Source organism: Lotus japonicus, chromosome 6 (genome assembly GCF_012489685.1).
Source record: "Lotus japonicus ecotype B-129 chromosome 6, LjGifu_v1.2".
NCBI classification, from domain to species: Eukaryota; Viridiplantae; Streptophyta; class Magnoliopsida; order Fabales; family Fabaceae; genus Lotus; species Lotus japonicus.
Window position 1 is genome coordinate 24,362,224 of NC_080046.1, and position 72,089 is coordinate 24,434,312.

The following is a 72,089-nucleotide window of genomic DNA, read 5'->3' on the forward strand; positions in this document are numbered from 1 at the left end:
TGGGGTGAAAATTCACTCCACCGCGGGGAATGGGCCGGGATAGGGCGGTGACAAAAGAGAGATGTGGGGATAGAGAGTAGGAAGAACACTCCCCGCCCCCGCCCCGCGCGGGTGCCATCCCCAGTTTTTGTTTCGTAACATATACTTATACTTAATCAAATAATAATGTGATGTTTTGCGGGCTTAATAATTTTTTTTTAAACAGATTTAATTTTAATATTAAAAGAAATATTTCTTAAAATATGATTAAAATATATACAACAATTTCAGTGTAAATTAACAGTGGAATCAATTGCTCATTTGTACTCGTATGGCTCCTAACACTATTGCTGAAAGGGAGGGGTGCTATCCCTGACTCTCCTGCAGGGATATCTTCCCTACTGATATAATTGTGTCTTGTTTTTTCTGATTTGTTTCTCGCCGTTTGCTTTTAGTCTATTATGCACCTGGGACTCCAATTTATATTGCTGGAAAATTCAATGTTCTTTGCCATTTAAATCGTGGCTGGCCTGTTTGGCTGTTTTAGCTTCCCTTTCCAATACCATGCATTACTGGGCTTTGGAGAAGACCTGTTATCTTTTCTTTGTTTGCACTTTACCTGCAAGCTATGAAGCTCGGACTCGGACTCGGACACGGACACGCGCGGGGACGACGACACGGCTAAACTCCAAAAAGTAGGATACGGGGACACAGCTTATATTATATATATATATTAAAAAAAATCAAAATGCAACAAGATAATATTATGAACAACTTATAGAAGCAGAAGAAGCTTGTAAATTGTAATGCAAAGCTCACTTATCCAATCCTCTACCGCAGGGTACACCATTTTTTTTAAACCCAGAAAAGTTATTTTTCAAATTTCATTGCTAAGCCAATACAAAGAGAACAATACAAAACAAAGGTATTTAGAACATGATTATTACAGTACATCTATTACTTTCATGACAAACCACATAATTTGTAAAAAGATATGAGGAGAGACGAGAAACGTGTGCTTTGTGAGCCAAAAAAAACTTATTTGATAAGGTTTATTTGATTTTAATTAGATAAGGTTTGTTTGTTTTTTAATTTTTCTTTTTCTTTTTTAAGTCTGAAAATAATAAAAAAATAGTAGAAGTGTCTCATATATGTGTCCAGCCACAAAGGTGTGTCGGCTCAATATTTTAGTCGTGTCCAAGCCAAGAAATATTTTTTATTAATTCAGACACGTTTCAGATGTGTCCGACACGTGTCGGCAGCGTGTCGGTAACATGTCCGTGTCGGACACGCGGATATGCCTCTGATTTGAAGTGTTCGTGCTTCAGAGCCTGCAAGTTATAAGTTATTTACCTCTTTTAAGTTATGTAGAAATTTTGACCAGTTTGCCATGTTAGTTCATGTAAACTAGAAAGTCATTATGAGAATATCATGCTTCCTTTAAAAATTTCTAGGAACTCCTTTATAGAATACATATTATCTTGTATAGATGAGTTCATCATCATTATGCTTCAACACTGGTTTAAATGATTTATGTTTGACAAGATACATTTTTCGGTTTCCTTTCTAATTTTAAGGTTAAATTTGATTAATTCTCAAATTGATCCCTGTGTTTGTCTCGTCGTCTAAACAAGGTTATTCCTGAAATTATTTTTTTGCAAAAAGTCATCTATTATGTAAAACGTCTGGAGTAAGTCCTCATCGAGCCCGGAACTCTGGCGAGTGATGAAATGACATGTTGAACGTGTCACTGGTGCTTACGCGGATTTAAAAAAAATAACACATCAGAAAATTTATTTTAATTAACAAATATATCCCTAAATTTTTTTCTTGTAACAAAAACAAATATAACCCTAAATCAATTAATCTCATCACCATCTCCAAATAATTAAATTCCCCAAACCCAATCAAGATCAACAAACCCATAATCAACAACAAAAATATGAAAAATCAATCTTTCATCTTCACCTTCAACAAACCCAGCCATCATGAACCCCATTCACCGAGCCACCACCACCCAAACCCAGCCACCGAGCCACCACAACCCAGAAACCCACCCCACCTCCAGCAAGCTCAACAACCCAACAACCCCACCCATACCCAACAAGCAAAAGCAAACCCATTTCTTAATTCAAGTCCCACCATTTTCTTCCCTTTCATACCACCCAGCACACCAGTAACGAAGCTGTTCAAAATCATTAGTGATGAAGCAGATATGGGTCGTAGATCTAGGTTACCCTTCTTTCACCTCCAAACTGAAACTGTGTTTATTCGGCTTCAACACTTGCAGGAGAGGAAGAAACACATGAATCGGAGCAGTAAAGAGAAAGGGATACAACTTTAGGGTTCTTCAATTTCTCTTCAGAGCATAAATCAGGGCGTCGATTTGAGCTTGAGAAAGAGGGAGGGAGTCTTCGTCTATTGATTTCGAACTCGTGAGTGTGGTTTCGCCGCAAGGAGAAGAAGAAGTTGAGATGAGAACAGAGGAAGCGAAGTTGGTGCGCGATGATGAAGAGGATCAGGAAAGGTTCATGCTTTCTTTCCATTGTTATGCCATGAAGTCAGTGTGAGAGGAAAGGTTCATGCTTTGGTTTCCTTTGCTGATGATGAAGAAGAAGATGAAGGAGGAGGAGATGATGAGATGAATTTTTGGGTCCTTTAATGTGATGAATTTCTAGGTCCTAGACGTTTTACATAATAGAGGACTTTTTGCTAAAAAAATTTCAGGGAATGACCTATTTCAAATGGTGAGACAAAGAAAGGGACAATTTGAGGATTGACCAATTTAAATTTAAATTGCATTTCAGATAAATTTGAAAATTTGGGACGGAATATTCGATCACAAAATTTATGATGAGACTTCCATGGCTAATTCGTGACGGACTATCCTCGTAACTAAATGGTGACGGACTCATAGGATTAACTTATAATTCCCAACTTTGCCAAATAATCTTCTCCTAGCTCTAAACACTTATATGCAGCACGGTGAAGTGCACAAAGAAGTTTAACTTATATTCAGCAAGGTGAAGTGCCAAGGTCAATAGGTAGCAGACAAATTGAATATATCTTTCAAAGAATCAATGGCTTATGGTAGAATATGATTTAGTCTTCAATTATATTAATTGTATTGCTATAATTAAGTTAGGCAAAATAGGAAATAGTTTGACTTTTGTATATTCAGTTTTGTATTTATACCCTATCACGACCTAACTGATCCCTACTGCACCCGCTTTTGTTCTTCCTTGCCGGCCTCCTTCTTCCTCTCTTGGGCATACCACTGCCGGCCAAGCACATATGTGCTTCCTTTTCTTTTCAAGCCGCACCGCTCCTCGCCGTGCCGCCCCGTTCTTGTGCGCTGCCTCTACGCTGCTGCCCATCTCCCACACTCGTGCTCCTCAACCAGCGTGTGTCACTCCCACCACAGTAGCCTTGCACCACCATCTGTGCTCGCCATTGTTGGACCAACCCCTGCTCCTCCGTGCCCAATGGCTCATCAGGCTCCTCTGCTGCAGCTCCCACCCCACCATGGCAGCCACCTAAGTTTCTATCTTGGAATCCATGGAGTTGGGCTCCTCCTCCTTGGGCTATGCCGCCATGTCCTTATCTCACCTCTCAGTGGACTCGCCCCACCGAGCTCCGCGCCAGCTAGGCATCCTCGGTGCTCGTCCTCAAGCATACACTGCTAGTGCTTCCCCAACACCCACTGACATTGCGGCTGCCATGCACACCGTGACTCTCACTCCTCCCGACAGCACTTGGTACATGGATACTGGCGCATCGTCTCACTCAGCGACATCACAAGGTAATCTCTCGTCTTATTATAATTTGAGTCATTTGAATCAGAAACTGATTGTTGGTAGTGGTCAGGGTATTCCAATTCAGGGCTCCAGTCACACAACCATACCCACCTCAAACCACCACAAATCTCTTCACCTTAACCATGTCTTGCACACACCTAATATTATTAAAAAATTAATTTCTGTGTGACAACTCTCTACTAACAATAACGTTTCTATTTCCTATGATCCTCTTGGCTTCTCGGTCGCTGATTTCAAGACGGGGATCCCTCTTTTGAGATGTGATAGTGTCAGTGATCTCTATCCAGTCACCAATCCCACTCATTTTGCTGGTCTTGCTTCTGGTGTCTGGCACGATCGTCTTGGTCATCCTAGTGCTTATGCTTTACAGTCTCTTCATAGGAATAAGTTCATTGCATGTGAACATTTGACTTCTAAAACTATTTGTGATTCGTGTGTTTTTGGCAAACATGTTTAGTTGCCTTTTGTTTCATCCACAAATGCTACTTTGATGCCTTTTGATATTTTACATAGTGATCTTTGGACATCACCTGTTTTAAGTTCTTCTAGCTATCGTTATTATGTTTTATTTCTGGATGATTACTTTGATTTTCTGCGGACATTTCCCTTAGGTAACAAATCTCAAGTTTTCGAAATGTTCACGTCTCTCACTAATCAAATTCAAACACAATTTTCGCAAAAAGTTAAATGTTTTCAATGTGATAATGGGCGTGAATATGATAATGCGTTGTTCCATCGCTATTGTGCTGCTAATGGTCTTATTTTCCGTTTCTCTTGCCCTCACACGTCTTCTCAAAATGACCAAGCGGAACGCAAAATACGCATTATTAACAACATGATTCGCACTCTTCTCGCGCATTCATCTGTTCCTCCCTCCTTTTGGCATCATGCACTTCAAATGGCCACTTATCTCCTTAATATCCTTCCCCGAAAAGCGTTGTCAAATTAATCTCCCACTCAACTTTTGTATTGTAACACCCCGATTTCCGGGTGTCACTTAGTAACTTGAAAACAAAATAAAGCGGAAAATGCAGGTATTTTTTTTCGTTTTCTTTTAGATTAAAGAACAATTTAAACTAAAGACTCAACCCCAAAACGCGATAAACATAAACTAATATACAATACTATTACAGTCCCGCTGTAACTAAAAGCATCGTCACGAGTATCCTCAAGTGACTGCAAGGTTTACAAGTTTTCAAAAAGCATAATGAGTTCGAAATAATATACAAGTGACCGAAGGGAATAGTCAGCCCCAGATGGCCTCCTCTAGACCTCTACAACCGACTACTCCATGTGATTCCCAACTACGGAGAACCACACGAAAGTAACGTGTCGGAGACCTACTCTGCCCCAAAATATGAATGACGAATCAGAGCTATTACAGTAACAACCAACTCAAAAGACTCTAACCACCCATATCCCACACTACTATCATCGACCCTCCCTCGATCAGGCATGAAGTCCGGGTCCTCGTCGAAAGCTTTAGTAATAGTCGTTTCGCTCCGGGTCTTTCCCGCACAACGAATCATCATGAACCGGCTGACGGACGCCTGGCAGCAGGCCGACCGCCCAAACACAAACATACAAACAAAGCCAAGGCGCTAGGGTGAACTTACAGAATACATTAGATATACAATCAACATGCGATAAAGGGGGTATATATATATGTTGTATATATACATATAAGTCATGTATTGTCTACCCTAAGGTATATACATAGCATGTTATCGAATCTCTTACACAATTCAATCATCAAAACACATAACGATGTTTATCAACATCAAATCATCAGATCTCAACAACTATAGTTAGAGTGCATGATATGTCATGCAACGTCAATCATAATAAGATGCATTGCGTGCCAGTGCAGTATATGCTGACACAACCCGAATAACGTCACTCTGCTTGGCGACGGGACAAACCAACGACGTCACTCTGCTTGGCGACGGGACAAACCAACGGTATTGCCACTTAAAGGCTGGGCACCTCGAGACGGTCGTAACACTGGCCTCGTGTTTAACCATTTATGCTCGGGCGTCGCTTATCACCTTTGGCTATAGTCAAGACGATCCAACTCTACATGGTTCGACCATTTCTGCTTGCTATGCCGGACATCAACAGGAGCGATACAACTCTACACAGATGATCGTTACTTCCTGCTGTGCCAGTATAGTCAGGACCGATTCAACTCTACACGGCTGATCGTTGCTTCCTGCTATACCGAAGTACTTCACTTGGCACTTCATCGCGTATATGCATGTGTGCAATATGATTATCAAAACCACGACTCGTTCTCACAGGTAAAAATTGGTTCATTGACCAGAGGCTTCTACAACGAGAACCCTAGGCTATAGTCAAGTCGGTTATGACCCCACGGGTTTAACCATCCTGCTTGCTACGCCAGACATCAACAGGAATGATACAACTCTACGCGGCTGACCGTCACTTCCTGTTGTGCCAAGTGTACTCTACTAGGTACCTTACTAACGCCCAGACCCTTGGCTAAAGCCCGTCTTCAAATTCTTTCCCATAAAATGAGTTCCCTTAAAACAATAGTTCTCTTATTAGATAAAATGTTCCATCGTAAGTTAGTCCATTATGTCGTGAATTCCAAAGTTCAGTTTTCATTTCCAACACCTTTCAAAATAAAGTTCCCAAAGCTAGGATCACCGACCCATTCCCGTTTTCCAAACTCACTTTCATCCCTAAGTCTTTTCCGTTGAATCATCGTCATTAATTAAAAGCATTACATTCTTAATAAATATATTATGGATTTATTTACATAAAACAGATTATGATTACTTCCGGTCCAAAACTCTATAAGTTCAAAGTTCCCATCAAACCCAAACAACTCCCCGAGAAAACACTAGATCCCCTAAAACAATAAAGGTTCGAATCTTGGTTCGACCTAACAAACATTACCAAAACAAACCCGTCATTGTCATGACGAAGGTAAGTGTATTCTACACTCCAAAAGTGGCATCAAAATGCACGAATATAGTCAGCACAATTTAATCATAAACGCAAATACATCAAGCTCTATCGAGCGATGAATCAATAAGGCAGTGCTGTAAACATAACCTTGTCATATCCACTAGAAAGCGATAAGACAAAAACCAGTAAACGGCCGAAGCCTCTCAGAAAACGGAGACACACGTCTCATATAAGTTCACTCGGCCGAAGCCTCCAGAAAACATTTTCCAATTCAAAGCGATAAACAATATCCAAGCAATATTCAATATCAAGCAATATTCAAGTCGAAGTTATCGACGCCTACAATACAAATAGCTAGTAAGTAAGTTGCCCTAACCTCGAGTTGTTCTAGTCTCGCGGTGCAGGTTTCACTCACAAGCTTGCTCAGTCAAGCCCAAGGTTTCCACAAACGAACCTTAGAGCAAAATTACAGAATTCAATCACAATGAGTCAGAAACTCAGCAAACAATACGTACTAGGGTTACACGAAACATTACAAACTCTGAAGTACGACAATCTAACGCGTGAAGACAAGTTTTCGAAAAACGAAATTTCCCCCCCTTTGATGAGGAGCTCTCGGCCACTATGCACAATTAGGTAGGCCGATTTTTCTTCGATCAAACTTGGTTCCTAGGTTATCATTAGCCGTAACTAAGACGAATCTAAGCTCAGAAAAATTTTCGGATCAAAAACTGTCGCAGGGGTATTTTGGTCATTATTTTCAGCTCAGAATTTCAAAATTGGAATTTCGAAAAACAAATTGATGGGGACGTTACCAACGACGTTTATGACGACTAATCCTACTAGCGCTAAGCTAAGTCATGACTTTTCAGCTTAAAGGTTGCAACTTTGCTTAAAAATGGGTATTTCTCATAGAAATTGATTCCGGCGGCATTTCGGCGACATTCGGCAAAATGTAATCCGCTAAACACGCTCAGGAGCATGCAGGGAATAAGTTTAGACACTAAAATAAGCTTATTTGGACAGTTTTACAAAAAGCTCAAAACTTTGAGCACAGAAATACATAGAAGAAGTCGACAGAAACGACGATCAGAAGTGAGATATAGTAACTATACCTCGTAATCTTCAAGTAGCAACGAACTGTGAAGCAATCGGGCAAGAAACGGCGAAAAATCAATTCCTCCTCCTCCTCTTGAGAGCTCGCGGGTTTGGGAGAAAATGGGGTGGGTTTTTTTGAAAAATTTTCATTTCTTGGCTATTTATAGGTTTTGGAAAATGCGGAAAAATGAAAATTTCGCGATTCCGATTTTTCCTGCGTATTCCTCGGAGAATTCTAAGATAGGTTCTAGCGACAGAATTCCAGAACTCAAAACAGGTTTCTTGGAATTTAATCAAACGATCAAAAGTCGGTGTAAATCGATTTTACCCGAAACACTACTTTTTGCAGTTGATGTCGGATGAGAAAACTTCGTTCTGAAGAAAGATTAGAAACATCGAGAGAAATAGGCGTACGCGTGTCGAATCTTCATTTGATGCTCCGAATGGAAAAAGTCTTCATCGTCCGTTGATTTTAGGGTTTCTGAACTACCAGGGTTTCGGTTTCGGCAAACTTCCAAGTATTAGAATTTGTCGTTCGTACATTCCAGGGTTTCGTATCGAAACGCTCGTTTATAGACGAATAAGAGAAATTCTAACATTTCTCTGAAGATTTTTGGAATTATTTTCCATCGTGCCTTAAAGAGTAAATTAGCTATTTACTAGCGTTCTTGACCTAGGTTTAAGCGAATACTAATCGTGCTATAACTTTTATCAACTTTGATACAATTCTTAGCCTTTTCTTGAACTTTCTCCTTCACAAATTTATTCCATTCAATAAACACTTGTTCAGGTTTTCCTTCACGTTACCTCAAATTAACCGTGAAAAGGAATTTTATTCGGTTTATTCCAAACTTAAAAACTTGGGTCTCACATGTATCATCGTGATCCTACCTACACACTCCTTCGTATCTTCGGTTGTCTTTGTTATCCCTTGTATCCATCCACTAGTATTAACAAACTACAACCGCGCTTGACTCCGTGTGTCTTCTTAGAGTATCCCCTTAATCACAGAGGTGATAAGTGTTTTGATTTGTCGCACAAAAAGGTTATTATCTCTCGGCATGTCCTTTTTGATGAAACTTAGTTTCCCTTCAAACACATGCCTCCCTCATCCACCTTGACCTAAGACTGCTTCACTGATGATCCACATCCCTCTCTTATTCATCAGTGGACCACTCCACCTCCTACTCCTGACCCCTAAGCCATACCACCAACCCATCTGCATCCTCTTTTGACTGGTTCTTCGACCTCTACAACCCCCCTCTCTATCTCCCCCTTCGGATCATCCTGATACCTCTCAGCCACCTACACCACCGGTCCAACCCGCTCCTCCTACTCGGACCATGGCCACACGTAGCATGACAAGTATTTACAAACCCCGAAAGCTCTTCAATCTTTCAGTTTCCATTGATGATCCGACCATCTCCCCCTACCAAAAAACCATAAGCTTGCCTTGTCCGACCCTAATTCGAAATCCGCAATGCACTCTGAAATTAATGCTTAATTAGAAATAATACGTGGGATTTGGTTCCCCTACCTTGTGATGTTAATGTTATTCGCTGCATGTGGATTTTTAAGCATAAAAAGAAATCTAATGGTTGTTTTGAGCGTTACAAAGCTCGTCTTGTAGGTGATGGCATGTCTCAAATTGCCGGTGTGGATTGTGATGAGACGTTCAGTCCTGTGGTGAAACCAGCGACTATTCGCACAGTTCTCACCATTTCTCTCTCCAAATCTTGGCCCATTCATCAGTTGGATGTTTAGAATACATTCCTCCATGGTGATTTGCAGGAGACTGTCTACATGCACCAGCCGTTGGGTTTCCGTGATCCTATTCATCCTGGTCATGTTTGTCGACTGAGGAAATCTCTTTATGGTCTAAAGCAGGCGTCTCGTGCTTGGTACCAACGCTTTGCGGACTATGTCTCTACCATTGGGTTCCATCATAGTGCTTCAGATCACTCACTTTTCATCTACCGGTGTGGCTTTGACATGGCATACATCCTCCTTTATGTTGATGACATCATTCTCACCACCTCATCCGATGACCTTCGCAAATCCATCATGGCACTCCTTGCCTCTGAATTTGCAATGAAGGATCTTGACCCTTTGAGCTATTTTCTCGGGATTGCTGTGACCAGACATGCAGGTGGCTTATTCCTCAGTCAAAGCACCTATGCTCGAGATATTATTGCACGTGCCGGCAGGCTTCGTGCAACCCTTCTGCTACTCCGGTTGAAAGCAAGCATAAGCTCAGTACATCCTCCGACACTCCATATGAGAATCATATTATGTACCGTAGTCTTGCAGGTGCTCTCCAGTATCTCACTTTTACTCGCCCTGACATTTCTTATGCTGTTCAGCAGGTTTGTCTTCACATGCATGCTCCTTCCACTGAGCACATGCTGGCGCTAAAGTGCATTTTTCACTATGTTCAGGGTACCTTGCATTTTGGCTTGCACCTATATCCGACCCCTATTGAGAAACTTATTTCTTATACTGATGCTGATTGGGGTGGATGTCCTGATACCAGACGCTCCACTTCTGGTTATTGTGTCTTTCTTGGTGACAACATCATCTCCTGGTCTTCCAAATGCCAGCCTACTCTCTCTCGTTCCAGTGCAGAGGCTGAGTACAGAGGTGTTGCTAATGTTGTCTCTGAATCTTGTTGGCTCCGCAATCTACTACTGGAGCTTCACTTTCCTCTTCCTCGGGCTACTTTGGTGTACTGCGATAATGTTAGTGCTATATATCTATCTGAAAATCCTGTGCAGCATCAGCATACCAAACATATTAAGATGGATATCCACTTTGTTCGAGAAAAGGTTGCATGCGGCCAGGCTCGAGTTCTTCATGTTCCTTCCCGCCATTAAATAGTTGATATCTTCACCAAAGGCCTTCCTTGGGTTCTTTTTGACGATTTCCAGACCAGTCTCAGCGTCCGTGAACCTCCCGCTTCGACTACGGGGGTGTGATAGAATATGATTTAGTCTTCAATTATATTAATTGTATTTCTGTAATTAAGTTAGGCAAAATAGGAAATAGCTTCACTTGTGTATATTTAGTTTTGTATTTATCAATGAGAATGGCACCCATTCAAATCATACTACTGTCTTACAGCTTCAGCTCTCAACTCTTGTCTCTTGCACTACGGTGGATAGAATTTGCTTTTAGTTGGAGTGAAGTGCATAAATAGTTTAACTTTCAATTATCCTTCACCCTCATATTAATGAATCAACGTTCAGATTATGAGCAAGATAATTTTGTTTACAAGTTTTAGTTTCTAGTTTTTATCTTCTTAATTATACAGAGTAAATGTACATATCACATCTTTTATCCTCTTATTTTAGGCTTAAAGGGTCCAAAGGCCCCTGAAATTACAAAGGAAATCAAATCCAGGACCTAGAAATTTTTTGCATCAAATTGGGTCCCTAAAATTTTTTTTTTTAATTCAATTAAGGCCAAATGTTGCCACAACTCAATTTTGTCCTAGTCACCATTTCCACGTGGCTTTTTTATTTTTTTAAATTCGAAAAATTAATTAAAATTAAAATTTTAATTCCAAATCAGTTGTATAAGCAGAAAAAAAACTTAATAAAATCCTAATCTAAATAAAATCCATAATCTAAACATTAACCTAAACTAAACAAAATCAAATCCCTAATCTAATAATATCAAATACATAATCTTATTCCCCTCCAGCCCCAAATTCAACCTTCTTCATCCCCATCCCTCTTCTACCCCAAATTGAAAACTCAGAAATTTATCCTCCTCTTCATCCTCATTTATCTTCAAATCAGCTTCAGAAGAAAAATGATGAATGATCCTAGAAAGTAAGAGAACAATCCCAGAAGAAAGATCAACCAAAAACCCCAGATACCCACTCCAAAGTTGAACAATAGCAAACCCAAGATCAGAAACATGGGTTGCTGCTTCCGAAGAGCTCGCAGGTTGAACACGAAATTAGGGATTTGAATCTGGATCTAGAAGAAGAGGAAGGAGAAGAGGTGGTAGCCTTCAACAAAGCCACCACCGAACACATAAACCCACCCCACCCTCAACAAACCAAACATCAGAAGAAAGAGATGAAGTGGGTATGGGGAAAATTCATTTAGCTTCAGCTTCTTCTTCGAAAACCTCCTTATCCACACCACCCCCTTACCCAAAAACCCCTGTCGCCATGGCCATGGCGTTGAGATGCTTTGCATGCTCTTTTTCATCATTTTTGCTGTTGAATGGATGGTGTGATAGTTCAATGTAAGTATGGTGAGATTTAGGGGGAAAATTTTGACTAAAATTTGGTTGGACTTGGACCACTAATTAGATGAATTGGGGAAATTAAAAACAATTTTTCAATTTGTGTAGATGAATTGAGGGAGATGATGAATTGGGGGGGGGGGAGACAGAAGTCACAGAACGAATTGAGGAGATGATGAATTAGGGATTATGATTGATTAGATTAGGTTTTTATTTAAATTAGTGATTTTTAAAAAATCCTCCACTGCATCCAGGATCACAAGTGGAACGCTAAGCAGGGGGGAGGGGAAAGGCGTCGGGATCGAATTCATCCCGGGAACACACGAAACAAAGATATGAACTAGGTAAATAAAAATGGAAAAGAGATGTTTCCAAATCAGAAGCTTTTTCTACATCCATATGATCTACTAAAGTAGATCGATATTGCCCATATAATGAAAGCAGATCTTGGTCCATGGAGTCCCATGAAGGGCCGGAGGTACGGTAAAACTCGGCCAAAATATGACACCCGAAGGGAGGGCCCGGCGCGCGCAATCCTATCCTCGTCCGAGTTTACCCCTTGCACTTCGGACAGTCGTCCGTAGCATCATAAGGAGGACCTCCCTTTCGGGGTAAAAAAATGGTACGGTACATAGGAGGGGGGGGGGAGACAGAAGTCACAGAACGAATTGAGGAGATGATGAATTAGGGATTATGATTGATTAGATTAGGTTTTTATTTAAATTAGTGATTTTATTTTATTTTTTATTTTACTTTTTCTGTTAAATAAATGAGTTGGAATTAAAATTTTAATTTTAATTAATTTTTCTAATAAATAAAAAATAAAAAAGCCACGTGGTAAAGGTGATTAGGACAAAATTGAGCTCTGGCACACTTTGGCCTTAATTGAATTAAAAAAAAAATTCTAGGGACCCAATTTGATGCAAAATTTTTCTAAGTCCTGGATTTGATTTCCTTTGTAATCTCAGGGGCCTTTGGACCCTTTAAGCCCTTATTTTATACTTCTTACAAAGGAACCAAAGCTCTCAATATCTATGAACACATAGAACATCTTTTATAAATGCATCAAGGTTAATATATGAAGATCCACCTTCAGCAACTGCTCTAGCACATATGCCCTTAAGTTCTAGTGCCTTGTCTCTGATTTCTTTACCATTCCCACTTCCATGATCCATAAACTTCATAATCACATCCAATATTTCTTCTTGTGTTACCAATGCTTCACTTCCCAACACTGATCTTTTTAACTCCCACCCTTCCAAAATTTGCCTGCTGTTTGGGCCTTGGTCAAAGAAAAGAGGGAATGTCAGCATTGGAACACCAGCAAAAACAGATTCCAGTGTGTAATTCCACCCACAGTGACTCCAAAACTCACCTACAGAAGGGTGTGACAGAACCTTCAATTGGTCACACCATGGCACGACCAACCCCTTATTACCCCCACATTTCTCTTTCAACCAAGGAGCTTCTTCGCGGGCCACCCACAAGTAACGAACATCACTCGTGTTTAAGGCTGAAACAATTTCATTCATTTGGGCACTGACAGAGAAAGGAAACTACCCAGAGAAATGTACAACACTGACATTTCTGGCTGAGAATCTAGCCAATTTAAGTAGTCAGGGAAGTTGTAATCACTATTTATTGAGGAAGTTAGTAGTTAGTTAGAAGTAATATCAAGATTAGTTAGAGTCAGTTACACTTTCTGTTTTCAATTAAACTTGTAATTGATTGAGGCACTATATAAAGTCCTCTATTGTCCAGAATAATCAGTTTTTCATTTTGAATGAATTACACAATTATATTTTCCACACTATTGGCCACTAAATTATCTGATTCAGGTTTTATGTAAGGAAAGGCAATGGAATAGATTGGAAGGGGTAACAGAGCTTTCAAAGAGTTAATTTCTTCAGCTTCTAACTCTTGAATTGTATTAACTATAAGACAATCAGCTTTTGGCACTGCTGAAATGCATTCCAGAGAAAGTTGCAGAAACCTCAAGTCATTTTGATGAAGCACTGTTCGAAGATCAGCTAATTGTGCGGAAGAAAGCCCTGGTATATGCTCTTCATCATCATCTGCATCATTGAAATCCAGAAATATAGTTCAAACGTCAACAAATTAGAAGTGTACTTTTAATAACTAAGCTACTTTGTAAGCCATCTGCTTCAATTCAATTTTCCTCTCAAGATTTAATTTCAAACCTTTGCCAATTCATAGATTTTCTTTTTCATAACCAGATTTCATACAATTTAAAAATGAGCGTTATAATCTTAATTAGATGTTTGGTTATGCAGCTCATATGCTCTTAGGAGAGTCAAAGTACAAGTTCAAAATTACAATGAATTTGTCCATCATTTGTTTTTTCATGTGTTTAAATGTCATCAAGTAACATCAGTTTTATCCTAGAAACACATTAAACCAAATTTTTTTATTACCTTATTTTAGAATTTATATTAAATTTTAGACTTACATACATTTTTGTTTCCTATAGTCTCAATTGCTCAAATTAAATCTCTTTACTTTCAATCGCCAAAAACAGATTCTTCGCGGAAAAGTTCTCAGCGGGGACGTCCAAAGGGGAGCAAAAATAAGCCAAAACCTCTCCCTGTTGATTTTTTGGAACCTGTAGCAGGGGAAGATGGAGTGTCAACTCGTGCGCAAAGAACATGGTTGCTGGGAAAGCAGCTGGGTTTGAAGCCACGAGGTTCCGAAGCTTTGATGATTAGAGGATTAGAGGCTCAAATTCGTCAAAACCATCCCCATCTTATTTGACATGTTGGGTCCCCGACTTATTTGGAATATTTTACAGTGGGAACATGAATGTCTGTTGGAAGGAAGGGCGGTGGTCTTTTGATGCAGGGGATTTTCAGCAGATTGTGTAGGATAGTACCTTCACAGGCCTGTCGTTGCTTAAATGACGAATTCAGCTGGTGTTTTTGGTCGCATGGATGGATTTTGGTGGATTGATGTGCAGTGTCTAATGAGGAAAATTTAGCTGATGTGGCGATTCGCTTGCAGGATTGCAGGTTTGTTTGTTGGTGTCGTGGGCTGCTGGTGTTGTCGTTTGTTTGTTGTGCTATATTGGTTTGAGGGTGTCGTTGCTGTTTGGTTTTGCTGGCTAGGTTTTGTATTTTTTTAGGGATGGTGTGGCATTTTTATGTGGGTTTAGCTTCCGGCCTATGTGGTGATTTTGTAATAGGGATGCTTAATTGGCTATCTTAAAGGTGTGATACTCTTTTTCCTTGCTAGTTCTTAGCAAGGTTTTTTAATGAGGCTCACCTTTAAGGTTTGCGGAGGAGTCTATTTGGGAGTCAGATAGTCTATTGGGGGGTATAGATGTTCTTGTAAGAGCCTTGATTGTCTAGGTTTGATTCATTATTAATAATAATTCTTTCGTTTTCAAAAAAAAAAAAAAAATTGAATAGTTTTTGTCATTCAGTAACTAACCGAAAAAAATGGACAAATATCATAAGTTTCAAGGATCTGAAATCAATCAGTCTTTGTAATGTCGCTTACAAAATCATTACAAAGATCTCAGTGAATAGGTTCCGCCTTCTTTTGTCTGATCAAGTGGGATCATTGCAAGGAAGCTTCATTTCAGGGAGGGGCACAAAGGATAATATAATTCTTGCTCAGGAGGTCATGCATACAATTCATAACTACTGAGGAGGTGGCGGGTTAGTGGCTTTGAAAATTGACCTTGAGAAAGAGTATGACAGAGTAAGTTGGGATTTCTTGTGTATTGCACTGCATGATTTCAGTTTCCCTCCTGCAATAGTTGACTTGATCATGTGGGGGTGGAATCAGCTGCTTTGTTTATTTTATGGAATGGTTCGAAGTTGTCACCCTTTCATCCTCAACGGGGGCTTCGTCAAGGGGACCCTTTATCGCCATACCTCTTTGTGCTTTGCATGGAAAGGTTGGCCATTCAGATTCAGAAGTTGGTGGGTGACGGTGTGTGGAAGCTTATTCGTATCACAAAGGAAGATATCGGGATCTCCCATCTACTCTTTGCAGATGATGTTCTTCTATTTTGTCAGGCAATGAGTGATCAGGTGCTATTAGTGGCGAAAACCCTCCATGACTTTTGTGTTGTTTCAGGAATGAAAGTGAATTTAGACAAGTCAAGGATGTTCTGTTCTAAAAACATTCCCCAAGATGTTCTACAGAATGTGTCTCATTTGCTTGGCATTGAAAGAGCGGCTAATTTGGGTAAATACTTGGGAATTCCCCTCCTTAAAGGTAGAGTAAGAACAATTTGTTGAACAAGGAGGGAAAACTTTGTTTGGCGCAATTCATCCCTATTTATTCTATGCAAGCCTTATGGCTTGCTGAATCAGTTTGTGAATTTTATGGATAAAAATAATTCGCAATTGCATTTGGGCCAAGGGAGGGAATTCACGTGCTTGGAGTCTTGTTCCATGGAAGGAGATCTCATTGCCTAAGTCTCTTGGGGGTCTTGGATTGAGGAGCACACGGTTTAATAATATTGCCATGATGGGGAAGCTTGTTGAAAGCCTAATTCATGACAAGGATCAGTTGTGGGTGCAAGCTCTTTCACAAAAATATTTGAAGTGGGACTCGGTATTGGGAGGTTCTTATAAGAATGGGGACTCATATATCTGGAAGGGCATTATTCTTTCCAAGAACTTTCTTGCTTGCAGCTACAAGCCTCAGTTGGGTGATGGCAAATCCTCTCTTTGGTACGAAAATTGGTTACGGACTATGTAATCGTGTGCCTTTTGTTAACATCTCAGACACCGACCTTAGTGTAGCGGATCTTTGGAGGGAGGGAGCGTGGAACCTTCAATGCTTTGCTTGCAGGTACAGATGTGGGCTTCCCAGGAGTTTGGAGACAGATTTGGCATACGAGAGTTCTTGAAAAAATTAGATTTTTCTAATGGTTAATCGCTAAGGAGGCCCTCCCAACCAACGCGAAGAGATTCCATAATCACTTAAGCCCTTCCTCATGCTGCAGCAAATATAATGCAGAGAAGGAGGACATTGATCACATCTTTCGCCATTGCCTAGATTCACGGAACGTTTGGCTGCAGTTCAGACCACTTCTCCCTTCTCTACGTGAGCATGTGAATGGATCACATCCCTCATCCTGCAGCAGAAAAATGTGCTTCCTTTTGTAGTGCTTTGGTGGGCATGGAAATGGAGAAACCAAGCAGTTCTCGGTGACAGTACATGGCCACGAAATTTTGTGCTCTGACAAGTAGTTATGGACGCTGCAAACTAGCGTAATTGGACAGGTCTCTCGGTTGTAACAAGCAGTGGCAGTGCAGCAGAAGCTCAGAATGGTGATGGTCAGGTCTTGTTGCGGTTGACGGAAGCTGGAATGTGGGAACGTAGAAGATGGGCACGAGGGCTATTTTTCAGGACCAATATGGCAATTGGATTTCAGGTTTGTCGATGATTTTTTACCATGGGAATGCATTTCTTGTGGAGTTGTTAGCGGTGGAGGTAGGCTTGAGCCATGCTGGGGACCTTGGATTTAGAGATATTCGTTGTGTCACATATTGTAACTAGGTTGTGGAAGTCCTCAGGAGTTCGGTGGATGTTTCAATGTTCTGGGCAAGAAATTCCATTGCTAGAGTGCGCGCGTTAAGAGACAAGGAGTGGAAAATGGCATTTAACCAAGTTTTGAGGGAGATGAATAATTCAGCCGATTGTTTAGCTCACCAAGCGCCACGGGAGGGAACTCTACTTCGTATATGGATAAATCCTCCATCTAATGTTATCGTGTCTTTGTATTTAGACGCGCTTCCGTAGTTATTTTATCTTTAGCTTTCCTCTTGTAACCAAAAAAAATATATAAAGTGACATCGTCATTTGCATAAAAAATTATAATCAACATCAAATTTTATTTTATTTTAAATTTTTGAATGACAAATTAACATTTGAATAATTTGAAAGTAAAGGGAATTAAATCAAATAATTGAAACTTATAATCACACATTTCCGAAATTGTAGAGACTAAAAGTATAATTAAGCCTAAATTTGATTTTTTTTTTTTTAACTTAACCTAAATTTGATTCGTAAAATCATTTTAAATATAAACTATTTATTTTAACTTACTTTTAATTCAAATTAATTTTCTAAAACTCATCTGATTCTCACTTTTGTGTGAAGGAACTTTACCTAGAAGATCAACTATCGCCGATTACAGCACAAGCTTCCCAGTTGATGCAACACGAGGTAAAAAGAAGCCGACATCGTCCAGAGCACCGCCACGGGAACATTTCTCCGGCGAGCAACCGCGACCGGAAACTGCAACTCAACGTCTCCGATGATGGCGGTGACGGGAGGCTGAAGGCAACTAAGGAGGCGTTCAAATGGATCTTCAATCTTGGTGACGGCAGCTTGGAAGAAACCAGGGATGTCAGCAGCAATCTTAGTTTGGAGAGGGACCACGTTGGGGATGGCGGCGAATCGAATTTTATTGGGCCTGGGCTCGGTTCCGATGAGGCCCAGCCACTCTTGTGTGACGACGACGGTGATGATGAGAGGAGCATTGTCGTCACTGGTGGTGGGTGATGATGATGATGCGATGAGTTTGCAGAGGCTCATCATGGTGTTGACGTGGCCTCGACTTGGGTAAGGTATGGCGACTACGTGCCCGCTGCTTAGGCATATGGGAGATGGTGGAGCTTCCATGGCTGAGAGTTGAGCTTTGTTTGGTGGTTCTTGCACAAATTGGTGGCGATGGTTCGGTGAAGTCAGCGACCAGGGACGCAGTGGGGAGTGGGGACATGGTGCTGAAGGTTGTAGATGATTGAGAAAGATGAACAACAGGGGCGGCGAGGAACGTAGGGATATAATTGTAATTTGAATAAGCTAATTATTTTTATCATAAAATCATATTTGTCATTACTTTACCATCAGAATATTTCTCTCTTTGAAGGTGTAGTGAGACTGATTCATTTGGAGTGTGTTAAGGCGCTCAGTGATGATCATTTTGAGAAGCATGTCCACGCTTGTGAGTTTGTAGGTGTTCATCAATTGTTGGACAGCTCGTCTCACACATATCTTTGGGAAGTTAATGCTCCCTCCGATTGTTGGCAGAGAGATGAGTGTCTCTTCTCAATGTGCATTTACTATTCTTGAGAATTCTCCTGATCGGGTTGTCCTTTTGATCTTCAAGAATGCTTTAGGTCGAGGTGTAGTTTCGTTTGTTTGTTTAATTTTCTGATGTAAAAAAGTAAAGAATATTATTTTCTTCCTCACCACAAAAACCCACTTTAGCTCACCAAAGTCCAAACTAATGCCTTGTTGGTTAATTTTTTCGGGTGAAGTCAGGGCACCTATAGCAATGATTAATTCCTTTATTGTGGGTGATCGCACTAAGCGGTATATGACTGACTACACTATGCACTTAATTTTCATGGGTGAGGATCGAACCCTAAAATTATGTATGACATTCTGTGAATTAATATTAAAATGAATTTTTAATTAATTAATTAAAAGTGATAATTTTTTTTTTGAAAAGAAAAGTGATAATAATACTACTAGTGTTGTTTTATTCAGTTCACATACATGCTTTATCTACTTTTACATTTTTTTTGTATAAAAGAATTAAAAAATAAAATAAGGACAAACAAAACAATACTAGGGCTGTGTTTGATTGTGAAATAAAAGTGGGAGGAAAGAAAGTGTAAAAAAAGAAAAAGAAAAGAAAGAAATAGTAGAAAATGAAAAGATTTTTTAAGTTATTTGTTTGAAAAAGAAAGAGAATGAAAAAGTCAAAAGAAAAAAAGAGAGGTATGATACAAAATTAATATTTCATCCTTTATATATAATTCGTACAATTAACTTATATTTCACACTTTGATTAAACTATAAAAATTTAAGGTAATTTTCAATTAGTTTTGAAAATTAATTTAAAATTTAATAAAATATTTTTTATGGAAATGAAATATTGTTATTTTAACTGTTTAGTGTTCCTTTGGTTTAGCTTTTTCGCTTTCAGGGCCATTCCGGCCCCTCCATGTTAAAAAAAGATTATGATTATAATAATTTTTATGTTAAAATTAACATTATACTAAAATTTAAATAACATTGTAATAAGTGTAGGGGTAAGTTAGACTTTTTGCTTGAAATTGTAATATTTCTTGTTTTCTCTCCACTTTTGAGTGGACCAATTTTGGGGATGGGACCCACCAAAACTTTCTTTCATTAATGTTTTCTTGGGTAATAAAAGGGGAGAAGAAATTTCTCTGACTGCGTTTTCTTTTTAGCTTAATTCTTTCATTCATGTTTTTGCATAACCAAGTGAAGCATAAGAGTTGGGATGATGTGAAACTAATTTGTAACATCCCAAAATTGCAATGAATCTATGCCTATAAGAGAAGACTAAAGAATGATTGTCCTCTCCAAACTTCGAGAGTACATTTGGATTTAGTACCGGTAGAATAAGCATTCATATGAAGTTGAGCAATTTGAATCCTATTGCTCCACCAATCAATATGTCGAGCGAAGCCCATGGGGCCAACTTTGTTGCCATCTCAGACTTGAAATTTAATTTATGGCAGATGATGTAACACCCCGATTTCGGTGGCGTCACTTTAGTAACCAAAGAAATAACTTAAGCGGAAAAACGTGAATTATTTTTTTTCCGATAATGTAAGTAAAGACAGAAAGAGATGAAACTCTAAAACGAAGATAATAGAACTAATATACAATATGATTACAGCCCCCACTGTAAGTTGTAAACCACGTCACGAGTAAACCTCCAGTGACAGAAAGTAAAAGAGAGTAACGCCCGTAGGCAGAAGTACAAACCAAGGTAAAAATACTGTGTCCGCAACACTAAACCTCAAAATCTGAGAACAAGTTGGCCCAGCGGCCTAAGAAAAGACCCCCTAAATCCAACCAGCTCTCTGTGATCTCCATAGGAAACCACACAAAAAGCTACCGGTAGGAAACTACCCTGTCCCCAAAACTGAAGCATGACGGTCAGAGCATCGACACTACTCCTACACTAATCCCATCTCGAGTAAGTCGCTCGGTGGCCAGCGGGGTCGGATGAGAAAACTTCCTTCTGAAGAAAGATTAGGAATGATGAGAGAAATAGGAGAACGCGGGTGAAATCTTCATTTGCAGCTCCGAATAGAAAAAGTCTTCATCGTCTGTCGATCTTAGGTTTCTCGAACTATCAGGGATTCCGTTTCGGCAAACTTCCGAGAATTGAAATTTGACGTTCGTACTTTCCAGGATTTCGCATCGAAATAATTGTTTAAGGACGGAAAAGAGAAGTTCTAACATTTCTCTGAGGATTTTTGGAATTAGTTTCCATCGTGTCCTAAAGCGTAAATTAACTATTCACTAATACCTTTGACCTAGGATTAAGCGTATGTTAGTCGTGTTATAACTCTTATCGGTTTTTCGATAAATTCTTGGACTTTTCCTGAACCTTTTTTCTTCACAAATTTATCTTAATCAAATAAACTCTTTTATTTTATTCACTTATCCAAAGCGTTAAAACTTGGGCCTTACAGATGAGACTCACATCAGTGCCTGTGATTTCATTGGCATTCCACATGAAACCTCAGAGTGTTGCCTTAAAAACTAGACAAGTTTTGTCTCAGTGAGTTTTCTCACCTTCAAACCGCTCTTTGAAACTCGGTCGGTCGATTGACCGAATTTAATGATCTTCAGTTCTTCCGAGGGTTTAGGCCTTCTCTTTTCCAAAAAAACAGAACTTTGGGGATCCATGTCAACTTGGATGTCCTTGCAAGCTCGAGTATGGACTTCCCTCACAAGACCTAACTCTCTATTAAGTTCCATAAGGTATACTCCCCTCCCGACCAGAGCTACTAGTGCTACAAAGTCATGCCACTTGGACTGAAGGATGCAACTTATGAACGCCTGATGAACAAGGTCCTTCCAAAACCATATAGGAAGAAACCTTGAGGTATATGTAGATGACATAGTGGTAAAGTCGGTACAATCCAAGAAGCAAGCCATGCACATGACCTTGCAAGGCCCAGATGAGTTCGACTAAAAAGGGATAATGGAGGGTGATCTCTGAAAGGCGCTAGAGGAGGACTTCCAACCTTTCTCCATCGCCATATTGAAAGAGTTGATCCCGACGAGTACAATAATGTACAAATATAAGTTACCATAAGTGTTGATTGAAAAAATTAATGATTAAGAATTAAAACAATATCATAAACTAGCTCCCTCAACTTATAAGAGTGAAATCCAACGAAAAAAGTCTTCAGAATATATCTATCTATAATATTTCACTATTATTTTATACGCCTTGAAGTTGAATATTTATTTAAGTCAAAATTCTATGATATAAACCGTGGAAAACATTTTATTGTATACTCATTTAGAGATAATTATGTTCAAGTCAGGAACATGCATATTATGGTTGGACTAACTTTTCCTAGTTTTTTTCATCACTAGACTTCCACCCGATACCTTATTTAAGTGGAATCAAATATATGTAAAACAACCACTCTCATCATTGGAAAACATTTATGATTAAAGACACCATTGCATATAAAATATTGTATAAACATTTCTAAAATATAAGTCTAGTCAGATTAGCCATGCTCTCAATTTTAATGCTCAGTGAGAAAACGGTTGGGTTCATATGTCAGAAAACGATTGGGTTCATTTAAGGGTGTCCCCATTTGGTTGGATCGAATTCAATAACGGATTAGGAAGGAAATTAATACATCAAAAATGTTGTTCGCACTTGAAATTCAACTCCATCTTATGAAATAATGAAGAAAAATAAAGAGAATTAAGAGATATAGTAGTACGAATAAAAATGAGAGATAGAAAAAGAAAAAAATGAAAATAAGATATAAATTAAAACAGAGAAAATGAGGTGTGATTTAATCCAAACCCTTAATATATCACTTTTTCTTTTTCAGTGAGATGCCGTAAACCACTAAATTAAAGTAAAAAACTGAAATTATACGACAATAATTGAAAGTTCCATGGTTTCAGTCAGCAGTTCAAGGTCAAACCACTATTTTGGTCCAGTTAGCTCAACTGCATTGAATTTTTTATCATTAAAAATTAAACTTGATAAAATGCAACAATATATATTTCTAGTCTGACACCTATATTTATTTACCTGACAACAATACAAAGCCAGTCACCAAGCGCAACTAGCATGCGATGGAAATGGCCTCTTCAATTTTCCAATTCCATTTCCCTCTTTTTCTCTTTTTGCTTTTCCTGCATGTAAAACATTCTTCATCATTCTCCCTCTCAGTAGAGAAACACCAAGAAGATATGTGAACCAAACTTTTTCCAGCTCTAAAATTCTTTGAAATTGGAAGTGCGACTCCAAATCCACGTATATTGGACCCGACCCCAAGCCAAGGGTAGGAATCCATGTTAGGGGAATAAAATAGAACTTGACTTTGACCACATTGGTCACCGATTTTTGTTCTTTTCTTATTTTTTTTAATTCAAATAATTTCCATGGCCACCCCTATATTTACCTGACAATAGTCAGTCACCAAGCGCAGGATGCGAATTAATGGAAATGGCTTCTACAATTTTCCAATTCCCTCTTCTTCTCTTTTTGCTTTTCCTGCATGTAAAACATTCTTCATCATTCTCCCTCTCAGTGGAGAAACACCAAGAAGATGTTATAGTCTCACCAAACCACACATTCACAGCAGGCTTCTACCCCGTAGGAGAAAACACATACTACTTCGCCATATGGTTCACCCAACCACCTCACCAAAACCTCCAAAACGCCACCGTCGTTTGGATTGCAAACCGTGACCAACCGGTGAACGGAAAACGCTCCACCCTCTCCCTTCTCAAAACCGGCAACGTCATCTTAACCGACGCCGGCTACACCACGGTTTGGTCCACAAGCACCGCCTCTCTCCACCCACTCGAGTTGCAACTGCAAGAAACCGGAAACCTTGTTCTTCAAAAGCAGAATGATCAAAATCATGTTCTGTGGCAGAGCTTTGATTTTCCAACAAACACTCTCCTTCCTGGTCAGATTTTCACGAAGAACACGAAGCTGGTTTCTTCAAGAAGTGAAACCAACCATTCCTCTGGATTCTACAACCTCTTCTTCGACGGCGATAATCTTCTCCGCCTTCTCTACGACGGCCCTTATGTTTCTAGTGTTTACTGGCCAGACCCCACGCTTGTGAGCTGGGAAGCTGGTAGATCCACGTACAATAGTAGCAGGGTTGCGATGCTAGATCACTTCGGAAACTTCAGTTCCTCTGATGATTTCTTTCTGACAACATCAGATTACGGAACAGTTCTCCAACGAAGACTTACAATGGACCATGATGGGAATGTTCGTGTTTACAGCCGCAAAGATGGAAAAACAGAGTGGTTTGTGTCAGGGCAGTTTCATCAACAACCTTGTCAGATTCATGGGATTTGTGGACCCAATAGTCTTTGCAGTAATAACCCAATTGCTGGAAGAAAATGCTCGTGTCTACCAGGGTATAGCAGGATCAGTGATGAAGATTGGTCTCAAGGTTGCAAACCAAATTTTCAATTTTCATGCCTTAGCAAAACAGAGTCTCGCTTCCTGTTCTTACCCGGTGTTGATTTTTATGGATATGATTATGGTTTCTTCCGAAATTACACCTATAAGCAGTGTGAGAAGCTCTGCTTGCAATTGTGCAAATGCACAGGCTTCCAGTACAAGAAGGGGGATGGTGTGTTTAAGTGTTATCCCAAGACACAGATGTTGAATGGTTTTACTTCACCAGCTTTCATTGGATCAATCTTCTTGCGATTGCCCAAAAATATAAACTTTTCCTATGAGAATCCCGAGGAAGACAATAACTTGGTTTGCTCAAGTAATAAAGGAGAGCAATTGAAAAGATTGTACGTGAATGGCAAGGAAAATGGATCGGTGAAGTTCATGCTTCGGTTTGCGAGTGTCTTTGGAGGAGTTGAGTTTATGTGCTTCTTTCTGGTGTGGTGTTTCTTAATTAGGAAGAGAAAGAGGTTTGGTGGAGACACTCAAGGCTATGTTCTTGCAGTAGCAACAGGATTTCAGAGATTCAATTACTCTGAACTGAAAAAAGCTACAAAGGGTTTTAGCCAAGAGATTGGAAGAGGTGCTGGAGGAATTGTGTATAAGGGTGTGTTGTCAGATGATAGAGTTGCAGCGATAAAGGTGCTACATGCAGCGAACCAAGGAGAGAGTGAGTTTCTTGCTGAAGTGAGCTTCATTGGAAGGCTTAACCACATGAACTTAATTAGCATGTGGGGTTATTGCGCTGAGGGAAAGCATAGGGTTTTGGTGTATGAGTACATGGATAATGGTTCTTTAGCTGAGAATCTCTCATCAAATGCACTAGCACTTGATTGGGGTAAGAGGTATAACATTGCTCTAGGAACAGCAAGGGGTTTGGCCTACTTACATGAAGAATGCTTGGAGTGGATTTTGCATTGTGACATAAAGCCCCAAAACATACTTCTTGACTTTGATTACGAGCCCAAAGTCTCCGATTTTGGCTTATGTAAACTACTACAAAGGAACAATCTGGACAACTCAAGCTTCTCAAGGATAAGAGGAACAAGAGGCTACATGGCTCCAGAGTGGGTTTTTAACTTTCCCATCACTTCGAAGGTGGATGTTTATAGCTATGGAATTGTTGTCTTGGAGATGATAACTGGAATGAGTTCAATGACGGGTATCCAAATCTCAAATGGAGTAGAATCACATCACGAGAGGTTGGTACCGTGGGTGAGGGAGAAGAGGAAGAATGGAACAGAAGGGGCATCTTGGGTGGAAGAAATCGCCGACCCTGCATTGGAAACAAACTATGACATGGATGAAATGGAGGTTTTGGCAACGGTGGCTTTGGAATGTGTAGCAGAAGAGAAAGACATGAGACCCAGTATGAGACAAGTGGCTCGGAGGCTCCAGAGTCATCAACGTGATTCTTGATGCATGGTTTGAAGTATGAACTATGAACAAATAATAGACACATCTCTCACAGTCATGGATGCTACTTTTACTTTTGTTTCAGTCCCTGATGATAGTTGTAATATTTCTAGTTTACATAGGGAGAGTGTAAGTATTGTTAATTTTAACTTCACACTTGATTTTGAGTGGAAATCAAGTTGAGTGAGGAGAGAGTTAGAAAGCAAAAAGAGAAAAAAGTACGAGATGCAATATGATAGAAAAAAAGAGAGGTAGAAAAAATTTAAATGGAAATAAGTGAAAAAATTAAAGTGTAAAGAAATCAATATTGTCAATTTTATAAGATTAGACTACAAATAGGGTGTCTATAAAAAGTACCCGCCTAATTTTGCAACCATCCCACCCATGTTTTTAATAACTTACATAGTGTTTTCTATTGAAAATTACGTGGAGTCAGATTTATACTTTGAAGGTTGAGCTCCACCCTACAACATGGTGAGCTAATTTTCGCTTCTCGATACTAATGAATGTTATGCATAATACCTCAATCAAGAGGAATCTGCAGAGAAATAACGTCTTTATATTTCGGTGACTGGCTGAGGAATGACGATTGAACAAAATGCTGACAATTGGGAAAGAAAATCAGGTGGCCTAATGGTCAGGATCATACCTTTTCTTGACAAGTCAAAACTACCAGAAGCATAAAATGAAACCAAAATGCCACAATATAAAACAACTTAAGAGAATGTTAAGTTCAAAGGATGTTGAAAGAAAGTAATGATAGAATGCAGACTATCTAATTCAACTATGAATGTCGAGAAACATGAGATATGTAACACCCCGACTTTCGGTACGTCACTTTAGTAACCAATTATAAACTAAATGCGAAAAATGCATTCTTTTTAAAGCAAGACTTGTCCAACGAGGACTTAATCTAAAACTCAAGAAATACCCCGATAAACTATAATAATTTGTTCTTTGTCTAAACATTTTTGTTTCAAGATGCCTCCAAAGCCTATATCACAAGCATCAGTTTCAACAATTTTAAAAGCTTGGGAATTGGGTAAATAAAGACAAGGAAGACTTTTGACTTGAGACATTATTTGTTTGACAACATTGGTATGGACATCCGACCATGGAGGAGGATCCTTCTTGAGTCTATCATGAAGGGGTTTTATGAGGTTGATAAGTTGTGGACAGAAATCAGCAACGTAAAAATGAACTTGTTTAATTTTCAACTCAATAATTGCACTTTTTACTGTAGAAAAGTTGACTTTTTTACTAGAGCAAAGTTGACTTTTCACTGTAGTTATTACTGAACAGTTCCCGTCCATAACCGGAACTATTCAAACAGTGCTCGTATTTTTCTATAGATAGAGAGTCCCTCTTATGTTAAGAGGCAGACCAGGATATTTGTGACTACTGGATGATAGGAACTCATTCACTGTTCCAGTGGGTTTTTCTAAATTTTCACCTTCAATGTATTAGGCCTGATCAACTTAATATTGAGGGGGTGATATTCGGAATCACAGCTGGCAATGGACTTTGATAGAAGGATGTGTAAGATGAATTTTGTAAGACCTGGATTTACAGACAACTTAATTTCCGACTCACGCGTAGAATCAGTGTAAGCGTGACAGGAGTTTGATGTTTGAGGAAGATTAATGAAGAAGAAAGTTCAGGAATTGCTTGAGGAATGTTGCGTAGTCGCTTTAGGAATTAGTGCGAGTCGTCTGCACACCTGCCTTATGACGAGCGTGTCCAGAATAGGCTAATTTCGCTTTTAGAGCAACGTATTAAGTGAGATTTCGAATCCTTGGAAAATTTAAAGATTCTCTTTATTTTTCCTTCGACCAGCGTTTCATTTCGGAACCCTGGACTGTACGCACGATAGTATTCACTTTTCGGAAGTCCGACGACGCTAATTTCTTTGCTTCGAAACCCTAGATTCAAGCGCTGGATGAAGACTTTTTCTATTCGGGACTTCTAACGAAGTTTCCGATCGCAATGCCAGATTTGTTTCGACGTTTCCAATCTTTCTTCAGAAGGAAGTTTTGTCGTCTGACCACCACAGCAAAAAGTAGTTTTTCGGGACAAATTAACTTACACCGCTTTTGGGATTTTGGATATCGTTTTTCCCAAATGTCAGAGATTTGTTTTGAGTTCTGGAATTCTGACGCCAGAATCTCTCTTAGAATTCATCGGTGAACATGCTGCAAAAATCGGAATTGCGAAATTTTCATTTTCCCGCGATTTCACCTGCCTATAAATAGTCGAAAAAGCAAAATATCTTCCATTTCCTTCCATTTGGGGCCGCGGTTTTGAAGGGGAGAGAGGGAGAAGAATTTTTTTGCCGAAACTCGACCGATCTTCGCGCAGTTCGTCCCTACTTCAAGGTATCGAGGTAACTAGCTTGATTCTTACCTCTGACCGTTGTTTCTACTGCGTTTCTTTAGTCGTTTCTGTGCTCAAAGTTTCGAGCTTTTCGTAAAACTGTCAGTTTTTCTTGATTTTTCGCTTGGGGTTTGTTCTCTACGTGCCCAAGAGGCTAAAACCTTCGTCAGTATTCGCCGATTGTGATCGAGTTGTCAAGGATCTGAAAAACTGTTTCAAAACCCTTTTTGTCGCACATTTCGAAACTTTACTGTCGAAAAGTCGTAATCTGACTTCGTGCCTTTAGGATTTGTTGTCACGGATGTCGTTAGGATCATTGCTGTCAAATTTGTTTTCCGAACTGATAACTTTGAGGTTTTGAGCTTTTATTTTGGACCAAAACGCCCCTGAACAGCCGTATTTTGATCCGATCGTCCGAAAATTTTTCCGACAGTTTCTTTGCCTTAGTTTTACCCTAAAACTACCTTGTAAACAGATTTGATCGAAGAAAAAGAGCCGGAGCCCTTTTTCCTTTATGGCCGAGAGCTATATCAATGGGGGGGGGGGGAGTTTTTCGTTTTCGAAAACTTGTCTTTTCGTATCCGATTGTTGTATTCTGAAGCTTTAATGCTTTGTCTATCGTTTATGAGTTGTATGGCGATCGAACTAATCGATTTTGTTTGGATTCTGCTTTGTTTTCTCCGATCTTCAGTTGAAGGAACTTTGGGTTTTGCAGAGCAATCGTGTGAAGGGAACTTTAACCACGAGACTGGAGCAGCTCGAGGTTAGGGCAACTTACTAATAGCTATGACTGCATGATAGGCGTCGATGAATTCGACTTATGCTTTACTTTGATGTTGATTATGTTGATGAACTGAGGTTATGATGCTTTACATACCTAATGATGTTGAGATGTTGTTGAATTGTGCGCTTTGACGCGACTTCGGAGTGGTGATTCATTGATCTGGTGATCTTTGATATTTCGGGTTGGATGTACAACCCTAAGCAAGTTCAAACTTGAGTTTTGAGACTTAGCCATTTGTTCGTATTCTTAGACTTTCCCCGGGAAATTTCTTTTGGGTGGTTGGTCTTTGGAAACTTAGAATGATTAGACTTTCGAAAACTAGAGACTTTGGGAGACTTAGACTTTGAGGAATAAACTCATAACTTGACTAATCCAATTCGGAACGTTTTTATTAACGAATAAATATAGGGAACTAAAGGGAAAATAATTGCGAAAGACTGGGAAAAGTCGACTTTTGTTGTGGGTTTTGGAATTGGGGAAAGCCACTGAGGTGAGCTACGGTGATGATTGAAAGTCACCGAGTACTTTAGTACTCTTGTTATTCGAGTTGTGTTGTATTGACCGACACTGACTCTGGCTTTGATTTTGGGTTTTGTTATTGGAGTTGTGTTGTATTGACCGACACTAACTCCGACTTGTGTTGTATTGACCGACACTAACTCTTGGGTTTGTTTTGAGTTTGGGTTTGAGCTAAATACTTATGTGGTGAGGACGATTCGATGTTTGGCTAACCATATTGCATCAATCGGGTGAATAACGGGAATGGTTCACCTGTGCATCTTTTGGTGAATAACGGGAATGGTTCACCAATGCATTAATGATGAATAACGGGAATGGTTCATCATACGGTGAATAACGGGAATGGTTCACCAAGGATGAATAACGGGAATGGTTCATCCATAGTGAAGAACAGGAATGCTTCACTTGTGGCGAACGGGAACGCGTCACAATCCGGATCATATTGATTGCATTTCACGCATACATTCACTCTGACTGGAATTGTGTGCTGGTTGATTTATTGAAGCATTGTTAGAGCCAATAACATGCTAGGATTGCTTATATATATATATATATCAACATATATCTATATCCCATATCACATGTTGAGTGTATATCTACTTATTTCCGTGAGTTGACCCTAGCGCCTTGGCTTTGGTTTCATGTTTGTGTTTGGGCGGTCGGCCTGCTGCCAGACGTCGACGGTGGATTGGGTTTCGATGGTCTCTCCCTCGGGGGGATCAGGTTTGAGCTGGTTGACTGACATGCCCCACCGCTTGGGTGATCTATCTTGTGGGTCATCGGGCGACGTACCGGGGAAGGGTCATGGAGGACCGGACTGATGAGAGTGGACGTCTGACGAAGGGAGTTCTACGACGCATGGAGCTGAGCTTCAACTTGCCAACTTCAGTTCGCTGTGGACTCGGCACTGGGAGGGTAGTTTAGGCAGGCGTCATATTTTGTGTAGAGCTCTGATTCGTTTTGCTTTTGGGACAGGGTAGGTTCCCGACGCATGACTTTTGTGTGGTTCTCTTACTGAGGGATCACAGTGAGGTAGTTGGACCATAGGGGTCTTTGCTTAGGCCATTTTGAGGCCGACTTTCTCCTAGTGGGTTGTATTTCTAAACTTTATTACTCACACTTCTGGGTCTGTATATATTTGCCTACGGGCACACTACTTTGGAGTCACTGCGAGTGCGCGTGACATGGGAGTGCAGCTGAGGCTGTACATGTGTATGTATTTGTATATTGGTTAGTTAGTGTTGGGTTATGTCTTTATTTTCTATCGCTTTATTTAAAAGGAATCAATCGGAAAAAAAAATTACCTGTTTTCCGCGTAAAGTTTATTTTTGGTTACTAAAGTGACACCCGGAAATCGGGGTGTTACATTGTGGTATCAGAGCTTAGTCGAGTCTTTCAGGAGTCTTTGGGGAATAGGTCTTCTGTGCTAGGTTGTGTGACTCTGCAAAGAGTGAAAATTGATTGTCTGCAGAGCGATTTTCGCTCTAATTGTTTGCGTTACTACTTAATCGGATTGAGTGGTTTGTCTAGTGCTACCTTATGGTTAGTACTAATTGGACGTATGATGGGGTATAGGATGGTGGACCTTAACCGGATGGCGGAGGCAATAGCTACACTGATCGAGGCAATGATGAACCAGGCTGCGGAAGACGCTTATATGCGCGCTGAAGAGGCTGCACGTGAGCATCATCAACGACTGATGGCGACGGCAATGCATCAACAAAGAGGAATGAACAGAACAGGAGTTGGGGGACCAATGAGGTCAGGTTCCCAAGGCTACAACGGAAGAGAGAGCTACCATCAGTGGGGACCATATCAGCGTTCCGAGGGAAGAAATCTTATCTCAAGAGTGTACAAACCAACAACTGCTGATACTGGAGGGAAGCCAGTTGGTGACAAAGGTGTGACATGTTTTCGTTACGGAAAGTTTGGGCATTTTGCTAAAAAGTGCTCAGTGATTGGACGGAGATGCTTCAAGTGTAACCGAGAGGGGTATCTTGCTGTGAACTGCAAGACACTTCAGGAGGGGACGTCTGATAGTAAGATGAAAAGGAATGATGCTACCGGAGCGGCAGGAAACAAGACTTCGGGGAAAACAGTGACGTGTTACAGGTGCAGGAAAGTGGGGCACTACAGTAACAAGTGTCCGGACGGGGGATCTCTATGCTTCAACTGTGGGGAAAGCGGGCACCATGCCAGTAGGTGAAAGATCAAGGAAAGTCTATGCTTCAATTGCAACAAACCGGGACATTTCTCCAGATATTGTAAGGCACCCAAGGGCGAATCATCGGGGAATGTTGGGAAAGGAAAACAACTTGCTACAGAGGAAAGGATTCATACCAAGGAGGGGGCAAGAGCTGAGGAGTTGAACGAGGAAGAACGTGGGAACGATGGTAATATTTTAACTGTTCTCTTATTTCAGAATAACTTACTCCTTTATCTTTTTAACGAGTATGACGCGCCTAACTTGTATTTACTACTTAGACTATGATCTTATGATTATTATTCCTAGTAGGACCTTATTTGAGGTTGCTCGTGATTTAACTATAGAAGTTACACGGGGTCTAGGATAGCACGCTGAGCTAGGAAGTTGTTTTACCGACGCGTTGATAAGGAAGCTAGGATCTCAGGGAAATTCCTTATGGGTACGATACGTAGGATTTTAGGGCGTTTAGTTTTGAAGCGGAATCGTTGGAGGATCTTTCGGCAAAAGGGATTCATTCGATCAAGTGTTTCACCGTGGGGAGCGCCAGTGCTTTTAGTTAAGAAGAAAGACGGAAGGTCGAGATTGTGTGTGGATTATCGACAACTGAACAAGGCGACGATCGAGAACCGATACCCGTTGCCGAGGATAGATGATTTGATGGATCAGTTACGAGGGGCTGCCGTATTTTCCAGGATAGACTTGAAGTCAGGCTATCATCAGATCAGGGGGAAGACTGAGGATATACCGAAGACTGCTTTCAGAACATGCTACGGACACTATGAGTACCTAGTGATGTCGTTTGGAGTGACAAATGCACCTGCTGTTTTCATGGATTACATGAGCCGCATCTTTCATGAGTTCTTAGATCGGTTTGTGGTGGTGTTTATTGATGACATATTGATCTACTCGAAGGACGCGAAGGAACATGAAGGACATTTGCGCCAAGTTTTACAAGTGTTGAGAGAGAAAAAGCTGTATGCGAACCCTTCCAAGTGTGAATTCTGGCTGGAGGAAGTCAATTTCTTAGGCCATGCTATCTCGAAGGAGGGCATAGCTGTGGATCCAGCAAAAGTGGAGACTGTTTTGGCTTGGGGGCAACCGAAGATGGTGACAGAGATCAGAAGTTTTGTGGGTTTAGCTGGATATTATAGACGCTTCATTGAGGGATTTGCCAAGATTGTTGGACCTTTGGCTCAACTGACGAGGAAGGATTAACCTTTGACATGGACTGAGGGTGTGTGGTTCCGTAGCGGAATTGTTAGGGACTTGATATCAGGATATTTGTGGTTACTGGATGTTAGGAACTCATTGACTGTTCCAGTGGGTTTTTCTAAATTTCCACCTTCGATGTATTAGGCCTGATCAACCTAATATTGAGGGGGTGATATTCGGAATCACAGCTAGTCATGGACTTTGATAGAAGGATGTGTAAGATGAATTTGAATTGACCGAGGATTAGTCGGGTTTGGGAGGAAAGTTCGTGTTAAGTAATTGATTTTTCTTGGGAAGGAGTTGTAACTTTAAGAAATGAATATTCATTTAAGGAGTGTTGGAGAGTTAAAGGATATTGGTGGTCCAAACTTAGTGAAGGTTTAGATTTTAAGCCAATCGATTATATCCCAAACGCGTGAGACATGAAGTCTTGTCAGGTTCTGATCGAGAGACTAAGTGTTGGATTGATTGGAGGATGATTAAGTTATAGAAAGGAAAGTGTTAGTAATAAGATTAATACCTGGGGTTGTTAGATTTGGACGAGTTTCGTAGAGTTTAAGAGTCAATGGAACTTTGTTATGGATTTTGATGATGCATATTACGGTTAACAAGTGAATTTTACTAAAGTTGAATGAGAAACCTAGGGCTAAGGTTGACCTAGTGAGCTGAGATTCATGTACACATAAGACATTTAGTGGAGTTAGCGGTTACGATAACAGTTAAATCTCAGAATGTTGAAGGATCGGATGATAAAATGGCTAGTTAAGTCCCTTGGGGTATAGTTATAATTTAATCTTCTCGAGGATAAGTCTCGATTTGTGCGAAGTGTTAGGGATTTTAGTAAGTGTAAATAGGTTTGAGTGAGAGAAGTTTTGAGGAAGAAAACGATAATAATGGATTGTTAGATATTAGGAGGAGGATTATCTTATAAGTTGTTGATAAATTGATGTTGAAGGGGATAAGAATAGTGAAGGACAAGAAATAAGGACATAAGTCAAGTTTTAATTCGAATAGTGACTAAGTAGAAGTTTGATTTCTCGGTGTGTGTAAAGATAGTTACGAAGTTGGAGGTGTTTTAATGGACTAGCGGTTTCCAAGGGGAGGATTCGTCTAGGAGTTATCGATCGGACAAGTGGAGTTTTGGACTGTAGATGAAGATCAAGAGGACAAGTTGAGTATTTACTTGGAAAAGACAGAGAGGCACCGAGTTTAAGAAGAATTTCGGACGACCGAAAGTAAAGAAGCAAGTGGCTAAGATTGTGCGACGGCACGGAGTGCCAACCGGTATCATTTCAAGCAGAGATCCGACGCAAGTGATCGAGCCAGACGACATGAAGTTGAATGATGGGTTGTCTTTTGAGGAACCGCCAGTGAGTATTGGGGATAGAAGAGTGAAACAGTTAAGGGGAAAACAGATTGCTTAAGTAAAGGTTATGAGGAACAATGACACGGGCAATACTACATGGGAATTGGAAGACAAGATCAAGGAACTGTATTCCGGACTTTTCGCAGAACTCTGAGTTTCGAGGACGAAACTTTCTTTTTGGAGGGGAGTATTGTAAGACCTGGATTTACAGACAAGTTAATTTCCGACTCACGCGTAGAATCAGTGTAAGCGTGACAGGAGTTTGATGTTTGAGGAAGATTAATGAAGAAGAAAGTTCAGGAATTGCTTGAGGAATGTTGCGCAGTCGCTTTAGGAATTATTGCGAGTTGTCTGCACACCTGCCTTATGGCGAGCGTGTCCAGAATAGGCTAATTTCGCTTTTAGAGCAACGTATTAAGTGAGATTTCGAATCCTTGGAAAATTTAAAGATTCTATTTATTTTTCCTTCGACCAGCGTTTCATTTCGGAACCCTGGACTGTACGCACGATAGTATTCACTTTTCGGAAGTCCGACGACGCTAATTTCTTTGCTTCGAAACCCTAGATTCAAGCGCTGGATGAAGACTTTTTCTATTCGGGACTTCTAACAAAGTTTCCGTCCGCGTTGCCAGATTTTTTTCGACGTTTCCAATCTTTCTTCAGAAGGAAGTTTTGTCGTCTGACCACCACAGCAAAAAGTAGTTTTTCGGGACAGATTAACTTACACCGCTTTTGGGATTTTGGATATCGTTTTTCCCAAATGTCAGAGATTTGTTTTGAGTTCTGGAATTCTGACGCCAGAATCTCTCTTAGAATTCATCGGTGAACGTGCTGCAAAAATCGGAATCGCGAAATTTTCATTTTCCCGCGATTTCACCTGCCTATAAATAGTCGAAAAAGCAAAATATCTTCCATTTCCTTCCATTTGGGGCCGCGGGTTTGAAGGGGAGAGAGGGACAAGAACGCAGTTCGTCCCTACTTCAAGGTATCGAGGTAACTAGCTTGATTCTTACCTCTGACCGTTGTTTCTACTTTAGTCGTTTCTGTGCTCAAAGTTTCGAGCTTTTCGTAAAACTGTCCGTTTTTCTTGATTTTTCGCTTGGGGTTTGTTCTCTACGTGCCCAAGAGGCTAAAACCTTCGTCAGTATTCGCCGATTGTGATCGAGTTGTCAAGGATCTGAAAAACTGTTTCAAAACCCTTTTTGTCGCACATTTCAAAACTTTACTGTCGAAAAGTCGTAATCTGACTTCGTGCCTTTAGGATTTGTTGTCACGGATGTCGTTAGGATCATTGCTGTCAAATTTGTTTTCCGAACTGATAACTTTGAGGTTTTGAGCTTTTATTTTGGACCAAAACGCCACTGAACAACCGTATTTTGATCTGATGGTCCAAAAATTTTTCCGACAGTTTCTTTGCCTTAGTTTTACCCTAAAACTACCTTGTAAACAGATTTGATCGAAGAAAAAGAGCCGGAGCCCTTTTTCCTTTATGGCCGAGAGCTATATCAATGGGGGGGGAGTTTTTCGTTTTCGAAAACTTGTCTTTTCGTATCCGATTGTTGTATTCTGAAGCTTTAATGCTTTGTCTATCGTTTATGAGTTGTATGGCGATCGAACTAATCGATTTTGTTTGGATTCTGCTTTGTTTTCTCCGAGGTTCAGTTGAAGGAACTTTGGGTTTTGCAGAGCAATCTTGTGAAGGGAACTTTAACCACGAGACTGGAGCAGCTCGAGGTTAGGGCAACTTACTAATAGCTATGACTGCATGATAGGCGTCGATGAATTCGACTTATGCTTTACTTTGATGTTGATTATGTTGATGAACTGAGGTTATGATGCTTTACATACCTAATGATGTTGAGATGTTGTTGAATTGTGCGCTTTGACGCGACTTCGGAGTGGTGATTCATTGATCTGGTGATCTTTGATATTTCGGGTTGGATGTACAACCCTAGGCAAGTTCAAACTTGAGTTTTGAGACTTAGCCATTTGTTCGTATTCTTAGACTTTCCCCGGGAAATTTCTTTTGGGTGGTTGGTCTTTGGAAACTTAGAATGATTAGACTTTCGAAAACTAGAGACTTTGGGAGACTTAGACTTTGAGGAATAAACTCATAACTTGACTAATCCAATTCGGAACGTTTTTATTAACGAATAAATATAGGGAACTAAAGGGAAAATAATTGCGAAAGACGGGGAAAAGTCGACTTTTGTTGTGGGTTTTGAAATTGGGGAAAGCCACTGAGGTGAGCTACAGTGATGATTGAAAGTCACCGAGTACTTTAGTACTCTTGTTATTCGAGTTGTGTTGTATTGACCGACACTGACTCTGGCTTTGATTTTGGGTTTTGTTATTGGAGTTGTGTTGTATTGACCGACACTAACTCCGAGTTGTGTTGTATTGACCGACACTAACTCTTGGGTTTGTTTTGAGTTTGGGTTTGAGCTAAACACTTATGTGGTGAGGACGATTCGATGTTTGGCTAACCATATTGCATCAATCGGGTGAATAACGGGAATGGTTCACCTGTGCATCTTTTGGTGAATAACGGGAATGGTTCACCAATGCATTAATGATGAATAACGGGAATGATTCATCATACGGTGAATAACGGGAATGGTTCACCAAGGATGAATAACGGGAATGGTTCATCCATAGTGAAGAACAGGAATGCTTCACTTGTGGAGAACGTGAACGCGTCACAATCCGGATCATATTGATTGCATTTCACGCATACATTCACTCTGACTGGAATTGTGTGCTGGTTGATTTATTGAAGCATTGTTAGAGCCAATAACATGCTAGGATTGCTTATATATATATATATCAACATATATCTATATCCCATATCACATGTTGAGTGTATATCTACTTATTTCCGTGAGTTGACCCTAGCGCCTTGGCTTTGGTTTCATGTTTGTGTTTGGGCGGTCGGCCTGCTGCCAGACGTCGACGGTGGATTGGGTTTCGATGGTCTCTCCCTCGGGGGGGATCAGGTTTGAGCTGGTTGACTGACATGCCCCACCGCTTGGGTGATCTATCTTGTGGGTCATCGGGCTACGTACCGGGGAAGGGTCATGGAGGACCGGACTGATGAGAGTGGACGTCTGACGAAGGGAGTTCTACGACGCATGGAGCTGAGCTTCAACTTGCCAACTTCAGTTCGCTGTGGACTCGGCACTGGGAGGGTAGTTTAGGCAGGCGTCATATTTTGTGTAGAGCTCTGATTCGTTTTGCTTTTGGGACAGGGTAGGTTCCCGACGCATGACTTTTGTGTGGTTCTCTTAATGAGGGATCACAGTGAGTCAGTTGGACCATAGGGGTCTTTGCTTAGGCCATTTTGAGGCCGACTTTCTCCTAGTGGGTTGTAATTCTAAACTTTCTTACTCACACTTCTGGGTCTGTATATATTTGCCTACGGGCACACTACTTTGGAGTCACTGCGAGTGCGCGTGACATGGGAGTGCAGCTGAGGCTGTACATGTGTATGTATTTGTATATTGGTTAGTTAGTGTTGGGTTATGTCTTTATTTTCTATCGCTTTATTTAAAAGGAATCAATCGAAAAAAAAATTACCTGTTTTCCGCGTAAAGTTTATTTTTGGTTACTAAAGTGACACCCGAAAATCGGGGTGATACATTGTGGTATCAGAGCTTAGTCGAGTCTTTCGGGAGTCTTTGGGGAATAGGTCTTCTGTGCTAGGTTGTGTGACTCTGCAAAGAGTGAAAATTGATTGTTTGCAGAGCGATTTTCGCTCTAATTGTTTGCGTTACTACTTAATCGGATTGAGTGGTTTGTCTAGTGCTACCTTATGGTTAGTACTAATTGGACGTATGATGGGGTACAGGATGGTGGACCTTAACCGGATGGCGGAGGCAATAGCTACACTGATCGAGGCAATGATGAACCAGACTGCGGAAGACACTTATATGCGCGCTGAAGAGGCTGCACGTGAGCATCATCAACGACTGATGGCGACGACAATGTATCAACAAAGAGGAATGAACCGAACAGGAGCTGGGGGACCAATGAGGTCAGGTTCCCAAGGCTACAACGGAAGAGAGAGCTACCATCAGTGGGGACCATATCAGCGTTCCGAGGGAAGAAATCTTATCTCAAGAGTGTACAAACCAACAACTGCTGATACTGGAGGGAAGCCAGTTGGTGACAAAGGTGTGACATGTTTTCGTTGCGGAAAGTTTGGGCATTTTGCTAACAAGTGCTCAGTGATTGGACGGAGATGCTTCAAGTGTAACCGAGAGGGGCATCTAGCTGTGAACTGCAAGACACTTCAGGAGGGGACGTCTGATAGTAAGATGAAAAGGAATGATGCTACCGGAGTGGCAGGAAACAAGACTTCGGGGAAAACAGTGACGTGTTACAGGTGCAGGAAAGTGGGGCACTACAGTAACAAGTGTCCAGACGGGGGATCTCTATGCTTCAACTGTGGGGAAAGCGGGCACCATGCCAGTAGGTGCAAGATCAAGGAAAGTCTATGCTTCAATTGCAACAAACCGAGACATTTCTCCAGAGATTGTAAGGCACCCAAGGGCGAATCATCGGGGAATGTTGGGAAAGGAAAACAACTTGCTACAGAGGAAAGGATTCATACCAAGGAGGGGGCAAGAGCTGAGGAGTTGAACGAGGAAGAACGTGGGAACGATGGTAATATTTTAACTGTTCTCTTATTCCAGAATAACTTACTCCTTTATCTTCGAAACGAGTATGACGCGCCTAACTTGTATTTACTACTTAGACTATGATCTTATGATTATTATTCCTAGTAGGACCTTATTCGAGGTTGCTCGTGATTTAACTATAGAAGTTACACGGGGTCTAGGATAGCACGCTGAGCTAGGAAGTTGTTTTACCGACGCGTTGATAAGGAAGCTAGGATCTCAGGGAAATTCCTTATGGGTACGATACGTAGGATTTTAGGGCGTTTAGTTTTGAAGCGGAATCGTTGGAGGATCTTTCGGCAAAAGGGATTCATTCGATCAAGTGTTTCACCGTGGGGAGCGCCAGTGCTTTTAGTTAAGAAGAAAGACGGAAGGTCGAGATTGTGTGTGGATTATCGACAACTGAACAAGGCGACGATCGAGAACCGATACCCGTTGCCGAGGATAGATGATTTGATGGATCAGTTACGAGGGGCTGCCGTATTTTCCAGGATAGACTTGAAGTCAGGCTATCATCAGATCAGGGGGAAGACTGAGGATATACCGAAGACTGCTTTCAGAACATGCTACGGACACTATGAGTACCTAGTGATGTCGTTTGGAGTGACAAATGCACCTGCTGTTTTCATGGATTACATGAGCCGCATCTTTCATGAGTTCTTAGATCGGTTTGTGGTGGTGTTTATTGATGACATATTGATCTACTCGAAGGACGCGAAGGAACATGAAGGACATTTGCGCCAAGTTTTACAAGTGTTGAGAGAGAAAAAGCTGTATGCGAACCCTTCCAAGTGTGAATTCTGGCTGGAGGAAGTCAATTTCTTAGGCCATGCTATCTCGAAGGAGGGCATAGCTGTGGATCCAGCGAAAGTGTAGACTGTTTTGGCTTGGGGGCAACCGAAGATGGTGACAGAGATCAGAAGTTTTGTGGGTTTAGCTGGATATTATAGACGCTTCATTGAGGGATTTGGCAAGATTGTTGGACCTTTGGCTCAACTGACGAGGAAGGATTAACCTTTGACATGGACTGAGGGTGTGTGGTTCCGTAGCGGAATTGTTAGGGACTTGATATCAGGATATTTGTGGTTACTGGATGTTAGGAACTCATTGGCTGTTCCAGTGGGTTTTTCTAAATTTCCACCTTCGATGTATTAGGCCTGATCAACCTAATATTGAGGGGGTGATATTCAGAATCACAGCTAGTCATGGACTTTGATAGAAGGATGTGTAAGATGAATTTGAATTGACCGAGGATTAGTCGGGTTTGGGAGGAAAGTTCATGTTAAGTAATTGATTTTTCTTGGGAAGGAGTTGTAACTTTAAGAAATGAATATTCATTTAAGGAGTGTTGGAGAGTTAAAGGATATTGGTGGTCCAAACTTAGTGAAGGTTTAGATTTTATGCCAATCGATTTTATCCCAAACGCGTGAGACATGAAGTCTTGTCAGGTTCTGATCGAGAGACTAAGTGTTGGATTGATTGGAGGATGATTAAGTTATAGAAAGGAAATTGTTAGTATTAAGATGAATACCTGGGGTTGTTAGATTTGGACGAGTTTCGTAGAGTTTAAGAGTCAATGGAACTTTGTTATGGATTTTGATGATGCATATTACGGTTAACAAGTGAATTTTACTAAAGTTGAATGAGAAACCTAGGGCTAAGGTTGACCTAGTGAGCTGAGATTCATGTACACATAAGACATTTAGTGGTGTTAGCGGTTACGATAACAGTTAAATCTCAGAATGTTGAAGGATCGGATGATAAAATGGCTAGTTAAGTCCCTTGGGGTATAGTTATGATTTAATCTTCTCGAGGATAAGTCTCGATTTGTGCGAAGTGTTAGGGATTTCAGTAAGTGTAAATAGGTTTGAGTGAGGGAAGTTTTGAGGAAGAAGACGATAATAATGGATTGTTAGATATTAGGAGGAGGATTATCTTATAAGTTGTTGATAAATTGATGTTGAAGGGGATAAGATTAGTGAAGGACAAGAAATAAGGACATAAGTCAAGTTTTAATTCGAATAGTGACTTAGTAGAAGTTTGATTTCTCGGTGTGTGTAAAGATAGTTACGAAGTTGGAGGTGTTTTAATGGAATAGCGGTTTCCAAGGGGAGGATTCGTCTAGGAGTTATCGAACGGACAAGTGGAGTTTTGGACTGTAGATGAAGATCACGAGGACAAGTTGAGTATTTACTTGGAAAAGACAGAGAGGCACCGAGTTTAAGAAGAATTTCGGACGACCGAAAGTAAAGAAGCAAGTGGCTAAGATTGTGCGACGGCACGGAGTGCCAACCGGTATCATTTCAAGCAGAGATTCGACGCAAGTGATCGAGCCAGACGACATGAAGTTGAATGATGGGTTGTCTTTTGAGGCACCGCCAGTGAGTATTGGGGATAGAAGAGTGAAACAGTTAAGGGGAAAACAGATTGCTTAAGTAAAGGTTATGAGGAACAATAACACGGGCAATACTACATGGGAATTGGAAGACAAGATCAAGGAACTGTATTCCGGACTTTTCGCAGAACTGTATTCCAGACTTTTCGCAATGAAATTCTGTTTGTTTTCTAAACAAAGGATTATTGTAGAGAGATTAAATGTTAAACTGAAAAGATAACGAAATAAGACAATTTTGATCAAAGTAAAAAGCTTAAAACAAAAGTGAATTCTGAAGGAAAATTGCTAGCTGGAAAACGAAATTCATTAAACAAAGAAGGAAGTAAATCACATCTTTTACAAGATGCAAGTATAACAACAAAATCATAAGAGGTTCAAACAAACACATACTCAGTGAAACTCAAGTATTGCTTTCTAAGTCTCGGTGACTTAGACATTCAAAGAACATATGAGTTTTCTGAGTGTTAATTTGCGAACCCCTTTTCTAACCTCCAGATCGCTTATTTATAGGTCTACTTATACAACTACTGCATAGCAATTGTGCTCTGAGGCATAAACGTGTGGCTGCCAACATTCATGCTTCCATGATTTGTAGTTATCCATGTTCTCAACTTCCCATGTTTCTTTGTTTGGCTTGATGAAGGTGCTCGCCCACTTGTTAGCAAAAACTCAACCAACCTGCATGGATGATCATTTTTCGAAACATCAACTGCACACTTTAATCAATTTATCTTCTCAATGATCAGGGCCGGCCCAACCGTAAGTGAGGTCTAAAGCGAACTTTAAAGTGAGGCCTAAGTGATGCATTTTTGTCTAAAAAAAATTTCTTTATTAAATTTTTTATTTAAATTTTATTTTTCGAGCTTTTTGAGATGTAAAATCATTTATTAAATTATCATAATCTATTTGTATTGCATCCAATTTCAATTAGTTAGTACTTTACAGTCCTTTTATATTGTAGAAAAAAGAAATTTTTACTGTATTAAAACTCAATATAACCATGAAACCATCACAGCAAAGAGGCTAGAGCGTAACTACTTACAATAAAGGGAGTTTTGTCTTCCTATTGATTTTCTCTATTTCTTCTCAATGGCTAATCAAAGAAAAAATAAATTATGGAGGAGGATTCTTTTATAAAGGATATGAGAGTTTGAGAGACAAAGACTCCATTTTTTCCCCTTTGAGGCTTGGAGAGACTGAGACAGTGGCAGGGAGAGTAGAAACGTTATTAGGATTTAATTGAGAAAAAATGGGAGGTCAGAGAATAAAAGGTGAAGAAAAAGACTAGGTAACATCAATTAATTGTCAATGAAGATTGCTAATTTCTAGTAATTGTCAATTAATATTTTTTGAGAAAAATTAGGGAAGAAACAACTAACAAAGTGGCAGGTAATGGTGAGTAATAGTATTTTTTTTTATTTGAGGCCTTATTTGTAAAAATATGAGGCCTTTTTTACTTTGAAAAAAATATTTTTTGTTGAGGCCTAAAGCCCTTGCTTGGGTCGCTTGACCCTTGGGCGGGTCCTGTTAATGATATAATCGACATTGACTGTCGATAAAATGGCAACTTGACACTTAGTCAATTATTCCTTTCATGGTGGCATCATTATTATGACTTGTCGAGAAAGCACTACTTGCGACTTGTGTAGGAACTTAGCATTAAACTTCGAATTTGCTGGGTGTGAAATTTCAAGTAAACACTCCTTACATGAATTAATTTGTTTACCTCTACACCAATACTTTGGTGTATATATATATATAGATCGAGAGAGGGGGGATTATGGGTGAACAAATTAACATTAAAAAAATGAAAATGCCAAAAAAATAAAAGTTCATTTGTTTTTTTAACATGAGAAGTTCTAACAACATCTTCTTTTGAACACTTTCTTAAACACTTACTCTATGATTGGTTAAAATTCATGTGGTCTCACTAAATCAGTGAGTCTCATTTCCAAAGTGGTGGGACCCACGTGTATTTTAACCAATCATAGAGTAAGTGTTTGAGAGAGTGTCCAAAAGAGAGTGTTGCTAGCATTTCTCTTTTAACATATATATAGTTAACTAAATAACCTGATTTGGAGGTTGGGATGGAGTTTTTTGGCAGTGCTATGCTCATCTGGTCGCGTGCTATGCTCATCTGGTCGCAGTTATTTTCCTAATTTTCTTTTTCCTTTTTCCTTTTTATTTCAGGTTATTTAGACTTTAGGTCTCAGCTCTATAGCAGCTGTTGGGTGTTGCGGTTGGGTTTTGTGCTTTGCACATTTTGGGTTGTTTCTCTATTGCAGGTGTCATGTAATGTGTAGGAGCCTTTTCGGACAAACCTACTGTTGTTTTCGACTTTTATAGAGACCTCTTCTAGTTGTGGTTGGTTTTGGCGTTGCTTGCGGGGCTTTTAGAGCGTTTTTCTGGTTTTTGTTGGCTTCGTAACTGTACCCATATTGAGAGGGGTTGTTTCTCAACATTATCTATTTATATAAATATATTTATCTTTAAAAAAATATGGAAAAGGAAAAAGCAGAAGATTTAACATTGACCGGACAAAATTAAATTGACAAAAAACACAAAACAGATTGTTATGTCAACAAGAGTGCAAGGCAATCTTTTAAAAGTCAACTTTTATATCTTAAATAACCTGGTTGTTTTCTATTTGAGTTAAGCAGTTATCTACGAAGCACTTATAACTCTTTAAAATACATTTTAACAGAATCATATTGGTTACGGGAGAATATATGTAGTATATTTGATAGTTGCAGACGCAATGTCCGCAATGTGATTAATGTTTCAACTTTCAATGGGTGTTCTTTGCGGATAAACAAATCATACTGAATAGTTAATGTTTTGCCAATTAATATATACTGAGACTTGAAATTCTTGATTATGACTGCAGTGCAATGTTTTTTATCCTTATCGATCATAGTTTAAACAATTATATTATATGACTCTTCCTTTTTCAGTAATTAAAAACTAAAAACTGGAATTGTTGGCCTCCTCTCTATGCACTTATATATGAAATCAAACAAATATTATAACAAAGGCTGAAGTCTCATAAATATTGCAATATAGAATTTTGCATGCATATCTTTCTGAGTTAAGTGTCTGCAAGAGAAATTCGCTCGATCAGAGGCTTACAACAAAGAAAGTCAAAGCAGTATTTTTCACATACATGTTCTGTTTGTGTATGACAGAGAAATGAATAATGGTGTTAGAGTAACTTTTTAATTTGCTGACTATAGTCTAACCAACTGAGGTTGCAAATTTTGATCTACACAAATTCACACGGTAAAGTTGAAGGACTAAGTAAAATTGAAGGAATTATTCTAAGTGAAAATGAAAGCGGAGAGCATTTCAAAACAGATAAGAAGAAAAGATTAAGGAAATACACATGTTTTTTTTTATAAGCCAGGAAATACACATGTAATTAATTAAAAGAAAAAAAAAGGTTAAATAGACTGAAAGTGAATATCTTTTTATATGAGTTGAAGATAAAAACGTCAAGAAATCAAATCTCTAAAAAATAATTTGGCCTTTTTAAAAAAAATATAAAGTGAATAATGATTTTTTCAAGTTTTACCTTTCATTTTCCCCTCGATCATCCAATTTTTTATTCTTGCCTCTCTACGTCCATATATATTAGTGTCCGAATAAAAAATAGAACAATAATTGGAAACTGTTCCTTCTTGAAGTTCGAAGCCGCATGCAATGCATACACGCATAACTTTCTGAGTCAACTCAGCAGATAAGATTGACCGAAACTGTTTGAAATGAAAGAATGCAGCCACCACCACCACCCTATTCATCACTCACAATCACAACAACTAGTACTCTTCTTCTCACAATGAAGATAAAAACAACATCACCACTGAGAAACCACCAACACAAACGAAAATGTCATCCTCCTCTTCAATCTTCTCATTCTCTCTTGTTCTCATTCTACTTCTCCACGTTCAACCTTCATCACCATTCTCCCTCTCCGTCGAGAATCACCAAGAGGATATCATACTCTCACCCAACCGCGCATTCACCGCAGGCTTCTACCCCGTCGGCGAAAATGCCTACTGCTTCGCCATCTGGTTCACCCAACAACACCGCCAATCCGCAACCGTCGTCTGGATCGCCAACCGCGACCAACCCGTCAACGGAAAACGCTCCTCCCTCTCCCTTCTCAAAACCGGCAACCTCATCCTAACCGACGCCGACCAGTTCACCGTCTGGTCCACCAGCACCGCCTCGTTAAACTCGCCGGAGGTGGAACTTCTCGACACCGGTAACCTCGTCCTCCGTGACCGCCGCCGCAATGAAACCACCTCCATCCTCTGGCAGAGCTTCGATTTTCCGACGGATACTCTGCTTCCAGAACAGAGCCTCACCAGACACATGAAGCTCGTTTCTGCACGCAGTGCCGGTAACTTCTCCTCCGGATTCTACCAGCTTTTCTTCGACGACGATAACATTCTCCGTCTTCTCTACGAAGGACCGAGAATCTCCAGCGTTTACTGGCCGGATCCGTGGCTGGTGAGCAACAGCGGCGGCGAAACTGGATCCATTGGGAAGATTTCACTCCTCCGATAACTTCACCATGAAAGCGTGCGACTACGGCACCGTCCTCCAGCGGCGAGTCACCCTCGACCACGACGGTAACGTCCGTGTCTACAGCCGCAACGACGGTGAATCAGAGTGGTCGGTTTCAGCGCAGATTCAGCAAGAACCGTGCTTCATTCACGGGATCTGTGGTCCTAACAGCATTTGCAGTTACGATACCAGATCTGGGAGAAAATGCTCTTGCATTCCAGGGTATAGCTGGATCAACAATCAGGATTGGACACAAGGTTGCAAACCGAATTTCCAACGCTCTTGCAACAGATCTGAAGCAGATTATCAGATCCAGTTTATACCTCATGTTGATTTCTACGGTTACGATCTCGGATCGTATCCGAATCACACGTATCAACAATGCGTGGATCTGTGTTTGGGATTGTGCGAGTGCATTGGGTTTCAGCACACGTTTGCGATTGAAAATGGTTTGTTTTGGTGCTACCCCAAGACGCAGTTGCTGAATGGGCACAGATCAGAGAGTTTCATTGGATCTTTCTTTGTGCCGTTGCCGAGAAGCACTGATAACAGCCTCAATGAGCGTAACAGCTTGGTTTGTTCGAGAAATGTGGCGACGGAGCAGCTTGAGAGAGCGTATGTAAAAGGAAAGGACAATGGATCTGTGAAATTTGTGCTCTGGTTTGCGAGTGGTATTGGAGGATTTGAGCTTGTGTGCTTCCTTCTGGTGTGGTGTTTCTTGTTTAGGGATAGCGGCGGAGACGAACAAGGGTATGTTCTTGCGGCGGCGACCGGGTTTCAGAGATTCGGTTACTCTGAGCTGAAGAAAGCTACGAAAGGTTTCAGCCAAGAGATTGGAAGGGGTGCAGGAGGAACTGTGTATAAGGGTGTGTTATCGGATAATCGCGTTGCGGCGATTAAGGTGTTGCACGCTGCGAATCAAGGAGAGAGTGAGTTCCTTGCTGAAGTGGGATTCATTGGAAGGCTTAACCACATGAACTTAATTGGAATGTGGGGGTATTGTGCCGAGGGGAAGCACAGGATTTTGGTGTATGAGTTCATGGAAAACGGTACATTAGCTAAGAATTTGTCATCAAATGCACTTGATTGGAGTAAGAGGTATAACATTGCTCTGGGAACGGCAAGGGGTTTGGCCTATCTACATGAAGAATGCTTGGAGTGGATTTTGCATTGTGACATAAAGCCCCAAAACATACTTCTTGACGCGAATTACCAACCCACGGTTGCGGATTTTGGCTTGTCTAAGCTGCTGCAAAGGGATGATCTGAACAATTCGAGCTTCTCAAGGATAAGAGGAACAAGAGGTTACATGGCACCCGAATGGGTTTTCAACTTGCCCATTACTTCGAAGGTGGATGTTTATAGCTATGGAATTGTTGTCCTGGAGATGATAACCGGAAAGAGCCCAATGACGGGTATCATCCAAATCTCAGAGGGAGCAGAAATACATCACGAGAGGTTGGTGACGTGGGTGAGGGAGAAGAAGAGGAGTGGAGCAAAAGGGGCATCTTGGGTGGAACAAGTTGTTGATCCTGCATTGGGGAAAAATTATGACATGAATAAAATGGAGATTTTGGCAACGGTGGCTTTGGAGTGTGTAGCGGAAGACAAGGATATGAGACCCAGCATGAGTCAAGTTTATCAGAGGCTCCAGGCCGGGTCTTAAACATGATTCTTGATGAATGATGATCATGGCTATCACTTTCCCTGTATTTCATCCTCTATTACAGTTTCTGTTAATATAGTCTTAATATTTTCAGCTTATGTTTATAAACATAGAACATATTTTATGGCTATTTTGGGGTTGTCTAAATGACCCATGATAAAAATTGGGTTAAATCACCCATATCTATGTGTACCAATCATATTATAACATGTGTTCTTATATTATCCACCTCACTTAATTAAAATTTTTTATTTTACATTTTTGTAATATTTATTTTATTAAATACTTTAATTGTAAAATAAACCTATTAATTTAGATAATAACATAAAACTCCTTTAATTTTCTAAAAAAAAAAATAGAAAATCCCTAATTCTTCTACGCTCTTATTGTTGAGTTCTGGCCAGCAACAACCTTGCCGAGGTTGATGAGCATGGTGTTTTGACATCGGACTATATATTATAAGAGACAAAAACCCCTTTAATCATTATTCAATTTTTACGGATTAATGAAACTTTAATTTGGTGGAGGTAAAATGAGAGCAGCCTGAGAAATACTAGAGGTGTGATATAAGAATGGTAGCAGTCAAAGCATAAGTTAATACCGGCCTGAGAAATACCAGAATCTAGTGACATATATAAAGAGTGGGTGGGGGAATTCTCGCCTACGAGGTTGTTGCTCAGAGGAGAAGAGGTACTGAGAAGAAAGCATGACAGAAAATGGGAATTAGGGATTTTTGTGTTTTTAGAAAAGGAGTCATATGTTATTGGCAAAGGCTAGGGTGCATAAGCCTTACAAGTGGTGTATGGTTGCATCACCTACATTTGACAAATTTACCCCTAAATTGTTTTCAAATTACAACTTATGTCATCTCCTTCCTCCTCCCCCTCTTCCAAGCATCTGAAGTTGAATACCAACAGATTCTTATGTTTTTTTTTAAATGCCAAATTATATAAATTAAAATAGAGGTGTATAAAAGTAAAGAGAATTGTACCAACAACAAAAAAAAAGTAAAGAGAAAAAACTTGGAACCATAAAAGAAAACAGAACAGAGTGAGGACGAGGCAAATAAAAGCATCCAAACTCACGCACGCACCCACGAGGAACCACCCCTCACTCTGAAAAAACTCCCTTCCCCAGCAGCTACTAGCACATAAAGATCACTACACAGAGACCAAGAGAAGAAGATCTGCACAAATCAGGAATAGCAATTGATTGTGGTGGTAAACAAGTGCGTATGGGACTGTGAAATTTTTTCATAAAATGTGGGTGTAAGTGTAACGAGAAGAATGAGAAGGTGGTGAATCATAACCAAATGAAACATAGTTCTTGTTGTTCCTACTCAAATTCATTGCTACTTCACAATACACATTTTGATTTCTGTTTTTGTTGTTAGTGAGATAATTTTTCTGAATCTGGGTTTCAAGAGGTGGTGCTTTCAAAACTTCCTATTAATACATGAAAATTCATTTTTACCTCATATATAATGATTTTGTTGAGCAATCAATTTCTGGAGATGCATCAACTCAAGGGATTCTCGGTTTTCCATTGATGTATTGGTGTGGGCTTGGTTCATGTGGTTTAGTTTTCTGGTTAAGTGTCGTGTGAAGCAGGGAGAAAGTGGGTAAAGTGTTCCAGAAGAAGAGAATGAAAGAATTAGGATTGAAGGGTATCTCAGTAATTTCATTCATTTGATCTCAGCCATCCAATATTTTAATATTATATCAATGGTTAAAAACTTGTCATGTACTAATACAAGACTTAACAGCTGTTGTACCGTAGCCTTTGCCTATGTTATTATCGAAATTGATAAGTTTATTTTGCAATTACATTATTCAATAAAATAAATATTATAAAAATGTAAAATAAGAAAGTTTAATTAAGTGAGGTAGATAATATAAAGACACATGTTATAATATGATTGGTACACATAGATATGGGTGATTTAACCTAATTTTTATCATGGGTCATTTAGACAACCTTCTATTTTGGAGGTAGCCCTTTAAATAAATTAGTGTACGTGTTTAGATTAACTAATCTAGTTTAAAGCTATTGAATCTATATTCTATAACATCCGGTTTTCTGTAGTGAATTTGTAAATACTTCAATTTGAATCTAGAACATGATCAGTGCACTTTATATAATAGAATAATATGAAAGCATTTTAGAGAGAGCTGGATTTGGAACCCCAACCCTTAGATTTCACACCCCCAATTTTTGGATTTTTGGGTTCCGAATTATTTCAAAATCTTATATTCCGAAATTAATTCATGATTTGTAGTGCAAAATACATGTAACATCTCACTTTTGAGTGAAAAAATACTTCAGAAACCTTATTTCCGAAATATTTCGAAAACTAAGTTTCCGAAAGTGGGATGACATTTCTAATGAGTGGGGTGCCAAATCTAGCTCTCCACTTTAGATGATAGAATTATAACTTCAAAAATCATATGACTATATATAAAAAGGAAAGGAAGTACTACTGGATAAATAAGATCAATGTGATCTCACTTATGGCAGATTTAAGTGAATGTGCTGCACCGTTGACAAAGTTTTAAACATTGTTGCATTTAATAGGAGTACAGTTTTTTGGAGTACTTTAATTCAACGCACAAGTTGCGCAAAAAATCTCACGTAGCTGCCATAGTTGAACTTTAGGACTTGGAAACGTATAGAAAAACACTTGGTGATGAAGACATTACGTTTAGGAAGAGCTTTTAATCATTTTAAAGCTACTTTTTCAAACATGCAATTAGACTTAGTTAATGCATGCATGGATAGAATTCAATCGACTTCAAATGAAAAGCTGTAACGTGGAACAAATCGTTTATCCAAGGTAGTCACCATATTAGAATTGAGGGAAAACCGGAAAAGTGACCCGGGTCACTTATGATCAGGGAATACAGCTTGATCATGTTGGGTTGGTAGGTTCAGGGCCCTTTGTATATGACTAAAAAAAAGAGTGATTATATGCAGTGACGGATCCACTTCAAAGTTTTTTTTTTATTAATATCAAGGCTAAATTGCACTTTTGGTCCCCTAACTTTAGCCTTCATGTGAAAATCGTTCTCAAACTTCAAAATTAGCAAAAAGTATCCCTGAAGTATACACCCGATTGCAAAATTTGTCTTCCGTTAAATTCCGTCTGAAATCAAACTGAAAATGATGACATGACATTTCTAAATTAATTTTAACTGAAAAAAATAATTTTTTAATTAAATAACATTTAGTCAATTGCATTTTTAGTCCTCCACTCTATAAGTACCACTCCTCCTCCCTCCTTATTCCTCACTTTCTCCATCTTCATCAATACAAACCCAGAAAATTTGTAACTACTAAAATTAAATTCATTCCCACCTTGGCTCTGATCGTGACGTGCTCTCCCCATGGGAACACCGTCGAGCTTCTACAAATGGTGCTGCTGCAAAACCCAAACTTCATATCTTACCCAGAATTGCAGTGATCAACCACCACCTGACTCTAACCAATCCACAATACCTAAACCCAAGGAAAACAACAAGAAAAAAATCAATCAGATCTACTATTAATGTGAAGAAAAGAAAAGATGAAAAAAATAAAGCATTGAGTCCGGATCTATTTCCAAGCTGTAGAGATCTGGGTTCCAAGTTTCTCCCTCCCTCACTCTATCGATCTCGATCTCAAGGTTGTGGGTTGGGTTTTGAGATTTGTGATTGGGATTTTGTTGGGTTTTGAGATCTTGATCAGTTGGGGCTAGGTTTAATGGGGGCTAGAGTGGCTAAATTGGGGCTGGGTTTAATGGGGGCTGGGGTTGGGGTTGCGGGAAAGAAGAGAAGATTTTGGGGGAGAAAAGAAAATATTGGGGGTTTAGTGAAGATAAGTCGGAAGAAATTTGGGGAAGATGATGATGAATGATAAAGAAAACAATGATGATGAAGGTTCTTGGGTTTTTCTTTGAAGATGATGATGAGGTAGGTGATGAAGATGATGAATATTTGATGGGTTTCTTTTTCATTAACTTTTTTCTTTTCCAGAAAAACCGTTAAATATTGGAAGGTTTTGGATAAGGGACCAAAACTGCTGTAGTTTCTCAAAGTAAGGGATGAAAATTACTAAATTGACTAGTTAGGGACCAAATTTGATCCAATGGGAAAGGTGGAGTTCGGAATATTCTGTTAGTTTTCAGACGGATTTTAACAGAAGACCAATTTTGCAATTGGGTGTTAACTTCAGGATACTTTTTGCTAATTTTGAAGTTTGAGGATGATTTTCGCAAGAAAGTCAAAGTTGGGGGACCAAAAGTGCAATTAAGCCTAATATCAAAGGGGCTATAATCCCAAAACAAACTTTGAGTCCATCATTTACATATATCTTCATCCGTGTAGGCAAGTTGCGAACGAATTTATAGAATTAGTCTCTTTATAAATAAGCCTTCAATGAATATGAGAATTCTTGTTTATCAGGACGTTGATCTCTCTAACCAAATAAGCATTAGAGCTGGAATTTGCCACTTTTTAATCCATGAATTTGATTGGCAATTCAAACTGACTCAATTAATATCATAGAGAACCCTAAGATTTAACCTTCCTAATGCCATGTACAATTTTCTAGAGTTAAGCCTGAATAACCAAGCAACTTTTCTAGTTTAACAATTGTTGGGAATTGGCTCATTAGAAAAATTTTGGGCCCAAAAAATTTTATTTTGAGGAAAATATTCAGCTTATTAGAATTTGATTTAATGTAAATTGTAAAAGTTTCTCCCTCCCTCCCTCTATCGATCTCGATCTCAAGGTTGTGGGTTGGGTTTTGAGATTTGTGTTTGGGATTTTGTTGGGTTTTGAGATCAAGAGTTGGGGCTAGGTTTAATGGGGGCTAGAGTGGCTAAATAGGGGTTGGGTTTAATGGGGGCTGGGGTTGGAGTTGCGGGAAAGAAGAGAAGATTTTGGGGGAGAAAAGAAAATTTTGGGGGTTTAGTGAAGATAAGTGGGAAGAAATTTGGGGAAGATGATGATGAATGATGAAGAAAACAATGATGATGAAGGTTCTTGGGTTTTTCTTTGATGATGATGATGAGGTAGGTGATGAAGATGATGAATATTTGATGGGTTTATTTTTCATTAACTTTTTTCTTTTCCAGAAAAACCCTTAAATATTGGAAGATTTTGAATAAGGGACCAAAGCTGCTGTAGTTTCTCAAAGTAAAGGATGAAAATTGCTAAATTGATTTGTTAGGAACCAACATTGCTCCAATGGGAAAGGTGGAGTTAAGAATTTTCTGTTAGTTTTCAGACGGAATTTAATAGAAGATCAATTTTGCAAATGGGTGTTAACTTCAGGGATACTTTTTGCTAATTTTGAAGTTTGAGGATGATTTTCGCAAGAAAGTCAAAGTTGAGGGACCAAAAGTGCAATTAAGCCTAATATCAAAGGGGCTATAATCCCAAAACAAACTTGGAGTCCTTCATTTACATATATCTTCATCCATGTAAGCAAGTTGCGAACGAATTTATAGAATTAGTCTCTTTATAAATAAGCCTTCAATGAATATGAGAATTCTTGTTTATCAGGACGTTGATCTCTCTAACCAAATAAGCATTAGAGCTGGAATTTGCCACTTTTTAATCCATGAATTTGATTGGCAATTCAGAACTGACTCAATTAATATCATAGAGAACCCTAAGATTTAACCTTCCTAATGCCATGTACAATTTTCTAGAGTTAAGCCTGAATAACCAAGCTACTTTTCTAGTTTAACAATTGTTGGGAATTGGCTCATTAGAAAAAATTGGGGCCCAAAAATTTTATTTTGAGGAAAATATTCAGTTTATTAGAATTTGATTTAATGTGGATTGTAAAAGTTTCTCCTTCCCTCCCTCTATCGATCTCGATCTCAAGGTTGTGGGTTGGGTTTTGAGATTTGTGATTGAGATTTTGTTGGGTTTTGAGATCTTGAGTTGGGGCTAGGTTTAATGGGGGCTAGAGTGGCTAAAATGGGGTTGGGTTTAATGGGGGCTGGGGTTGGAGTTGCGGGAAAGAAGAGAAGATTTTGGGGGAGAAAAGAAAATTTTGGGGGTTTAGTGAAGATAAGTGGGAAGAAATTTGGGGAAGATGATGATGAATGATGAAGAAAACAATGATGATGAAGGTTCTTGGGTTTTTCTTTGATGATGATGATGAGGTAGGTGATGAAGATGATGAATATTTGATGGGTTTATTTTTCATTAACTTTTTTCTTTTCCAGAAAAACCGTTAAATATTGGAAGATTTTGGATAAGGGACCAAAACTGCTGTAGTTTCTCAAAGTAAGGGATGAAAATTGCTAAATTGATTTGTTAGGGACCAAATTTGCTCCAATGGGAAAGGTGGAGTTCGGAATATTCTGTTAGTGTTCAGACGGATTTCAATAGAAGACCAATTTTGCAATTGGGTGTTAACTTCAGGGATACTTTTTGCTAATTTTGAAGTTTGAGGATGATTTTCACAAGAAAGTCAAAGTTGGGGGACCAAAAGTGCAATTAAGCCTAATATCAAAGGGGCTATAATCCCAAAACAAACTTTGAGTCCATCATTTACATATATCTTCATCCGTGTAGGCAAGTTGCGAACGAATTTATAGAATTAGTATCTTTATAAATAAGCCTTCAATGAATATGAGAATTCTTGTTTATCAGGACGTTGATCTCTCTAACCAAATAAGCATTAGAGCTGGAATTTGCCACTTTTTAATCCATGAATTTGATTGGCAATTCAGAAGTGACTCAATTAATATCATAGAGAACCCTAAGATTTAACCTTCCTAATGCCATGTACAATTTTCTAGAGTTTAGCCACAATAACCAAGCAACTTTTCTAGTTTAACAATTGTTGGGAATTGGCTCATTAGAAAAATTTTGGGCCCAAAAATTTTATTTTGAGGAAAATATTCAGTTTATTAGAATTTGATTTAATGTGGATTGTAAAAGTTTCTCCCTCCATCACTCTATCAATCTCGATCTCAAGGTTGTAGGTTGGGTTTTGAGATTTGTGATTGGGATTTTGTTGGGTTTTGAGATCTTGAGTTAGGGGTAGGTTTAATGGGGGCTAGAGTGGCTAAATTGGGGTTGGGTTTAATGGGGGCTGGGGTTGGAGTTGCGGGAAAGAAGAGAAGATTTTGGGGGAGAAAAGAAAATTTTGGGGGTTTAGTGAAGATTAGTGGGATGAAATTTGGGGAAGATGATGATGAATGATGAAGAAAACAATGATGATGAAGGTTCTTGGGTTTTTCTTTGATGATGATGATGAGGTAGGTGATGAAGATGATGAATATTTGATGGGTTTATTTTTCATTAACTTTTTTCTTTTCCAGAAAAACCGTTAAATATTGGAAGATTTTGGATAAGGGACCAAAACTGCTGTAGTTTCTCATAGTAAGGGATGAAAATTGCTAAATTGATTTGTTAGGGACCAAATTTGCTCCAATGGGAAAGGTGGAGTTCAGAATTTTCTGTTAGTTTTCAGACGGAATTTAATAGAAGACCAATTTTGCAATTGGGTGTTAACTTCAGGAATACTTTTTGCTAATTTTGAAGTTTGAGGACGATTTTCGCAAGAAAGTCAAAGTTGGGGGACCAAAAGTGCAATTAAGCCTAATATCAAAGGGGCTATAATCCCAAAACAAACTTTGAGTCCATCATTTACATATATCTTCATCCGTGTAAGCAAGTTGCGAACGAATTTATAGAATTAGTCTCTTTATAAATAAGCCTTCAATGAATATGTGAATTCTTGTCTATCAGGACGTTGATCTCTCTAACCAAATAAGCATTAGAGCTGGAATTTGCCACTTTTTAATCCATGAATTTGATTGGCAATTCAGAACTGACTCAATTAATATCATAGAGAACCCTAAGATTTAACCTTCCTAATGCCATGTACAATTTTCTAGAGTTAAGCCTGAATAACCTAGCAACTTTTCTAGTTTAACAATTGTTGGGAATTGGCTCATTAGAAAAATTTGGGGCCCACAAATTTTATTTTGAGGCAAATATTCAGTTTATTAGAATTTGATTTAATGTGGATTGTAAAAGGTTTTAAGGGATTGTTATAAGATTTATTAGGATTTAATTGTAAAATAGAGATCAATAGAATCCACTATAAATAGATAAGGTCCCTAAATCTAAAAGTGTGCTAGTGTGTACCAGATGTGTGCGGAGTGCGCCGCAAGTGGGTGGTGAGCAAGTGTGCCGCAATTTGGCGGTGCGCGAGGTACACAACAATTGGGCATTTGAGAGAAACTGCTATTGTAAACATAATTGATTATTGAGAATCAATTGAAGGAGCTATACCTACTCTATAGCCGCATAGGTAGGCAATTTGACCGAACTGCGTGACCAAAGTTTTTCTGTGTGGTTTATTCATGTTTCCTCGCTCTATCGTACTGTCTAAATCAAGTTGTGCCTTTTCCCCAACAACAAAGAACCCCACTAGAATTAAACATGCCCTCATGGTCACGAACAACTCCACCACAAGTTGTTGTATCATTTGCAGGAATAAAGAAATTGTTCTTTCGAAATAAAATTACTTGGATCTCCTTGCTTCCGGTGGTGGTTTGTGTAGCCTTGATTGATTTCACTGTCATGGAGGAGTTGCATTGACACGGTGAGAGGTTTACCAGCAGAAGACACTCTAGCGCTCAAGTTAGTGTGAAAGGAAAAACCGAATCTCAAAGTCTAGGAAGAATTAGAGTTTAGCATAATGAGTCATGCAAATGTAATTAAACAAATACACCTGTATTTATAGGCTCGAAGTCTGTCGTAATTGCTTATGATATTCGTTAGGAAGTCTTATGAAAGGACTTTTGAGATCGTGGTTTCCCTTAGGGAGCCTTGTGTGGTTGTTAGTAAGTGTGTCGTCGTACAGCGGATCGGCCTTAGCTGGAACAGGAGGTTCCTTAACTAATTCATCCTGTCTGCCCATATGGTGCTCACTTAGTTGCGAAATCTTTAGGCACATGAGATGATATTCGACCATTTAGCCTTTTGGATCGGTCGGAACAAGGACACTAGAGCCTAAGGTCAAAAGTTCAAGTCGTTGAATCTGTCTCTTGCAAAAATGTAAGGTAAAAAAATTGCTTTAATTAGATTCACAATGTGGGTGTGTCCTCTCGTAGAGCTCGCACATTGCGGGTGCTTTGTAGCTCTAGGTTTGTCATTTTTAAGGTTATGAACTACATTTTATTTTTTTCCTGACAAAAAATTATTGGTGAGTTCGGCTCTAGGGTCACAGTATGCTTCTGACACAATTAGCCACTTACAAAGATACATACAAACCGCTCGCAAACACAACTCTCATGTCTATTGATAGCGAGAAAATTAAACATTATCTCTAAAGGAATTAAAAAAGTACTAGCTAGAGATGCTGATACTTTAGCCCATTTACTTATTGAACAAATATTATTTATGTTAATTAAGCATTAAGTATCATGATTACCTTTGAGAACGCCAGCAAGCACTCCATACTTGCATTAATTCTTGGGGAAATAAGAGAGCCCAAGGCCATGCCAGGATTTATCATCACCAGATCGAAGCCCGTTTCCTTTGCAAAATCCCAGCCTGCTTTTTCAGCTAGTGTCTTCGCAATGGTTCGTATAACTGGCCCAACAAAATAATAATGGTTCAAATCAACTAGACCCACCATAATGTTGTCCAAAACTAAAAAATATAACCACTAACAACAAAAGAAAATGAAATTAATGATAATCTGGATGAAGATGATGCTGGACCAAAAGGAAATTGGAAACCTTCTGAGAAGGTGCTGGAGGTGCAAGCAGAAAAAGTTAAGAAACCCTCAAAATCTAGCAAATTGGAAAAACCTACGAACTAATTATTTAAGTAAAAATGAAAGAATTTTACCAATGTTAATCCTAATTTCATAGATACCTAAACCAATTTAAATTCTGAAATTACAAATTCATCTAAAATAAAATTGAGTCTTTTAAATTTCTTTTCAAGATCAAGTTGTCTTCATAAAATCCTTTTTCACTTTAAAAAAAATTTCATTTTCAATATCTTATTAGAGATCAAGTGTTTTAGGATTTGTGATTGTGTTTTGTCATTTGTTAGTTGTGAATCCTCTTTGCTCACTGATTCTATAAAGCAAAGTAAGGTTTTATTTATGGGTTGTTATTTGTTGAAACAATCTTTGTTAAAAGGTTGATTTCTATCTTTACTTGTGCAATAAGTAAACAAAATCTATCAAGATTGCGTTTTGAATTGCTGTTGCTGCAATTTGTTACTTCAGCCCATGCTAACCCTAGAGCCTATGCTACCGCTGCTGAAGTCTATAAAAGGATGAAGACCTAAAACATGAAGACCACCGAAGCTAAGAGAAAGAGATCAAGTGTTTTAGGATTTGTGATTGTGTTTTGTCATTTGTTAGTTGTGAATCCTCTTTGCTCACTGATTCTATAAAGCAAAGTAGGGTTCTGTGTGTTTGATTGCATTCAAACTCTGATTGTTTATTGTGTTCACCAATCACTGTGGCAGTGATTGAGAGAAAGTGAGAAGGGCTCTCATACTTAGGTTGAGATTCTAAGTAGAAATACACTGGGTAGATTAGGAAGTGAACTATGAACTGTTGTGTTCATGAGTGTCTGTAATTCCTGAATCTTAAGATAGTGGATTTCCTTTCTTTGGGTGCAAACCCTCCAGACGAAGGTGAAAGTTTTCACTGAACTGGGTTAATAATTCTTGTGTGTTGTTGTTTCTGGTTTAAGTTCTGTTTTATTGTTAAGTGATTGTCGAACCTATTGTCCTAGCATCGTGCAGGACATTTGTACTACAGGGAACCTGAATTACAATTGGCATCAGAGCAGGCACCCTAATGTGTCAACGACTAGTTTATTTTTGGTCATCATTAACTGTCGTTGTGACATCAGCAGAGAGAAGGTTGCTTTATGGTTCACTTGTCCTATAACTACCTCCAACGGGCAAATTGTGTTCTCTCAACCGTTTGTTCATCTATTTTCTTCAAGACTCATTATCTCTCATTTTCAATTCTTCTTCATCGTTCTGTGCTCTATTTGTGTTTGCTCTCATTTCATCATGTCTCAAAGTTCAAGAAAGAATGACTCTGTCAAGGAAAAGATTGAAAGAACTGCTAAAGGAGTTAAATGCATGGGTTTGAAGAGTGGTTCTTCCCAACCATCTTCTGTGTCAAAGAAAGCTCTTGGGAAGACGAAGACAAGATACCCAGCAAGAAAGACCTACATGTCCAAGGTTCAGAACAAAGAGCCCACCAATGTCCCTCTCTGTGAGGATGTTACTGATGAAGAGGAAATCAATGCTGAAGACTCTCTTGTGAAATCGCCTCATGATGTTGTGCCCGATGTTGAGACATCTGTGTCTCAGGAAATTTCTGATCAAGAAAATTCTGGAAAGGAGTCCACTTCTCTTGAAGATTCAGGCAAGGCTAATAAGCCTGATATCTCCGTATCGTCTTCTTCGAAGGACGCTGATCCAAAGAATGGCAATTTTTAGGATACCAATTATGCAGAGCCAACCCAGACTCCAGCCCCTGTTTAGGACATCTCTGATGATGATTCTGATGATGTGCCCCTGGTTAAGTCCATTCCTGATAGCATTGCTACCAGGATGAAAAGAAAAAGAAGGGTCTCTACTCCTGAAGTCACGCCTACTCCACCAAAGAGATCCAAGTCATCTCCTGTAACCTACAAATCTAGACAAGCAAGTGTGAAGGATAAGGGAAAGCAAAAGACTGTCAAGACTCCAAGTGAGAAGAAGAAAAGGAATATTTCAGTTGATGTTGAAGACTCTGAGTCAGATGCTGAAGCCGATGTCCAGGACATCCGACCCTCTGAGAAGAAGAAGTTTTTTGGTAAGCGTATTCCTCAAATGTTCCTGCAGTTCCTATTGATAGAGTGTCTTTTCACTTGGAACAGAATGTACAGAAGTGGAAGTTTGTTTGTAAGAGAAGAATGACCAAGGAAAGGGAAGTTGGCCCTGATGTTCTTGAATGCAGAGATGTTTTTGCACTTATTGAGAAAGCAGGTCTGATGAAGACTATCCAGAATGTTGGAAGGTTCTATGAGAAGCTTGTGAGAGAGTTCTTGGTGAACCTCTCTATGGATGTTGAACTGCCTGAGAGTGATGAATTCAGGAAGGTTTTTGTGAGGGGTGAATGTTTTGTGTTCTCACCTGCTGTGATCAATCAAGCACTTGGAAGAAGTGCTATTGAATTTGCTGATGAAGAAGTGTCCATGGATGATGTTGCCAAGGAACTTACTGCTGGTTATGTGAAGAAGTGGCCCAGCAAGAGATTGTTGTCCACTGGAAATCTCAGTGTGAAGTATGCAATCCTTAACAGGATTGGTGCTGTGAATTGGGTTCCTAAAATTCTATCTGCTATGGTCTGTAATATTTTGTGCTACTTTTGTGAAGACCTATGTTACTACTGTGAAGTTGCTTCTGTGAAGACTATGTGTGTTTTGCTAGTGTTAGCTTTGGTCTGGTTTAATTTGAAGACAAGTTCAAGACAATGGCTATGATTGTTTCAAGTTGCATCTTCTGGTTTTATGTGGCTAGCTTAGTTTTATGTGCAAGTAACTTCTGATAGTGTTTTCTGGTTTGTTGAAGTTCAAGCTCATCAACTGTGAAGTCATCATATGCTAAGGATGGGTAGTACTTTTGTTTGTGTGTTTTTGCTGCTAAGTGTAATGTTCCAACTATGCTAGTTGTTGGTATGGCTGCATCATTTGAGGGGGAGCTATGCTTAAGGGGGAGAATTGATTCTCTATTTTTATCCTCTCAGGTTGTGTGTTGTTTTAGACAAAATTTGACAAAGGGGAAGATTGTTGGTACATGTTGCCTTGCATTTTGTTAAAACAACCGATTGTCGAAGCAGATGCCGTGGCATCTGATTCCGTGAAGCTAGGGCATCAGTCCTCAGCTTGAGTTTCTGTTGTGGGCCCTCTGAAGATTTGTTGCAGATATGTTTTACGTGTCACTTGGGGATCAAGTAGCTATTTCAGAAGAGTTTTATTTATGGGTTGTTATTTGTTGAAACAATCTTTGTTAAAAGATTGGTTTCTATCTTTACTTGTGCAATTAGTAAACAAAATCTATCAAGATTGCGTTTTGAATTGTTGTTGCTGCAATCTGTTACTTCAGCCCATGCTAACCCTAGAGCCCATGCTACCGCTGCTGAAGTCTATAAAAGGATGAAGACCTAAAACATGAAGACTACCGAAGCTAAGAGAGAGAGAGATCAAGTGTTTTAGGATTTGTGATTGTGTTTTGTCCTTTGTTAGTTGTGAATCCTCTTTGCTCACTGATTCTATAAAGCAAAGTAGGGTTCTGTGTGTTTAATTGCATTCAAACTCTGATTGTTTATTGTGTTCACCAATCACTGTGGCAGTGATTGAGAGAAAGTGAGAGGGGCTCTCATACTTAGGTTGAGATTCTAAGTAGAAATACACTGGGTAGATTAGGAAGTGAACTATGAACTGTTGTGTTCATGAGTGTCTGTAATTCCTGAATCTTGAGATAGTGGATTTCCTTTCTTTGGGTGCAAACCCTCCAGACGTAGGTGAAAGTTTTCACTGAACTGGGTTAACAATTCTTGTGTGTTGTTGTTTCTGGTTTAAGTTCTGTTTTACTGTTAAGTGATTGTCGAACCTATTGTCCCAGCATCGTGCAGGACATTTGTACTAAAGGGAACCTGAATTACACTTAAGAAAATAACTTCAAACTTAATTCAAAGTATTTGAAATCAAAATATTTGAAAGAGAGTGTTTTCCGATGTATCGAAAAAAAAATATTTTAAAGAGAAGCGGGAAATTAAGTTATCAGGTAGAAGTGTTCGAAGACAGTTATTGAGATATGTGTTGTAATGTAGTTAGTTTGTCATTGTTATTTTGGTTAGGGTACTTAGTCTACAAATTCATTGATATCATTTAGATAGGTTCACTCTATTGCTCTAAATTTCAAAAAACTAACTTAAAGATCTAAGTATGTGGTGATTCTCATCTTTTGATTTCAATGCAATATTTAACCTTCACTTTTATTTACTTGTTTTCTTCTTTTACTTCATCTTCTGAATCCTATAATCTTTAATATAAACAAGTTTCTAAGAGTTCTTTCACATTGTTCTCCATTGAAGTTCATAAAATTTGACACTTAAATCTCCATTAAAAAGAGCCCAAAAAGAATATAAATTCAATCCTCAAATTATTCACGAATTTATTTGTTCATCAAAATTCAGAATAAACAGCCTCTACACAGTTAGTATAAAAATCTAATCAAAGACTTTAAATAATGGAATTGTTATTCAGAACCCCCCACATCTATTCAGATCCCCCTAATTGTGTAAATTGTAAAAAATACCCTTAATGATTTTTTTTTCAAAATACCCCTCCCTCCCTCCCCACCTTCTTTCTCGTGGCTTCTTCAACCCCCCCCCCCCTCCACTACAAACTTCCAAACCCATTATAGCAACCACCATCAACCTCTCCTCTGCTCCTGTCGCCGGTCACCACACCGACGCCACCGTTTTCGTCGTCGTCGGCTACCACCACTGACGCTACCGTTTTCGTCGCCGCACGGCCTCCGCTCCGCTACTATTTTCTGTCGTCCGTAAAGGTAACTATAGCATTTCCCGATTCAGATCCGTCGCATTTTAAACGTGCGTTACAAAAGCGCTTTATAAGGGCGTTTGAAACACCATTGCTGAGTGCGTCAGAGACGTACTCCTTAAGGGCATCTCTAACGCAGTTTATAACAACGTGTACGTCGCACTGTTATAGTGCGACGCAGACGCATGTTCATAGTGTGATTATTTGCAGTTCAGAACCAGTAAACCGTTTGTGTATTTGGTTCATTTCAGAATGAGTCTCTCTAAATCATATGAAGTGGATATGCCTGGAGAAAAGGTGCCTGAAAAAAATGTGGAAGAAAGACAGTTAACCAACGTGAATGTTAGAGATGATCTGCCTACCACAAACTACACTAAGAAATTTATCACAGACAGGGTATTTTCATATACCTTCACTCATGAGTAAATTTGAATTGTCCTGAATTTATACGTGATACTTATATGTGTGAATGTATGTAGGTTTTTGCTACTCGGGATGAGCTTATGGATTGAGTTAAAGCTGTAGGAAAGCAATTAGGCTTTGTGATCATTATAAGAAGGTCTGATTGCGGGAGCAAGGGTCGTGGAGTAAAAGTAGACAGTTGGCTATATTGAGGTGCGAGTTGGGTGGCAAGTACAAACCGTACAAGTCTGAGTTGAAGCAGAAGGAGACAGGAACCAAGAAATGTGATTCTCCGTTTAGGCTCAAGGAGAGACGCACATCAGAAGATGGTTTGTGGAGGTTGACTGTTGTATGTGGAGACCACAACCATAAGCCCGCTGAGAATCTGCTTGGCCATGCCTATGTCGGTCGCCTTACAAGTGAAGAAAAGGAGATGGTGGGTAAAATGGTTGGAAATAAAGTCAAGCCAGGTAACATGCTACTGGCATCGAAGAGTGCCAACCCTCAAAATCTGACTACCATACGACAAGTCTACAATGAGCGGATGGCACACCTGAGGGCCAAGAGTGGCGTTGATAGAGATCCAACACTTGATGAGGTTGTTGGAGGAAGAGAGGTACACGCACTGGTCCAGATCTGAAGAGGGTTCCATTATGATCCGCTCCTTATTCTGGGCACATCCAGTTTCCATCCAGTTGTTCAACCAATTTCCTACTATTGTCTTGCTTGATAGCACGTACAAGACCAACAAGTATAGGATATCGCTTTTGGAGATGGTTGGTATGACTTCAGTTGGATTCACACACACCATCGGGTTTGGCTACATGTGCAATGAGCGTGAACCTGAAGTTACATGGGCGCTTCAAAAGCTGAGGGGGTTGATACTTAGGGAGGAGGATATGCCTAAAGTCATGGTTACTGACAGAGAGACTGCTTTGATGAACACAGTTGAAGCCACATTCCCTACAAGTACTCACTTACTATGCCAATTCCATATTGCTAAGTGTGTGAAGGCAAATTGCAAGCTTGCTATCCAACTGAAGGAGGTGTGGGATGATGTCGGGGACGCATGGAATAAATTCATGTATTCTGAATCAGCGGAGGAGTTTAATGCTAGTATGCACTTCTTGCGTGCGCTAACTGGGGAGCACTCTGAGTTCATGCAATACGTCAAGGATACTTGGTTGTCGGTTAAGCATAAGTTTGTGAAGTATGTATTAATGTATGGTATTCATTAAGTATGTATTAATGTTATTCCTTTACACAGGGTTGAAGGTGCACATGCAAAACTCAAAGCGTGCATCAAAGATAGCAAAAGTGGCAAGTGTGCGGCTTGGGCAGCTATACATAAGTGCACACTTCTCCAACATACAAAGATTAATGCTGATTTTCAGGCAAGTATATTCATCAGGGAGCATACATTCAAGGAGAAGTTGTATGACAACTTGTGTGGTTTAGTCTCAAAGGAGAAAGTGCGTGTTGGAAAATGCGGTTGTACTATCAGGTGGACGTACAACCTCCCTTGTTCATGTCAGTTTGGTATGATGGCTTCTATTCCATTGATGGCAGTGGACTAACATTGGAGGAGGCTTACAACAACAGCTGCACCTGATGAATCCCAACCTGTTATGGGATTGAGCATTACAACAGAGTTGGAGGTCATTCCGAAGATGTTTGAAGAGGCTAATGTTCTGAGGATACAAGCTATCAAAGAGAGGCTTCGACAGATTGCATACCAAGATCAGACTTCTTTGTATCCTCCTCCAAACAAGTTGCCTACCAAGGGCCGGCCTGGTGAACTTAAGGGTTCAACCAGACGTCTTCCTTCAAAGTGGGAGCATGTTGATAATCTATTTCAATCACTAAAAGAGCAACTCAACCCTTCCTAACAGTAAGGTGCCTAAAACCCGCTCAACAAAGCGGAAGAGCTTAACACCGAAACAATCTGCACCAAAGAAGAAAAGCAAGAGGATGGCAATCAACTCGCCTGGGCTCCCCCCATCGGCCCCTAAACCCAAAGTTTACTCGGCCAACTACATTCATGAAGTGCCCGAATTCCTCCGTCAACATGTAATTGACATTGTGAATGTTGCCGATGATGGGAATTGTGGATATAGATGCATTTCTTCCTTGATGGGTAAGGGGGAAAATAACTAGCATGAAGTTCGACACGAAATGATAAACGAGCTTACATCATGCAGGGCAATTTACCTTGATTTGTATACCACAAACAAACATTGCAATCAGGTACTACAAGCCTTGCATCTTGCTCCGAAGGAGATTGTAACAATGGACAAGTGGTTAAGCGTGCCTGATATGGGCCACATTGTTGCTACGATGTACCAGATTTCTGTTCATGACCTTGTCAGCTAAGGGGTGCTCCAGATACCTTCCTCTCACCGGTCTAGTGCCACATCCGTCAGAGCACCATATTATATGTTTGCTCTTTCTCAACAACAACCATTGGGTGAATGTACTTTTCATTATTACATTTAGTATAAATTGACATTACATAAGATTATAAGGTACTTAACAATATAAATCATCATTTTATAGGCGCATATATCAAGTGACTTTCCTTTGCCGGTGATTAATCCACAAAGACGCTATCATTGTACAGTTGAAGCTCGTGGTTGAGAGCAAGCATACCTGGATCGCATGGCCAGATTTGTGGAAAACATACCGTAGAGTGATGAAATCGTAGATCTCGCTGTTGTAATAGTCGAATTGCAAATTGCGGTTGTTGTTGTAATGTAACATTGTAATATTAGTATATTTTAACATTGCCATTATCTGTTTGAGTTCATGTTTCTGTTACTGTTTGTCTGTTAAGTTTCTGTTTTAGTTGTGTTTCTGTTTTAGTTTATGTTGTTGTTACTGTCTGTCAAGTTTCTGTTAAATGTCGCACATTGAACGTGCGTCAACAATGCACTATTAACATGCGTGACAACCGCAATCAGAAGGTGCGATAAAACCTGATGGTACTAATTTATCGCACCTTCTACGAGCGTCAACAACGCATGTCCACGATGCGTCTTCATCGCCCTTCAAAAAGTGCGACAACACGCAGGGTCGTGGGGGCCTTTAGGCCATAAAGGCAGCTGCCTAAGGCCCCAAAAAACAAAAAAAAATTAGGCCCAAATTTTGTTTTAGTTATAAATGAAACGGCCAAACAGTGAGCTTATGTGTTGGATTGAAAAAAAAAACACAAATAATTAGTAATTGCAATGTTGTCAGGTTGGAAATTACAAATAGAACTGAATGATTGATTGATATACAGTATATAGGATTCATTAGAAATACCTACCAGAAATAAGGACTTATAGTGGATCAAAATAAAATAAATAAAAATCATTCATCTTCCCTAAAAATTAGCCAAGTAAAAAGGGAAGTAACATAATTTTTTTTTAAAATAAGTTACATCAATATCATCTCTTATAAAACTATTCAATATCATCATTAATATAATTTAAAATATTTATTTATCCTAATATATAAATTTATTTTATTCCTTAATTTATTCCAATTCTCTCTCAATCTTTCATTTCTCCCTGGTTTAGACTACAAACATTTAGGCTTCTGCTCCTCCTGGTTAAAAAAAACTCCTCATCTCTTTCCCCTCATCTCTATTCTCTTGAATCTTAAAGGTTTGGAATTAATTGATCTTCTAAACTCTAAAAGCTTACAACCACACACGCGCCTTTCATCTCTATCTCGTTTCCAGTTCTATTGTTTACTTCTGTAGTTCTCTTTAAAATTCTTGTTAAAAAATAAAGCCCCTTTAAAATTTTTACTTTAGGCCCAAAATGTCTGTACACGGCCCTGACAACACGCTCTCTTAGAGTGCGTTCGAAAGAGGTATTTTTGAGATTCTAGAATTTCCTTGGGTCTGAATAGATGAGGGGTCTGAATAACAATTCCCTTTAAATAATATGCTTATAAGGTGAAATTTGAGTAGTGAAAGATGAAGCCGCTCATCCATTGATAACCACAACACAATTGCCCATACATAAGAACTGTGTTCAAATGTTGATACAAATGCACCCTTATTTTACTTGATAGTTATAAGCACACAACTAAAAGTAAAATCAAAAGAAGACAATGGCACGAACAATGAGTGAAACTAGGATAGAAGGGTGCGCAATTAACACCATCACCACATCTAAAAGCAGATAAGTTAGACATAACCCTTGCTTTTCAAACATTCCACTGCATCCTTGATAATTTGTTCAGCAGGTGTGAAGTTTAGACCTAAATCAATCAGCTTCTTGGATGCATTATTTGCTCTCAACAACTCTGGTTGGGTATCCTTTGTCACCCTATAAGCAAAAGAAAAATAAATATGTTTTTATTATATATTTCAAATTACATATTAATTTTATTATCAAAAAATGTACTAGTTGTTCAAGTGTTATGTACAATTGTTTAGTAGAATACTCACCTAACCACATTATATTCAGGGTATAAGTCAGCAACTATTGCCACAAAATCACTATAGTGACGAATAGCTTCCACACATAAGTGCCTTCCAGCTGCCTTCTTGTTCTCAAATGCCAAAATATGGGCCAAGGCAATATCTTTAAAGTGAGCCATTCCCATAAAGAAGTCCTCATATGTCTCTTTATCACCTGTAACAATGTCCAACAAAAAATGAGAAAATATGTAAAGAAAGGCATCATAGACAGAGAATAAAAAATACATTGAGAAAAAGTTAACAAGTATATTTGTTTTCGAATTACGTTCGAGGGTGACCCTCACTATAATGTTATTCACATGTGATTTTGAGGTCAACGGTTCGAGCCTTATGCAAAATAAAAGGTGGGATTATTTATATTATATCCATAAAGTGGGTCTGCCCCTTCCGGGAACTCACACATAACACGAGCTTAGTAGTGCTAAGTTTTCCTTTTTAAAGGTTACGCATAACATTTGATATTTTTTGATTAATGACAACAAAATTTGGGTGGGTTTGGTTCTAGCAACCACCACCGGTTAGAGTATGCTTCCGATATCATAGGTCGCTTATAAAAGTATTTACAATTTGTTCACCAACATAACTCTCACGTCAGATAGTGGGATAATTAGTCATTATTTTCAAAGGGAATATAAAACAAACAAGAAAAAACTACAAGCTAGAGATGCTAATGAATTTAGCCCATTTACCTTTGAGAACGCCAGCAAGCACAACCATGCTGGAATTGATTCTTGGGGAAATAAGAGAGCCCAAGGCAGTGCCAGGATTTATCATCACCACATCGAAGCCTGTTTCCTTTGCAAATTCCCAGCCTGCTTTTTCAGCTAGTGTCTTCGCAATGGGATAGTATAACTGGCCCAACAAAATAATAATGGCTCAAATCAACTAGACCCACCATGTTTATCCAAAACAAAAAGTATAACCACTAACAACAAAAGAATATATATGGCCCACTTAAATTAGCTTGGACGGTTGAAAACAATGTTCTTCCAAGAAAAGACAATTTAGATAACTTCAATTTATTGACCAAAAAAAAAAAAAGATAACTTCAATTTCAGTCTGTGACTAATAACTTCTCCACGTGTTACAAAGAAATGGAAATTCAGGCATTTATTTTAAAGAAATGGAACTACAATAATTCAGTTGTTGAATAAGACAGGCACGGTAATGAATGGTTGATGAAGTTTTTTAAATTTTTTCCCTTTCAGCACTAATATATAAAACACATCAAGACACTTACTTTGCAGCAACTTTATTAGACTGCCACAAAATGAAAAAATTGATAAAATATAAATTGCGGTGGTCTTAAACCGTCACAAACATAAGTGCCGCAAGTAGTTTACAATGTAACCTGATTATGAATTTTTTTTAGTCTATTTCATTTTATTAATTGTTTCTTTAATTGACAATTAAAAAATATTGGGTTAAATATGATTTTAATCTATTAAATAGAGGTGAATTTGATTTAAACCGCTAAAAAATATTTATAGCTTTTGTCCCAACAATAGTAAAATACGTGAAATTGATCATTATTGTTCATTTTAACGTTCAAAAAAAATTATTATTGTTCATTTTATGACAGTTTTTATGTATTAGTTCTAATTTTAACCGTCACAAAATACATTAATAACGGTTTAAACTACTACAAAAAGCACTTAACTTTTTAAGAAATAAATTAGGTGGAGGATAAGGTGCAATACCTAGCAATACTCATTAGGTATTGCACCGGTGCCATACCTCTGAGGGCCAATACCATCACAACACGTGTCACTGAGGTAAAGGGAAACTTGATTATCCGGTAAAATATTTTTTGATTATATTTTAAATTTAATAATTTAATGACACAAAAGCCCTTTGCAACTTCCTTCATTCCTCCCTCAGCAACTTTAGATATGGGATTTCCATTCGCAGCCACCGCGAGCATAGCAACAAGATCAAGATACAGAACGAGAGAGAGAGAGAGATATAGAGAGAGGTGTTGGAGCACCAGAGGTAAGCCACCATCAATCTCGCCGTCGCCGCCGTCGAACCGCTGTGTCGCTCGTAGAAAGCTCGTCGCCACTCGCCATCAGCCAGGGTCATGGAGGATTTCTTTTCCAGGTCCAGCGGAGGCCAATGACATCGGTTGAGGCGGTGAGGGAGGAGCGGTGGAGGAGGCGGAGGAAGAGGCGGAAATCCTCGATTGGGGTTTCATCGGGGACGTGGTAGATGAGGAGATCAGACATGCTCTGGTGCCTCTTCTGTACAGAATGCCCATTTTTTGAAGGGCGAAAGTGAGTTTCTAGAGAAGAGAGTAGCGTCGCCGTGTAGTGGAAGAGGAAGAAGGTGGGGTGGTGGTGGTGGGAATGGTGGAGATAGTAAAGAGGAGGAGGGTGGTGAAGAGGATGACACAAATGGAAATGGCGGATTGTGTTTTGGAGGGGATTTTGATGGTGAAAGTCTGAAAGAGAGGTCAATTTGTTGGTGGTGGTGGATTTGTCTTGAGGGAACAAGACTAGTAGTATACCCATTCCAGTATTGGAATCAGTGGTGGTGGAGAATTTTGGTTTGAGATTAAGACCAAACATTATTAAATTGGTTTGGTGAATGGTGTGTGTGATTCACATCAGTGGTGGAAGTTACGTGTGGTGGTGGCAGTGGGAGTGAGGGGGTTGAGTATCTAGCTATCTCCACTCCACGATCCGTGATGATTGATTATTTAAAAAAAAAATTGGAGGAAAATCTACATAGCTTACAGGAAGGAGATCTGAGTTTAGAGGAGGGTATTTTTGTAATTAGATGCTATATTTTTTTTTTCTCAGCAGGTAATCTTACCTATTATAACAGGCCAAATGTGCTCTTATATGGTGCAAGACCTATAATACACTTGCACCCTAACCGCCACCACTAAGTTAATCTATTTTTTTAAAGGATCAAATAAAATTTAACTTTTAGATGGAAAAAAATTATTTGACTCAGAAATATCACAGTGAAATTATGCATGTACTGAAAAGAACAGAGAAAAAGACAAAGAAAACCGTTAAAAAGAGAAATAAATTTTCATCTATCTAGGGGTAAGAACTAAGAATATCTCAGGAGCAGGATATTGTCAATTAATTAAAAACACATTAAAAAAAGAAAAGGAAAAAAAAACTCACCCCCTTTTCCTTGCAGTATTCAAGATCCGTCCAACAGTCCTCTCCCTTGATCTTATCAGCTGGCCAATTCGGACTCGGCGTGATGGCGGAGATAGACGAAGTCGCCACCACCCGCTCCGCCCCTGCTTCCTTCTCCGCCTTCAGAACATTTACTGTCCCTTTTATTGCCGGTTCCAATATTTGTTTCTGCACGTGCACACCCACATGTCTCAATTTCTATCCTTTTACTTTATTTTTTCACACTCAATTTCTTATTTTCTTTATTTTTTCTCGTATCAATTAGTTTTTCTAGTGACCATGAAATTGGTACTCATAAGTGTTTGACATCAGCAAGCTCGTCTTTGAACTTAAAACATGTCCGTTGATCATTTTTAATTGTTTACGATGTCGGTCAAATTAGTTTTTTTAAGATAAGAATGTCGTCATGAAAACTAACTTTATCTACATTACTGCGTAGCAATGACCAACATTTTCGTAGACCAATTTCCCACTACACTCAAGTTTTTTCTTGTGATGAAAATTTAATTTTTTTAACCTCTGGATCTGTGACTTGGCCAATGACATTAGGACAGGCAAGGTGTATGACGCCATTACAACCCTTCACGGTGGTGGCGATGGAGTTGGTGTCAAGAAGGTCCATCTCGAAGAGGCGGAGACGGCCCTTAGCTCCTTCCATTGCCTCCAGATGTTTGGTCTCTTTTTCATCCTCTGCAAAGGGCAACGCAACACGTCACAACATTATCGCCACAAAGTTAATTGATAAATTTATGCTAATGCTGATTTTTATTGTTATTTTTAATGTTATAGTCAATGTTTCCCTTATAATTTATATATTATTATCCTACCCTTGAATTTCAACTGCATGTTGTTACAAGGGAGTGAGAACAGAGAACTTACATCCCATGTAATTAGGACAAAAAGAAGAGAATTATCTTCCTTTTATACCATATGCATGAAAATGGGGTGTGAGAAAAATGCTGTGAATGAAACTCTCTTGTTTATGTAAGAAAGAAGTAAGGCGTTTGATTGTTACTGAGATCTTGGACGGTGGCGTGGACGGTGTAGCCACGGTCGAGGAGGAGCTTAACCACCCATGATCCGATGGCGCCGCTGGCTCCAGTGACACAAACCACCTTCGACATGGCCTTGCTTGGTGAGTTCGGTGATCACACTATTTTTGGCTAGTGAAGATATGGATTTCAACTATGGTGGTGAATGGTTGTGCACTTGTGCTCAAGGACCTGGCATATATAGAGATTGACGAAGGATGGTAAAGAGCTCAATAAACTTTAATTCACAAACTACCAAGGAAGTGAAAAAAAAGGAGATATACAATTAAGTAGGTGAAAATAAAATTAAGCATGTGTAGTGTAAATAAAACAAAACCGTAAAGCAATTTGATGGTTTCAAATTAGAATTTTAAAAAATTAGGGTTGCCTAAATAACTCATGAGAAAATTTGGGTTAAATAACTCATTCTCTAATCACATTGAAGATAAGTGAGTTAAAATTTTTATATTTTATTTATTTATAAAAAAAATTATTGGTTCATTGAGTTGTGTGTTATTAGTAACCAACATGCGTCATTTAGACGACCCTTAAAAATTACGATATGTTTAAATTTCAAAATTTTATTTATTTATTGGTATCTAGTTACCGGTAAGATTTGAACACAAAACTTGAGAAATTTTAATTCATCAAGTAT

The 72,089-nt window shown here is 39.3% G+C and overlaps 3 protein-coding genes and 2 pseudogenes across 3 annotated transcripts; 3 read left to right on the forward strand and 2 right to left on the reverse strand.

Moving 5' to 3' along the window:
* Window positions 1-13,111: 13,111 nt before the first annotated feature.
* On the reverse strand, window positions 13,112-19,345 carry LOC130725143 (UDP-glycosyltransferase 87A2-like; annotated as a pseudogene).
* Window positions 19,346-23,482: 4,137 nt separating this feature from the next.
* LOC130721977 (putative receptor protein kinase ZmPK1) lies at window positions 23,483-26,353 on the forward strand. Its single transcript, XM_057572565.1, has one exon. It carries the CDS (start codon window positions 23,599-23,601, stop codon window positions 25,999-26,001), a length of 2,403 nt encoding a protein of 800 aa, XP_057428548.1. The 5' UTR covers window positions 23,483-23,598; the 3' UTR covers window positions 26,002-26,353.
* Window positions 26,354-45,140: 18,787 nt separating this feature from the next.
* LOC130723986 (putative receptor protein kinase ZmPK1) lies at window positions 45,141-47,991 on the forward strand (annotated as a pseudogene).
* An 11,382-nt stretch (window positions 47,992-59,373) lies between these two features.
* On the forward strand, window positions 59,374-64,663 carry LOC130725144 (uncharacterized). Its single transcript, XM_057576397.1, has 5 exons — window positions 59,374-59,617; window positions 62,951-63,390; window positions 63,470-63,984; window positions 64,042-64,278; window positions 64,363-64,663. Exons 1-5 carry the CDS (start codon window positions 59,374-59,376, stop codon window positions 64,661-64,663), a joined length of 1,737 nt encoding a protein of 578 aa, XP_057432380.1.
* Window positions 64,664-66,732: 2,069 nt separating this feature from the next.
* LOC130725924 (cinnamoyl-CoA reductase 2-like) lies at window positions 66,733-71,610 on the reverse strand. Its single transcript, XM_057577117.1, has 6 exons — window positions 71,419-71,610; window positions 70,921-71,093; window positions 70,386-70,571; window positions 67,938-68,100; window positions 67,216-67,402; window positions 66,733-67,093 (listed from the first exon to the last, which is right to left on the reverse strand). The coding sequence occupies exons 1-6, from the start codon at window positions 71,525-71,527 to the stop codon at window positions 66,952-66,954; spliced, it is 960 nt and encodes a 319-aa protein (XP_057433100.1). The 5' UTR covers window positions 71,528-71,610; the 3' UTR covers window positions 66,733-66,951.
* Between the last annotated feature and the right edge of the window lie 479 nt (window positions 71,611-72,089).

Excerpts from the sequence above, each read along its gene's own strand:
- LOC130725924 (XM_057577117.1), bottom strand. The coding sequence starts at position 71,527 with ATGTCGAAGGTGGTTTGTGTCACTGGAGCCAGCGGCGCCATCGGATCA. Across the intron at positions 68,101-70,385 it reads AATACTGCAAGGAAAAGGGG|TTATACTATCCCATTGCGAA; the intron begins GTGAGTTTTTTT and ends TTGTTGGGCCAG. Across the intron at positions 67,403-67,937 it reads GCTTGCTGGCGTTCTCAAAG|GTGATAAAGAGACATATGAG; the intron begins GTAAATGGGCTA and ends ACATTGTTACAG.
- LOC130725144 (XM_057576397.1), top strand. The coding sequence starts at position 59,374 with ATGAAAAGAAAAAGAAGGGTCTCTACTCCTGAAGTCACGCCTACTCCA. Across the intron at positions 63,391-63,469 it reads AGGTTGTTGGAGGAAGAGAG|TTGTTCAACCAATTTCCTAC; the intron begins GTACACGCACTG and ends GTTTCCATCCAG. Across the intron at positions 64,279-64,362 it reads AAATGCGGTTGTACTATCAG|GCTTACAACAACAGCTGCAC; the intron begins GTGGACGTACAA and ends ACATTGGAGGAG.
- LOC130721977 (XM_057572565.1), top strand. The coding sequence starts at position 23,599 with ATGGAAATGGCTTCTACAATTTTCCAATTCCCTCTTCTTCTCTTTTTG.